We start from the raw sequence: 71,343 nt of genomic DNA, 5'->3' as shown, positions 1-71,343 counted from the left end.
TGAATAATATTCCATTATATGTGTAATAGATGTGTATATACACATATATATCACATTTTCATGTATACATACATATATTAACACATTTTCTTTATTGGCTCATCCATCAATGGACACTTAGGCTGTTTCCATGTCTTGGCTATAGTAAATAATATTGCAAAGAACATGAAGATGTTCTTGTTGAGATAGTAATTTCATTTCCTTTGGATATACACATAAAGTGGTATTGCTGGATCATAAGGTGGTTCCATTTTTTTAAAACTTTTAAAAAAAATTTTTATTTATTATTGAGAGACAGAGACAGTGTATGAGCATGGAAGGAGCAGAGAGAGAGGGAGACACAGAATCTGAAGCAGACTCCAGGCTCTGAGCTGTCAGCACAGAGCCCGACGCGGGGCTCAAACCCATGAACTGTGAGATCATGACCTGAGCTGAAGTTGGATGCTTAACTGACTGAGCCACCAAGGAGCCCCAGTTCCATTTTTTAGAAGTTTATTTATTGAGAGAGAGAGAGAGAGAGAGAGAGAGGCAGAGAAAGGGGGAGAGAGAGAATCCCAAACAGGCTGCACACTAAGAGTGGAGCCCAACACAGAGCTTGAACTCAAACCACAAGATCATGATCTGAGCCAAAATCAAGAGTCAGACGTTCAACCAACTGAGCCACCCAGGCACCCCAGAGTAGTTTCATTTTTAATTTTTTGAGGACTCTCCATACTGTTTTCCATAGTAGCTATACCATTTATACTGGTTTTCCTTTTCTCTGCATCCTTACCAACACTTGTTATCTCTTGTGTTTTTATAACCGCCATTCTAACAGGTGTGAGGTGATATACCTCATTGTGTTTTGGTTTGCATTTCCCTGATGGTTAATGATGGTGAGCACCTTTTCTTTAGAAAAATGTCTCTCCAGATCTTTTGCCCATCTTGAGATTGGATTATTTGTTTTGTTGCCATTGAGTTGTATGAATTCCTCATATATTTTGGATATTAACATCTTATCAGATATACATCTTGCAAATATTTTCTATCCTTCCATAGGTTGCCTTTTCATTTTGTTGATTGTTTTTTTCACTGTGCAGAGGCTTTTAGATTTGATGTAGCCCCATTTGTTTGTATTTGCTTTTCTTGCTTGTGGTTTTGATATCATATCCAAAAAATCATTGCCAAGACCAATGCCAAGGAGCTTTTCTCCTATGTTTTATTTTCTAGCAGCTTTATGGTTTCAGGTCTTTAATCTATTTCAAGTTAATTTGGGGGACTGGTGTAAGGTGGGAGTCTGATTTCATTCTTCTGCATGTGAATATCCAGTTTTTTCAACACCATTTATTGAAGAGACTATCCTTTCCCCATTGAGTATTCTTAGCTCCCTTGTCAAATACTTGTTGACCATAGATTGTTGGGTTTATTTCTGAGCTCTCAACTCTGTTCCATTGGTCTATTTTTATGCCAGTACCATACTGTTTTGATTATAGTTTTGTAACATACTTTGAAAGCAAGCAACATGATGCCTCCAGCTTTGCTCTTCTTTTCCAGAATTGGTTTTGGGTTTTCAAGGTCTTCTGTGGTTCCATATGAATTTTAGGATTGTTTTTTCTATTTCTTTTTTTAAAAAAGTCATTAGAATCTTGATAGGGACTGCATTGTATCTACAGGTTGCTTTGGATAGTATGGACGTTGTAACAATATTAATTCTTCCAATCCCTGAGCATGGAATACCTTTCCATTTGTGTCTTCTTCAATTTCTTCCATCAGTGTCTTACAGTTTTTGTTGTACAGATCTTTCACCTCCTTGTTTAAATGTATTCCTCAGCATTTTATTGTTTGTAATGCTATTGTGAGGGGGATTATTTTCTTTATTTCTTTTTCAAAGAGTTTATTGTCAGTGTATAGAAATGCAACCGATGTTTCTGTGTTGATTTTGTTCCCGGCAACTTTGCTGGATTTGTTTATTCTAACAGGTTTTTTTTTTTTTTTCTGGAGACTTTAAGGCTTTCTGGGCATCCCATTTTTCAAAACATCCTATGTTAATGATGTAGAAACTGAGACTCAGAGTAGTTAAATAACACACCCGGGGTCACAGCTAGAATTCACAATCTGGACTCCATTCAAAGTCTGCCTAACTCCAAAGCCTGGGATCTTCCTAGCACAAGATATTGCTTCTGCTGTTCAGCCCCTGAAACAGCCCTAAGCACTGGTTGGTGCAATACCTAATAGAGAAGAAACAGAGAAGGAAAAGAAAGATCAGATTATGCACTTCAGCGCCTATAGCTTCTTCCCCACCTTAACTGCTATGCCCCCACCTGAGTGTATATGTGATGTGCGGCTGCCTATATGGAGGTGGGGAGTGACCATGGGCATCTGCATGTGTCTCTGGATGTTTGTGTGTCTGTGAACATGTGGTGCGTGCTATCATTGTAGCATGTGCCGATATGTCTGTGTGATATGTGTGTGTATATGGGGGTATGTGTAACGTAAGTCCTGTGTTGGTATGTGTTTGTGTGTGTGTGAGAGGTTGCGATATATATGGAGATCTGTTTGTGTGGAGTGGCATGGGCTTGTGGGCTATGATGTGTGCTGTGTGTATGGGGAGGGGGGGCGGTGCGTGATGTGTGGCATAGCGTGTGTTCCAGGAGAGGAGATCCAGGGACTGGTCTCGGGCGTGTTTTCCCTCCTCGAGCATCCCAGCATCTTGCTGACACTGATCTGGGTCTGAGAACGTCTTTCCTGAATAAACATGATGTCATTTCCATTCCATCCAGCCTGCGCCGGGACAGCTGCTGTCAGCATCACTGAGGGAAATGCCACCTCGGCCCTGACAGCTGCCACTTGGCACACTTTGTAGAGAGCTTCTCCGGGAAGAAAAAAACCAGCCAGTCATGCAGATGCTATTTAAAGTATGTTGCATCTTGATGAGAAATGTAGAGGAAGCTAAAGTGTGCTGCAGGGATGGCTCGGGACCCCGGGCTGGGGGGAGGGGGAGACTTGGGTGTCTATCGCACAGGTTCCATGTATCTCGAGCTAAGTCTAGCCTTACGTCCCATTTTACAGATGACGAAACTGAGGCCCAGAAAGGGGAAGGGGCTTGTCCAAGATCAAAGAGCAAGTCAGAGTCACAGAACATGAAAACCAGAAGTCACAGTCAAAATTTTCAAATGTAACTCCTGCAATGCATCAATGGGGAAACGTTGGCCCAGAAGAGAGAAGCAATGTGCCCCAGTTCATGCAGAGAATCAACAGCAGAATATAATCCAGTTCTCAGGGATGAGTATTTAACCTTTGGCTGGAACACACCGAGAGCTTCTGTCTTGCATACAGTAGGAGCTAAACAAATACTTGCTAAATGAGACTTGCGTTGCTTTGGATGACTTGGAAATGCATTGAATTGTCCTTATCCCGTCCCTGCCTTTCACACTCAGGAATATCACATTGCTTGCTATGCAGCTGCCTCTAGACCTTCCAACATCCTGGAATTGTTTTCTACTCCATCAGGGAGTATATATGATGTGCCTGGTCAGGTCAGGGGACTTCTTACTCCTTTAACTGAGTGTTATGCAAACGATGGCTTGAGTTTGACTCCACCTGGCTGACTTCTCCCTGTTCAAACTCCTTTCAGTGACATTCAAAGCTTTTCATCACCTGGTCTCTTTTCACTTTCCATGCTTTTCCCATGAATCCTGTAATTTCTCATTCTCCCAGAGTAAACTATGCTCTTTCATACTTCCATATGCTTCTGCATGTGCTTTTGCCTAGAAGGACCTTTCCCTGCCTGTCAAACTCCTACTCATCCTTCAAGACCCCACTCTAATATCATGGAACAGGTAGGGGAGCTGTTCTTGGACTCACAGCCTCATGGACATCCTTTGGTCATAAACCTCACCACAATGAGTTATATTTGACGATCTGACTCCTTTATAAGATCAAGAGCCATCAGGCAGTAACAGAGGCTGAGCAGAGTCCGTATCTCCAGCATCCAACTCAAAGCCTGAAGTAGAAAGGTCTTGAAGAAATGTTTATTGAGTGAATGCCCTCCACAATGACTTACTGATGGACCATGGCAGAAACTCTGGCCCAAAAGGCTAGGATAGCCCTGAAGAAGTGAAAGGAAAGAATGACACCAGCATGGCATTGTATTCCAGGTCAAATGAAGAGGTCAACCTCTAGCAATTCATAAAATTCAGCCAATTGTGTCTTTGAGATCTTACTTCTCCCCTTTCATGGCCCCCGTCTGACTCCATTCTCACACTTGTCTTGCACCTCACCAATACCTAGAACATCTTCCAGGCTGCTTGTCTCTTGATGGAGCAAGGCTCTAGAGTGACCTCTTATTTCTCCCTTAGCTTCCAGAAAAATTCCATTACTCTCATTGAGATGGATTGTCTTGGATGTTCGGAAAGCAATCTGACTTATAATTCAAATATAACAAAATAGAAATAGAATACGATCAAAACTTGAGCATTCAAGTGAAAACCGAGTTTGACAACCGCCTTATACTTAAAGACTAACGAGATGTCGTCAAGTGCAGCTTTCTGATGTTGTATATCAAGATGTGTCAATATTTGGAAGCTCTGCACAATACAGTCAACCAATATTTTCCAGATGACAATGAGTTATAATATAAAACTATGCAAAAGCTCCATTCAAGATGCAAGATATCAACTATACTCAAATTTTCAAAATCGAAATTAAAAAAATAGACGTATTTTATTTTAAAAATGCAAAATAGACCAGTGGATTTTTATGAAGCAGAATATGAAAAACTCACTGCTATGATTCAGAGTAAACATTGCAACGAGGTTTTTAGAAACTACTACTTCTCGGGGCGCCTGGGTGCCTCAGTCAAGCAGCTGTGTCTTGATTTCTGCTCAGGTCATGATCTCGCAGTTTGTGAGTCTGAGCTCCGCGTTGGGCTCTGTGTTGACCTTGTGGAGCCTGCTTGGGATTGTCTCTCTCTCTCTCTCTCTCTGCCCCTCCCCTGCTCTCTCGCTCGCTCAAAATAAATAAATAAACTTTTAAAAAACTACTACTTCTCAAGTTTTAGTGTAGTATCGAAGAATATATCTATAGTTATCTGAAAAAACTATTAAAATTCTCCTCCTTTTCCCAACTACTATTTGCATGAGATCAGAGTTTTCTTACATACTTCAACCAAAACAACATATCACAATAGACAGAATGCCAAAAACAAATGTAAGAATCTAATTTTCTTCTATTTTTTTAATGTTTATTTATTTTCGAGAGAGAGAGAGAGACAGAATATGAATGGGGGGAGGGGCAGAGAGAGAGAGACACACACACAGAATCCCAAAAGACTCAGAGAAATGCAGTGTCTTTGCCCAAGTTTCCAGCGGGAAGGTGCAAAGCTGGGATTTGAGCCAGGCTTATTCAGTTACAGAACTTGCCTTCTTTCTGCCCCTCTCTGGTGAGCCAGTGTGTACGTCCATCCACACATACAATCCTCATGCAATCACTCGTTGGAAGTGCTTTATTTGTCTCAAGTCACCCTGTGATAGTTACTTGAGATGCACTTTATAATTTGGAGTGAGGCTTGTTCAGATTTCTTAGATACAGAAAATTTCTAGTGCATTTAGAGGGCGGGGGGGAATTATGAATGCCAGGATAAAATACCAGGACTATTTTTGGTCTCTCGAGCAATGGATTGATTCAGAAGGACTCAAATAAATTAGCTTTCTTACATTGAGTGATTCGTTTGCTGAAAGACAAAATTTTCATACTATTTATCTTAGTTTGGAGTCTTCGAGACAACTATTTGGGTGCAAATAGCTTATTTGAGAGATGGTCCCAAGGAGGATGGTGAAGGAGCAGGGAAGCGGGTCAGAGAAAGGAACAAAGCTGGTAACGGTGCATTACTGCAGGGGTGACCACCGTGGGCAGTCTGGGCTTAGCCCACCTGGGGATCTTCAAGCGAGGGCATGGAACATGCCTCAAAGGGTCAGCTGAGGGGCAAGAAGCTGGGGGATTCATCCACCAGTTCCATCCCCTCATTGCTGAGGATTGCTGCTAGGGCAGCAACTCTCCAGCATTTCCCCGTGCCCACAGGTGGGCAGAGCATGACCAGAGAACAGCCTCAGGTAGAGAGAGCAGGCTCCCAGCTTGTAGGGAATTGTCTGCCTGTGACCTTGGGATAAGCTGAAGGGACATGGAGAGGCCGCTGATAGCATGTGCCCAACAGCCACACCTTTCATCCCTTTATTCAATAAATCCTTACAGGAGCCCCTGTGTGTGTGCCAGATCTTGTCCCAGGCCCTGGAGCTACAGAGACGATCGACCAGCACATCCCCGCCCTCATGAAGTTACCCACGGGCTGGCCCTTCACACCCACACTTCCCTGAAGCAGGAGAGTAGATCGGGAGGCTTTCTTAGTAGAAACAGATACTGTTGAATAGCTGGATAACAAGCATATAGAAGCAGAAAGACTCTTCTTTCCTTTTGTCTTTTTTTTTTTAAGAGAGAGAGAACGCAAGTAGGACAGAGGCAGAGGAAGAGGGAGAGAGAGAATCTCAAGCAGGCTCTATGCCTAGCAGAGCCTGACTCGGAGCTCGATCTCACGACTGTGAGTTCATGACCCAAGCTGAAATCAGGAGTCAGACACTGAACCTACTGAGACACCCAGGTGCCTCTTTTTTCTTTCTTTCTTTCTTTCTTTCTTTCTTTCTTTCTTATGATGCCACCATGGGCCTCTGACTGGCATATAAAAGCAATGAGTACCATTTTTGCTGTCCCTGTTTTGGGACAGTTTATACTTTCTGTCCCTGTTATAGGACACTTTGCACACATTATGTCATTTAATTCAAACAACCCTGCTGGTCGGGAACTATGAGCCCCATTTTACAGATGGAAAATTGAGGATCAGAGAGATGCAGTGAGTTTATCAAAAACATAGCAGCTTAAAACCAAAGTCAATATCAATCCACCATCCTGGTTCTTTCTCCCCGCCACACCGTGGAAGGGAAGAGTGAAGAGGGGAACAGTGAGCAGGAGTGGGGAGAAGAGAGAAAGTGGAGAAAGGAAGAAGAAGGAAAGGAGAGAAACAGGGGTAGAAGAGGGAGAGCCTGTGGGGACAGAGCTTCGTGTTACCTAACACGAGTCTTCATCCATATTAGGAAAAATCACCCCTCTGAGCCATCGCAGCCCTACAAGCTTAGCTGCAAGGAACACATTGTGTGTAAAAAAAAAAAAAGAAAAAAAAAAAGATGTCCCTTCCTACTGATGGATGAAGCTCTTCCCAGGGCATGAGGTTTGGCAAGAAGAATGAGGGCTGGATTTCGGGCCTTCTTTTCCCCTTGCTTGGTCCCCCTGAGCAGGAAGGTGAATCAGAAGAGCAAAAAGGCCAGTTTGTATTGATTCAAGAGAAGCAGGAGAGCTCCTAACAGAGGCAATCTTTGCAGGTCCCACAGGCAGAATCGTGAAGGCACTTGGTGTCTAGAGGTGATAGGAGAGCACTCAACAGAGAGAAACCTGACTTCCTCCTATCATTCACACTTCCGTCTTTTGCCCATCTTGTTCATCTACCCAAACTTCCACCACTCCTTCATGCTTCTGCCTCCTTCCATCTGCACATCCATCCACGCATCGATTCAGTCACTGCAAAAACCCTTTGAATCCACTCTGTACAAAAGTCTCCGTTGGATTCTGGGCAGAGGTAGTCAAGCAGGCACATCTTCCAGACCTTCCACGAGATGCAAACAATAGACACTAGGAACCAAAGGAGAAAAGTAGAGAGAGGAAGTATGGGGGTGGGGAAGAGAGAGGACGAGGGAGAGGGAAGGGGAAAGAGAGAGAGGTCACAGTTGAAGAGGAATTGTGTGAAAACAGGAAGAGAGGGGAAAACTACATGCAGGAGGTAACTGGTCTAGGCTTTGAAGACGGGGTAGAATTTATTAGGGAAATGCAAGTCATCAAAACCACAACGAGATACCACCTCACATGCATCCCCTTATGATAGCTACTATGCAAAAAAATAAAATAAAATGACAAGTATTGGAGATGATGTGGAGAAACTGGAACCCTTGTGCACCGTTTGTGGGAATGTAAAATGGCACAGTCACAATGGGAAACAGTAGGCAAGTTCCTCAAAAAAATTAAAAATAGAATTAGCATATGATCCAGCAGTCCCACTTCTGGCTGTATACCCCAAGTAATTGAAAGCAGGCTCTCAAAAAGATATTTTAACACTCATGGTCATAGCAGCATTGCTAACGGTAGCCCAAACGGGGAAGCAACCCAAGTGTCCACTGAGGGATGAATGGATAAAGAAAGTGTGTTATGTGCATACAATGAAATATTATGCAGCCTTAGAAAGGAAGGAAATTGAGACACGTGCCACGAAATGGGTGAACCTTAAGGACATTAAGGTAAGCAAATAATCCAGTCCCCCCAAAAAATACTGTATGATTCCACTCAACATGATGTACTACAGCAGTCAAATTCTTGGAGACAGATAGTAGAATGGTGTTGCCAGGGGCTGTGGGGGGAGAAAGGAGCGGTGAGTTGTTGTTTAACGAGCACAGAGTTTGGGATGTACAAGATGCAAAGAGTTCCGGGGATTGGTGGCACAGAGATGTGAATGTATTTAACACCTACTGAATGTACACGTATCCACGGTTAAGAGAGCAACTAAGGAAACAGGAAGGGCACCTGTGGCTGCTCCTCCCTGAGTGGATGGCAAATGACCACGTGGCACCCGGAACTGAAGGATGCATTCTGAGCACTTGCCAGTCCCCCCATCCCTGGGGACAAATCAAACAAGTGGAGAGGCTGATGGCACAGCTGAAGCCTTGCGAGCAACTAGGCAGAGACCAGGACCAGCTGGGACTTGGGGGCTAATGTCGATGACATAGCCTTCGTCTTTATAGACTAGTGAAGTCCAAGGTGGCCAGGCTGCCCTTACACTTCTGATCCAAATATATCTATTAAAATTAAAAATGTGTATGCTCTTTGACCTAGCGGTGACGCTTGTAGGTATTCATCCTACAGAAATACAAGAGACCAAACATATATGTTTATAAGGATGTTCATTGCAGTGTTGCTTATAACTTGGCAAGATTAGAAACAACTTAAACGTCCCTCAGTAAGGGGAGGGGGTGAAATTTATTCTGAGACATCAGTACCATGGAAGACTGTGCAGCAATTTTGTCTAAATGAAGTCGTTACAGATAGGGTACAATGATCACGGCATATCATTATAAGAAAACAAGAAAGTTGCAAAAGAATGTGCATGGAATGATGACGCCATTTTTTTAAAAAGTCATTACTACTGCAGATCTTCATTTTGCATAGAAAAAGCTGTCTAGAAGATTAGACAGCAAAATATTCACAGAGATTTCTCTTGCCAGGCAAAGCCATGGGGAAACATTTGCTTACTATATTAGTGTCCGTAGGCAGTCTATGCAGTGGGTAATAAGAACCAACACTACAGTCTCACTGCCCAGAATGGGACAGCGCCCCGTTGCAACACCAACAAGCAGAGTGACCTCTGCAAGGCGTTCGACAGTCGTCCATCCCCTTCTCTATAAAGTGGGAATGATGGTTACTTATCTCAGGGAGGGGTGAGGACTAAAATGAGCCGGTGGACCCAGAGGCTGCAAATCGTAGAGGTTCAACATTGAGGGTTTGTGCCAGGCAGACCCAACAGGTTGGATCCCCTGTTCCACTGCTCAGAAGCCTTGGGCAAGTCACTTAACCTCTGTATCTCGATTGTCTCATGCATCAGATGAGCATGAACTTAACTACCTTAGTACAACAGCTTTTAAAAACAACTACCTTATAAACTACGGTTTATACAGTTTATATATATAAACTGACATATAGTAAGTACCCAACACACGTTGTTTGGTATATGGTTGTGTGATATTTGCATTTTTATGATGTATATGCATTTTTTCTTTTTCAACACCTTTATTGAGACATATTTTTACATATTATAAAATTCACACATTTCAAGTGTATAATACAACAATTTTTAGCAACTTTACCGACCAGTGTAAACATCACCATAAATCAGTTTTCAGACAATTTCCTTCTCCATGAGGTTCCTCGTGCCTGTTTACTGCTGATCCCCATTCACAGCACTCTGACCACAGGCACCCACTCTTCTTTCTGTCTCTATATTTTTGCCCTTTCTGGTCATTTCATATCAACGGAATCATACAATATGTGGTTTCTTATATCTGGCATGTTCCACTCAACATCGTGTTTCTAAGGTTTGTCCATAATATGATATGTGCCTGTCATTTGTTCCCTTATTTGATGAATACTATTCCATTGTACGGATATACCACATTCCGTCTGTCTGCTCACCAGTCAATGAACATTTCAGTTGGCTACAATTTTGGGCTATTATGAATCGTGCTGCTAGGAGCATTCATGTACGAGTCTTTGTGTAGACATCATACATTTTCATTTATCTTGGGTAGAAGATGCCTAGGTGTGAATTTGCCGGGTCTTATAGTAAGTGCACGTTTAACTTTTTGAGGGACTGCCAAACTATTTTCCAAAGTGGCTGCATCATTTTACACTCCCCCCAGTGCTATATGAGCATTCCCGCTGCTCCACATCCTCGTCAACACTTGCTATTATCTGTTTTGTTTATTTTAGCCATTGTAGTAGGTGTGAAGTGGCATCTCCTTGTGGCTTTAGTTTGCATTTCCCTAATGACTAGACTGCATTTTACTTTTGTAATCAGAAAACAGGCGTGCCCAGGTGGTTCAGGTGTTTAAGCGTCCGACTTCGACTCAGGTCATGATCTCACGGTTCGTGAGTTCGAGCCCCACGTCGGGCTCTGTGCCGACAGCTCAGAGCCTGGAGCCTGCTTCGGATTCTGTGTCTCCCTCTCTCCCTGCCCCTCCCCCCTCTCAAAAATAAATAAACATTATAAAAAATAAGAAAACAAAAAGAGTTTGGATGAGTAACCATTCCTCTCTAGTGAGTGAAAGCTCTCCCTGCCCCTTTCCTGCCTCTCTCATTCCTGTCCCACCTCAACATGGACAAACACCCCCCCCATCTGCCTGGGGGAGGAGGCCAGAGCAGACCCAGCGATATCAGCACCTGTTCTCCAGCAAAGGAAACCTGGCAGCTTGGCTGTTGAATATAATGGGACCCTCTGTCCTGCCCCAGACTATCTCCTCCCCCTGCACACCTGCCCAGACTTACCCAGGGGGAGCCTAGGGCATGCCATCTTAGAAGGTCACAGGAAAGGAACAAACCACAGGGACTACGCGGGGTGTCCAGATGGGGGGTTTAGCCCACCTGCCTCCCTCCCTCCACTCAGGGCCAGGAACAAGCTCTAGACGTGAGAGCAGGTCAACCCACAGCTGCCTGGGCCCAACCTGAGTTGCAGGGCTCTCCACAGGGTGCTCACGAGGGACCTGGAAACTGGGTGATAAAGGCTGGGTCCTTCCCTGGTGTCCGGAAGGATGCCTGGCACTGAATAGTGGCACTGTGCCCCAGTACCTGTGTGCACATGCAGGGTATGGTTTAGCGGTCAAGGGCACAAGTTTTGGAGGCAGACACCATATCAAACCCCAGCACTGGGCTCTAAGGAAACAGAGAAGCCCCCACAGTGTAAGGAGTCAGTCACTAACCCTCACAAACCAGGGTGACGAGTGCCGTGACAGGACGTACAAGGGACCTGGGGTTCAGGGGAGCGGCCAGAACAACAGTTTGCCGAGGGCCCTCCCATGCTGGGCAGAGGCCTGAATGTGCCTGATCCTCCCTGGGGCCTTGTGACGTATGCGAGGGAGAAGTTATCTAAACCGACCCGCACTTAACCGGTTTGCGGGACTGATGGCTACCCTCCCTTCCCCGGTGGAAACACACTGACACTGCCCACCAAGGCTGACGGCTCAACCTTCTGCAGCCTTCTCCACCCTGCCTGAGCTCTGCTCCCACTGGCTGAGCTGTGAGCTACCAGAATCTGCAGAGTTTGTCTCCAGCAAGGATTGGCCAATTTGCGTTGATTGTTATAATTATGTAATTTAGCTAAATAAAACAAGAAGTGAAATCTGACTGTGAGAGAGAGAGAGAGAGAGAGAGAGGAGGTAATGTTTTGAGAACAACTAAGTCCGATGCTTTGGAAATAGGCAATAAAGACGGATTGCTAAAATTAGATCTGTTGCTGTAGTTCGGGGGAAGATGTAGGGGGGGGGGGGGGGAATAATAACAATGTAGAATTACAAATTCAGACGGCTTCACAAGGGTTCTAACGATCCATTTAGAGAGAAAAAGGGGCTGGAAATCTTTCGCAGGGCTCTGTGGCCGCAGGCAAACAGGCACAGGAGAACTCCAGCCAGAGGATTCGAACCCAGGGCAGCAGCTCCAGCCTGCTGTGATTATTTTATGTTACAATAAAGTGTTTAAAGTATTTACAAATCCATTATAGTGACTACCTTTCTCGGCCGAACTTTCGATTACGTAATCAACTTGTTTTGTTTTGTCTTTAATGTTTATTTATTTTGAGAGAGAGAGCACGCGAGAGCACACTCGAGCAGGGAGGGGCAGTGGGGGAGAGAGAGAGACAGAGACAGAGAATCTCAAGCAGGCTCCACGCTGCCAGTGCAGAGCCCCACTTGCAGCTCGATCCCACAAGCCACGAGATCACCACTTGAGCCGAAATCAAGAGTCAGACACTTAACCGACTGAGCCACCCGGGTGCCCCGCTAAGCAACCACTTGTCAGCTGAGAGGTTTCTACTGGGTTATTATTATGCCCATTTCACAGACGAGGAGAGTAACGCAGGAGAAGCAAAGTACCTTGTTTAAGGCCACACGGCCAAGAAATGCTGGTATTGGAACCCAGGCCTGAGCAGCTCCTGAGCCAAGATCCTCCCGCCCCTCACACGGCCTCTCGTGGGTGGGGGTACTGAGTGTGAACCGGAGACTGTGTGAGTGTGGGTGTGAGAATGGGTGTGTGGAGGGTGGTGTGGTGACAGTGTCTGCAGGCGACAGTGTGATAGTGTAAGTCCTGGGCATATGTGTATGTGTGGAGATGAGTGTGTGTGTGTGTGTGTGTGTGTGCGTGTGCACGCACATGTTCCTGACACGGTCTCGGTGCCAGCCTGGCCCACCTCCTCAAGTTTCCTCTGATAAGTCCGGGTCCCGGCAGCATGGCCTCCATAGGGGCGCCTGCCCCGTGCAGAGACGCATCTAAATAACCCTGGCAGAGGGAGCCTCAGGGATCTGGGACCCAAGGAGAACACTTGGACATAAGTGATTAGGGCACAGCCCAAAAATGGCCCCACCTCATCTGCCCTCCTGGCCCCAAGCGGTCAGAAGGTGGTCGGCCCTGCCCAGTCCTACACCCCAAGGAGGGCCTAGCCATATTGGTAATGTCTAGCCCTGCCCCCTCCTCAGCCCAAAAAGGCTGCCCGCCTGGGCCTGCTGAGGACCTCCACCTTTCCAGCCGGCAGCCTCACCCTTTTCCAGGGGCAGTGGGCCTGGCTTCTGCATGGGAAACCTGAGGGCTCAAAGGACCCCCAATTTGGAACCCCTACGCTGTGCCATTTTTCCTGGGGATACGTGGGTTCCAGGGCACATCAGGATGGTGCAGGAGAAAAGCCAGGCAGCCTGGGTTGAAATCAGCACTACTCACTCAGGGAGGCTTGGGCAACCCGGGCACTTGCCCTTTCCACAGCTCGTTCTCTGCATCTGTTCAATGGGAGCGGGGGCACCCCCTTGTGAAAGGCAGGGAAAGGCTCACACTCAGGACTCTCTAGGTCCAAGCTCTTGTTCTGACACTTGCTCGCTGTGTGAGCTTGGGCAAGTGACTTAACCACCCTGTGCTTCAGTTTTTCTCATGTATAAGAAGGGACTGATAATAGTACCTATTTATTCGTAGTTATGAAGGTAAAATGAATTAATGTATGTAAAAACTTAGAATAAACATGCAAGACACATAAATCTGCAGCTGTTTGTTATTGTGATTATCATCATTATAATCATTATGTTTAACATTGCAGAGGTTAGGTGAACGTGAAATTAAATGCACTCAGCACAGTGCCCATAGGAGCCCGGGACATCTTGGCTGTCCCTCCCAGCCTGGGGAGAAGGCGGGGGAAGACACATGAGGAGAGACCTGGGAACGTCCCAGTTTCTGTACCAGCTTCTCCTATACTTTCTAGGACACGAACGTCCTTCCCACATGCTCACTACTGTCCGCTATGCGTGTATTTCCTGTCTCCTACCTTGTTTAGGCTAATAACAGACTTCAGCGGGGTTCTCGCCCCCATTTTCGAGATGAGATAACTGAGAAAGTTTCCAGGGTGTTTTACTGCCACCCAGAGGTCAGGATCCCAGAACATTCGAGTCAGAAAGAGCCTCAAGGCTCCCCGACCCCAGGAGTGGTTTCATCTCCCATGCCGCTGGGGCGGACTGGCCCTGGAGGCCTGCTTGAGGCTATGTGGGACCTCAGACAGAAAAGGTGCTGTGATTGATCAGCGAGGTGTTCCATGAACACAGAAGTGTTATTGGTCATCCCGTTCTCACCCATCCCCCTAACTTAGTGTATGACTTAGAGATGGGAGCCACTTGCCCATGGTCTCAAAGGACATAGATGGTGCCCAGTGGAGACAGACACTGCCCAGGCCAGGTTCTTCCCCCCATCTGGCACTGGATCATTCCTGCTTTCTCGGGGAGAAATTTTCTTGGTGCTTCCTTCCCCATCTGTGAGTTTTCTAGGAATTAACTTATGCAGAGTGGACTGAGAAGCTTGTGGGAGGCTGCCCCTGCCTCTGCCCAGGCTCCTGCCAGATCCCGATGAGCCTCATGCCCCTGTAGCCTCCCACTCTGGGGCTGTTGGTTATCCGGAAACTTCAGGAGCGGTACGAACAAAGTAGGTCTCTGATATACCATCAAGCTGTCCTTGTCACCCAAGTCACTGGGTGCAGACCCAGCAAGCCTGCCCCCACCATGCCACAAGAATGTGTACAGCAGCAGAAGGTGCCAGCAAGGCAGCCAGAGCAAACAGGAACACGGGAAATACACAGAGATGCGCATATCCCTTAAGCAAAGATGCGAAATTCACATATGTGCATGATTCATATATGGTCACACATACACAGTCAGGAGTAACAGAGAACCCAGAGAATATAGCGTAACAAAACCCACACACACCTGCTACCCTGAGTTAATACGTGGATGCAATGAATCATTTTTGCTTTAGACGGTTTTTATGAAAGAGACCGATGTTGAAGACTTTTAAATTGAAGTCCTTTATGATACCCCTCCCCAGCCCTATTTCCCTTCCTTATGCAGAAGCAACCACCATCAAGAATTTGGTATGTCTCCTCCCCAGGCCGTTTTTTTAAAACCCACAAACAATACATAGTATTGTGTGAGTTTTAAAATTTTGCGCAGATGATGTCATGTTATACTTAGCATTTTCCAACTTACTTTATGTATGAGTTTCCTAAGGCTGCTCTAACAAAGTGCCACAAGCCAGGCGGCTCGAAACAACAGAAGTTTATTCTCTTGCAGTTTTGGAGGCAAGAAGTCTGAAATCAAGTGTTGGCAGGACTGTGCTCCTCTGAGGTTCTGGCCTCTTGTGATGTCCAGTGGTTGGCTGTCAGTCCTTGGCTTCCCGCTGCATTTCTCCAGCCTCTGCTTTTGTCATTATGTGGCCATCTCCCTCTGTGTCTCCGCCTTCACCTGGCATTCTCCCTTTTGAGCGTGTCTGTGTCCAAATATCCCTCTTCTTATAAGGTCACCGGTGATATTGGATTAGGGCTCACCCTAATGACCTCACTTTAGCTCGATTGCATCTGCAGACACCCTGTTTCCAAATAAGGCCACGCTCATAGGTAGGACCTCAACATATCTTTCAGGGTGACACAATTCAATCCGTAACACTTTTTTTTTTAATTTTTTTTTTAACGTTTATTTATTTTTGAGACAGAGAGAGACAGAGCATGAACGGGGGTGGGTCAGAGAGAGGGAGACACAGAATCCGAAACAGGCTCCAGGCTCTGAGCTGTCAGCACAGAGCCCGACGCGGGGCTCGAACTCATGGACCGTGAGATCATGACCTGAGCCGAAGTCGGACGCTTAACTGACGGAACCACCCAGGTGCCCCTCCGTAACACTTTTAAAAATCAAAATTATACTCTTTAATGTTTATCCAGTGTTGATAGATGTAAGGCGAGGCCCTCTGGTGTACGGTATGATGTTCTCTTTTATAAATAGGTAATACCGATTTATTTAATTACTCTATTGAGAGATTCGCGAGTTGTGTCCTAGTTTAATATCCATGACATTTCCTTGACCACCGTGCAGGGATTTCTCTGGGGTGCATTCTGGGGAGCCGAACGGCTGGCCACTTGGTATGCATATCTCCAACTTGCGTAAGTTACTGCCAAATTGCAGTATTTGAGAGTTCACATTTTCCCACATCTTCACCAACACTTAATAGCGTCAAGCTTTGAACCTTTGCCAATCGATGGGTGTGAAATGAAATCTCTGCTGTTTAATGTGCATTGCTTCGAAGCAGTGAGGTTAAGTGTCTTTCGTATGCTTATTCACCATTCCTGCTTCCTTTTTTTGTGAATCGTTCATAGCCTTTACCCGTTTTTCTATTGGTTTGTCTTTCTCTTATTGATTTATGAGAGTTCTTTACATATGTGGACATTAGTCCTACGTATGCTGCAAATGTCTTCCCGCAGACTCTTGGTCAGATTTTAACTTTGCAAAGGGCCTTTTATTGCACTACAGTATTGGATTTGGTTGAGCCTAAAGTAAATAATATTTTCCTTTATGATTTCTGGCTTTTATAATTTACTCCTTTCCTATCCCAAGTCGTAAAGAAATTCTCCTATTTATTCTCTACAAACTTTTAAGATTGTTTTTCACATCTAAGGCCTTAATTCATGTTGCTTATTTTGCGTACACTGTGAGATAGGACCTGATTTCATTTTTTCCCATACAGAAAGCTTCTCCAACCCCCATTTTTTTATAGTCCATCCCTTTCCCTCACAGATTTGTGATGCCTTTTGAACTTACACTATGGTCCCATATAAGTTGGGTCTGTTTCTGGGATTTCTCTTCTGTTCCATTGATTTATTAGTCCACTCCTGTGCTAATCACCAGGATACATTCTTATCAAAGCTTTGTAATAAATCTGGATACGTTTAGGATAAGAGCCCTACCTTGTTCTTCCTCAGATTTATCCTCAGATTTTTATTTGTGATCTTAGCTATTCATGCACTTTTACCTTTCTGGGTGGATTTTAGAATCAGCTTAACAAGTTTGATGAGAAATGCTGTTGGGGGAATTTTAAATCGAGATTACGTAGATTTTATGAATTAATTGTGGAAGAATTAAAGTAGCTATGAAATTGAGTCTTCCTTTCCGTAAACATGGTGCATATCTTCATTTCTGTGTGTGTATGTGTGTGTGTGTTCTCCAATAATATTTTGTATTTTCTTCACTAAGTTATTACACATTCTTTGTTCATTCATTACTAGACCATTTAAAATCCTATCTTTTTTCTGTTACATTTGCAGTCTCATTGGTTCCTGGTAGATAAGCACATGATGGATTTTCTATGTTAATCTCATATCCAGCAATGTCAATCCCTTTCTTTCTAGTTCCAGGAAGAAAGATGGGGAGCTTTGGACTTGCTGACTTACAGAACCCAAGTCAGGACACAGTGTAGTTTATGTGTTTCGAGCACGGATTTTGCCATCTGACAGGTGAACCTGGGTTTGAGTCTTGGATTTACCACTTACTAGCTGGATAAATTACTTAGTCTCTCTGAACTAACGATCACATTCATCCCCTGAGTTATTTCGAGAAATCAGAGAGATAAAATGCATAAAAGGGTCTAGCACAGTGCCGGGCACAGAGAAAATGTTTAACAGATGCTGGCTCTTATAATGTTTACCGAGTGGCTTCCCCTGCTTAGCTGGGGAGATAATAACCCATAGTAAAATAAATCACTACCTGCCTCTATTTATCATGAAGCAGCTATACAGAGTTGCCAGCATTTGAAGCAGCTTGATTATAAATTAACACCCACATTCAGTGACTTCCCTAGTGACTGCTGATTTGGAATTCATGTTTAAACCCCAGTTGTTCTCTCTGCCATTTTAATACACGTGGCCTCCCGATCAGCAAGCAATGGATTGTCAATAACCATTGATGTGAGAAGCCTTGGAGGACAAGGATGGGTAATGCCCATCTCTCTGACCCTGCCCCATGCCCCCAGTCCTAAACCACTCTTGAGTAATGTGGTGGACATCGAGTGCTTTAGACTGGATGTATCCACCTGTCCAAATACGGATGTTGAAATCCTAACCCGCAATGTGATGGTATTTGAAGATGGGGCCTTTAGGAGGCCATAAGGTCATTCCTGACGAATGGGATGAGTGTCCATATAAAAGAGATCCAGGGAACTTCCTCACCTCTTTTACCATGTGAGAACACCACAAGAAATGGCTGCTCTGACCCGGGAAGAGGTCCTCACCAGACACGCAATCTTCCGGCTCCTTATTCTTGGACTTCTGGGTCTCCAGAACTATAAGAAATAAATTTGTGTTGTCTATTAACCACCCGGGCTATGGTATTTTTGTTGTAGCAGCCCAAACAGACAAAGACACCCAGTCAGACCATCCCAAACATACCCTCCAAACAATTCATGTGGCTACTTCTTCATAATGTGGAAAAAGGTAAAAGGGGAGAATTATATCAACTATATTGATATTATTAGTAGTGTCACTACAACTCCTAATACACTGTAATCAACCATGTACACAGGGCTCAAATCCAATAGCTCTGAAGCCAGAGCCCAGAAAAAACTAGACGGTGGCTGTTGTTGGTTAAAGAAGGAGAAATGGATCTGGGTAGGGGTCAGGGCTTTCTAAGACACAGTCAAAGGAAAACCAGAAAGTACACCTGAAAAGATACCCTGAAGGGTCGCATGATGTTTCAAGCTGTGTGTAATGCTCACGTGTTTTGTTCAAAGAAGTCATCCCATGGGACTCCTGGGTGGCTCAGTCAGTTAAACCTCCGACTCTGGCTCAGGTCATGATCTTATGGCTTGTGGGTTCGAGCCCCATGTCGGGCTTTGTGCTGACAGCTCGGAGCCTGGAGCCTGCTTCAGATTCCGTGTCTCCCTCTCTACTCCTCAACCACTTGCACTCTGTCTCTCTCTGCCTCTCAAAAATAAATAAATGTAAACACATTCACACACACACACACACACACACACGGAGTGAATATCCCTACAGAAGAAGTTTAGCTCAGGAAGGGGCAGGGCCAGGACGTGAACCCAGATGCAGTCCAACGTTTTTAGTTTTTGTTGCTTTCCAAGAGAGCGAGTGCTTGTGGATGGATATGCACCACTCCAGGCTTAGTGAGTGTCTTCAGCCGCCTGTGAGTGGTGTCACTGGGCTGCAGAGTCATTTCAGCGTGCTGCTGAGTCTGGTCGCCAGGCCGAGGAGTATTTGATCACGCTGGTAAGCACTTCTGCCCAGCGGCCGGGTATGGGTGCAAGTCCTAAGCTCATCCGGGGGTGAACTGAGCACACAGCCGTGGCCAGAGCCCTGGCTCTGGCACCTCCCTTGGGTGCTCCCTGGCAGGATGGCTTCCCAAAGTACACAGCAGCTGTTCTGACTCCATGGAAATAGTTGAGGCTGGCACACCTTACCCCTTCTCCCCCTGCCTCCCCCAGACCCCCCACTCCCACTTCCCAGGGAGCCTGAGGCACAGCTGAGGCCAGGTTGAGGGTAGGAGGAAGCCTCTGGGGCCCAGTTCCACAGAGCCTACCCTGGCAGAACTTTGGGGCCCAGGGCATTGCCCCACCCCTTAAAACCAGCCAGAGTCAGTACTGCCGCAGACAGCAGCCTAGGGGATAGGAGGAGAGGGGCTAAAAGAGAAGACCGCCAGAAGACTGCCAAGACCCCAAAGCCTCAGAAGTCACTGAGTCCACCACTTTCCGGCCCATTGCACAGGTAGGGAGAGTGAGGCCCCAAATCGGACTCTACAGGAATGCCCATCAGATCTGCCCATTGGAGAAAACATACAGGCAGACCCTGTCCTCTCTTCCCTGGAAGGGGACCCGAGAGGGCCCAGGCACAGCTAATTATCTCCCAGCCCACCCCCAAATACCTGTGCTTGACCTTCCCCTCTGGAATCCAAACCACATACCCAGAAGCTAGAACTGGGGCGCCTGAAGGTTGCGGGCTCACCTCCCATATGGCACTCTCTATGCGCTCCTTCTAAAGTGATATTAAATCACTTGTCGACTCTTCCAAATTTCTTTTATAACAAAGGTGGTACATGCTTTGCTAAATAAATACACACCGACTCCACGGCCCAGCAATTCCACTCCTACTCGTGTATGCAGACATGAGTGCATATGGCCACGAAAGGACCTGACGCACGTGTTCACAGCAGCCTTGTTTGGAAGGGCTCCAAACCGGAGACAACTCAATGCCATCAAGGGATAAATGAGTTGTGTGTTTGCACGATGAGGTGTTGCACAGCAGTAAGAAGGGGATGAGCCACCGCCATGTGCAGCAACATGGATGAATCACACCTTTATTATGCTGAACCAAGAAAGCCAGACAGACAAGAGGACTTTCTGTATTATGCCATACACATGAAGTTCAAGAACAGGTAAAAAACTATTACAGACAATAGAAGACAGGACAGCGCTTACCTCTGGGGGCAGATACATACTGTGTAGGGGCACTTTCTGGGGTGTTGGAAATGCCTACACCTTGACCTGGGTGGTTACATGGGTGTACATACATAAGTAAAAAGATTACCAAACCATACATTTTTACACACGTTACTGCATGTAATGCCACTTTCAAAAATAAAAATGTTTTCAGTGTATATAAGCTATAAAAGTACATGGGGGGTGCCTGGCTGGCTCAGTCAGGAGAACATGTGACTCTTAATCTCAGGGTCGTGAATTTGAGCCCAGTGCTGGGTGTAGAGATTACTTAACATAAAGAAGAAATAAGCTCACGGTCACTGATAGGAGTTGACAAATGCAAAGTTCTTTAAAGAAATTCTAGCTCTCCTTCTCCCAACACCAACCACTTTTCCCTGCTGAGTGTCAGATTCCATTGTGGGTCTTGGAGTCCGTCCGGAGGAACATTCTTGGGAGATGAACCAGGCGGACTTCCCTGCCTCCAGAAACCCACCACTCATTTTTAAAAATGTTTTTATTTATTTTTGAGAGAGAGAGAACGAGAGCGGGAGAGGGGCAGAGAGAGAGGGGGACAGAAGATCCAAAGCAGGTTCTGTGCTGAGAGCAGACAGCCCAATGTGGGGCTCGAACTCACGGACCTTGAGCTCATGACCTGAGCCAAAGTCAGATGGTCAACCAACTGAGCCACCCAGGCGCCCCCAGAAACCCACCATTCACTTGACGGAGGCAGAAGACGAGTTGCAGCCCAGCTCCTTACCCACCCTTCCAAGGCCTAGTTTTCTCAGATTGTTGTCCCCCTTTCTGGGGCCCTTTCTGCAGGAAGGGTAAGAGGAGGAGGACCCCCCGGGCTTGGAAGGAGCACCACTAGCCACATGACATATAGGCCAACTCTGCCCACTCATGCTCCTCCTAAGCCATACAGAGGAACATTCAGCCACCAAACAGTTAGCAACTGAGCCTTCGGCTTGTCTCTGTCTTCTCCAGGGACCCTGGAACTTGGAACAAAGCAACGATCCCACCCCTCCACCCAAGATAAGATCACTCAAGAACCCCAAAGAGTTAGGGAGAAAAATAGGAAAGTTAAGGAGTCTCCACCTCCTGCTTTTACATCTCCCATGATGCAGAGCTTACTACCTTCCAAGGTACCTCTCCTCTCCCTAACTGGTCTTGACTAAACAAGTCCTTGCTCTCAAGGAGAGGAAATCCGTGGCTTGTAGCTCCATCACTAGGGTGACCAACTTGTCCCAGTTTGGCCGGGCCTTTCCCAATTCAGGTGCTGCAAGTCCAGTGTCCCAGGAAAGCCCTCAATCTGGAGCAAACCGGGAGGTTCGTCGCCCCGTTCCTAGCTCCACCCTCTGGGCCAGTTAGGAGACATGGCCTCAGGGATCCTCTCCCTGGGGTACCACGTCCAGGCCCAGCCGCCACCCCAGGCCTGATAGCGTAGCATGTCTTCATTCATACATTTACACATAGCCCTTCAGAATGGCCTAGAGACGTTCAGGCCTGGGCGCTGCTTCGGGACAAACCTGGGTTCACATTCTGGCTGTGTGACTTTGTACTCGTTACTTAGCCTCTCAGTGCTTCTACTTGGTCTTCTCAAAGTGGAGATAATAAGCATCTACCTCCCAAGAGTTTTGTACATATTAAATGAGATAATGAATGGGAAATGTTTCACATAAGGTCTGGCATCTAGTAACTACTCATAAACTGTTAGCTTTTATTCTAGTATTCACTCATTCAAAAACATTTATCGTATATTTAGTCTGTTTGGGCCCCACTTTAGGCACTGGGGACACACAAATAACCCAGACATGCTCCCCCTCCCCGCCCCACACACACCAAGCTGCTCACAGGCTGGTGTGGAAAGCAGAGGAAGACACAGGCAGTTATAGTCCAGCATGAAACAGGCTGTGAGGAGACAAGACAGAGGGAAAGACCTGGGAAGTTTCCCAGAGGAAGTGACTTCATTCTGGGCCTGAGAGAACCCAGGGTGAAAGGTGTTCCGTGAAAGAGGGACTAGTTTGGGGGCAAGGACTAGAAAGCATGAAACAACAGAGCTGCTCAGGGATTAACGAGGGATTCTGTACCACAGAGTCTAGGCTGTACATGGAAGAGGCCAGAGAAGGAGGCAGTTTAGAAAGAATTTTTTTTCTTGATAAAATAGGAAAATATTTAAATGCAATAGAATATATTTATTTTAGTTTTATTTTTAGAGAGAGCAGGTGAAAGGGGCAGAGGGAGAGAGAGAGAATTTTAAGCAGGCTCCATGCTCAGCCCAGAGCCCAACATGGGGGTCTATCCCACAATCTTGGGATCATGACCTGAGCCAAAATCAAGAGTTGGACTCTCAGATGACTGAGCCAGCAAGACACCCCTAGAATATATTTATTTTAACCCAAAAGCCAGTGTCATGTTTTTAGGGGAAATCCTTAAAGGCATTCCCATTACGATGAAAAATAAGAAAAGCGTGTCTATTTTCAACACTATTATTTAAAATAGTCTGAAGATACCAACCCTTATGATTAGACAAGAAAAAGAAACGAAAGGTATAAAAATCAAAAAGGAGGAAAATTGATCATTACTTACAGAATCAACGGAAAAACCTTTATAAATAATAAGGGACTTCAGTAAGATGGCTGGGTGCAAAATTAATATACTGAAATGAAAAGCCTTCATAAAAATAAAACAGTCAGTGAGAAGAGATAATGAAAGAGAAGTCCCTGTTTACAATAGAAGCAAAAACGACAGAATATTTAGAAATAAATTTAACAAAACTAAAATATACAAGATTATTAGGAATGTATTTTACACCTGAAACTAATATAACACTGTGTAGTTACTGGAATTAAATTTTATTTTATTTTATTTTTGGAAATAAAATTTAAAACAAGAAAGAAGGAAAGAAAGAAAGAAAGAAAGAAAGAAAGAAATGGACTTTAATAAATTGCTGAGGGGCTTAGAAGAAAGCTTGAACATGTAGAATGGTTTTAGATTAGATGACTCAACATTACAAATATATACCAAATCTTTCCTAGTTTACATATTATATATTTGTATATAATATATATGTACATATATATATTCTGAATATATGTATTATGTTCTGGATACATATAATACATATATTCTGGTAAAAGGCTAATAGGAAGCTCCTTCTAAAGTCCTTATGGCAATGTGAATAAAAGGAAATTCTGAAAAATTCTGAAAAAAGAAGAATATGAGTGGGGACCAGTCTTAGATATTAGAACATAATATAAAACTACAATATTTTAAGGGGCGCCTGGGTGGCTCAGTTGGTTAAGCATCCGACTTCAGCTCAGGTCATGATCTCACAGTCCATGAGTTCGAGCCCCGCCTTGGGCTCTGTGCTGACAGCTCAGAGCCTGGAGCCTGCTTTGGATTCTGTCTCCCTCTCTCTCTCTCTGCCCCTCCCCTGCTCACACTCTGTCTCTCTCAGAAATAAATAAACATTAAAATTTTTTTTTTAACTACAATATTTTAAACAGTGTGCTAATTTTAGATAGATGGACCAATAGAGCAGAATAAGACATTTGAAAGCATACTTGTAGTGGATAAAATTGTGTCCCCCCAAAAGTTATGATCAAGTCTTAACCTAGTGAATATGACCTAATTGAAAATGGGTCTTTGCAGATATAATCAAATTAAGATGAGGCCATATTGAATTCAAGTCATATTGGATTAGGCCGTCATCCAATGGCTGGCGTCCTTAGGAGAAGAAGGAAATTTGGACATTGACATAAACTCACAGGAGAAGCCATATGAACACTGAGGCAGATATTGGAGTTACACTGCAACAACTCATGCAATGGCAAGGGTTGTTGGAAGTCACCAGAAGCTAGGACAGTCCAATTGCATGATGTGACCCACCAGAGGCACCACAGGGAGTCTGGCTTTGCTGACATCTTGGTTTCAGGCTTCTGGCCTCCAGAACTTCGAGAGAAGACATTTCGGTTGTTATATGCTACCCAGTTTGTGTGCTCATTTGTTACAGCAACCCTGGGAAATTAATACAGTAGCTAAATGTGTATAGGAATTGAGTTAGAACAAAAGCAATACTGCTAATCAGTACCAAAAAGATGGATTATTCAATAAAGATGTTGAGACAACTCGGTAGCCAACCAGAGAAAGAGCTGAACCCCTACCTCACACCTTACACCAAAACAAATTCTAGAGTGAGTAAGACCTGGTAGTAATTTCAAAAGTGTTCTTAGACTAAGGAAGGCCTTATGAAATATAAAACAATTTACTGAATCCATAAATGAAAAGATTGATAAATCTGGCTACACAAAATTATGTTTAATTCTTTATGAAAAATAATATAAACAAAGTCAAAAGGCACATATTATAGACGTATCACGTGTTCCTGACAAAGGGCTGATAGCCTTGCTATTTTAAGAGCTCCTACATAATCAGGAAGAAAAAAAAAAAAACAACCTAATTAAAAGATAGGCAAAGGATATAAACAAACAGTTCCCAGGAAAGGAAATGTAAATGATTCTTAGTCATACGAATACATGGTCAACCTCCCTTGTAGCAGGAGAAATGAAATGACAGCTACGAGATATCATTTTCTATCTAACAGATTGACAAAGATCCAAAAGTTTGATAACATGCTGTGCTGGCAAGGCTGTGGGAAACAGACTCTGTCATTCATTGCAAGTGGGAGGGCAAATTGGTCCGATCTCCCTGAAGTGTGGATTTGGCAATATCTAAGTAAATTAGAAATCTACATACCCTTCCACCAACAACCCCATTTCTAGGAATTTACCATACAAAATACATGCGCATGGCAAGTTGACTATGGATATGGGTATTTATTGCAGCTTGTAATGTAGTGGTGGATTGGAAATAGACTGATTTTCCACCAGGAGGGGACTGGCGAAATAAGTTCTGGAACATCCATTCTGTGGAATACTATGGACCGTTTTGAAAATGGAGCAGTTTTATATTTCTGACGTGGAAAAAATCTCTGATATGTAGTTAAAAGCAGGGAGTGGGGGGCGGGGAGCAAAGCTCAGAACCACACGGACAGTATAATACCATTTGTATAAGACCTACTTTATGGACGTGTTTTCATAGGCATAGAACGTCTCTCCAAAGATACAGAAAAAACGAATAACAGAGACTGCCTTTAATTAAGGAACCAGGACGCTGGATCAAGGTGACTACATACTTAAAACCTTCCTATTTTACATACAGGTGTTCCTCATCCAAAAAGAAATCGAATATATCAAACAAACAACCACAACAGATCCTGAAGAAAGCCCAAAAAAGTGAAAGTTTTCATCTGAGATCCGAGTTTAACTGTTAGCTCCACCATCTTCTTGGACACGTTTTTTTTTCAGCTCTTAAACTTCAGCTTCCCCAGCTGTAAAGTGAGAATGGTAACACTGCCCACCTAAGGATGGAGAGAAGGCACACAAGTGGCAAAGGTTAACAACTGGTGAATCTCCAAAGGGGTTCATGGCGTTATTGTATTATCGCCTTCTCTGCAATTTTGAAATTTTTCCCAAATAAAGGGTTTTGGGTTTTTTTTGTTTCTGTTTTAAAAGTTGCTGATTCCTGTGTCCCCGCCCGACCTCTTAAGTCAGAACCCCTGGAGGTAAGGCTGGCAAACCAACTTTTTCTCCCAAGCACCCTTGTACTCTGAGCACCACCGGACCAGGACGTAGGTGGGGCGAGAAGCCAGGTGACCGAGCCTGGTGACTGGGCCACCCCAGCATCTCACTGCTGGCCGCTTCCCTCCAGGGCGCAGGTAAAGAGGGCCCTTTTCCCTTCAGGCACCTGCCTGACAGGGAACTGGGAACCGGGCTTTGGGGACAGAGACTGGGGAAGGGGACCCTGCGCTTTCTGCCTCGGGATTGAGCGAGAGAAGCAGAGCCCCAGGCGCCAAACCCCGCCCCCCACCCACCGCCAGGGCTCCCTTCGCGGGGCCTGTGCCGGGACACGCAGGGAACCCCGGCCCTGGCCCAGCCCCCATCAGATAAGGCCGCCTCCCCCGCGCTGGCAGCCCTCGGAGCCGGCGAGGAGTTTACGTAAGCCTGTTGTTGATGGAAAAACAAATGCACCAGCAGGCGTTTCCTGGCCTGCTTGGAGCCGCGGGCCCCAGACGCTGGCTCACCCCAGAGAGGCTCCGTCCAGACAGCTCCCCGGGGGGCTCAGGCGAAACTCTGGGGGTCCCCTGTGCCGGAAGACTGGCTCTTAGGGGGCCACCCAGAGCCCCACCGCCAAGCCCAGGCCGCCTCGCCCTTGAGCCCAGCATGCAGGAGGCGGTTAATCAGTGCGGGTCTTCACCCCTCTCCCTCCGGCCCCAGCACCGGCCTGGGCCTCCCGGGGAGGCAGCTCTGGCCCTCTCCCCGCCCCGGCCTGGAGCCCAGGAGGGGCCGCTTCAGGCATCCGTCAGCACCGCTTCACCCGGCGCTCGCTGCATGCCTGGCCCTGCTCCGGGGGGCGGCGGCGATGGAGGTATGGGAACCAGGAAAGAGCCGAGAATGAGCCTGTGCTAGGAGAACCTTAATGGGGAATCGCAGCCGTCCGCGGGGCCTCCTTTCTTGCTTTTCAGAATGAAGGAGAGCCGAGGCAGACCTTCACGGAGCTGTCAAAGACAGAAAGGAGACAACCAACCCGGGAGGACGTCCCCCCTCCCCAGCCCATACCCATCTTTGCCAGGAGGGAGGCAGATGACCAGGGTTCAGATCCCAGCTCTGCCAGCGGCACGACCTCATCACCTTATGCCCGAGTCTCTTTATCTATAAAATGAAGCTGATTCTTGTACCAACCTCAAGTTTTGAGACCGTAACGAGACATTTCGAGGATTAAATGTGATAATGAATACGAAACCCTTAAAGTATGCCTATCATAATGTCTGGCGCAGAATATCACACAGGAGCATGTCCCCGTAGATGTAAATATCCGCCTTTCCATCTTAGCATGGACATCTGCCTTTCAGGGTGGCCTTTCCTGACCCCCGCCATAGGTCAGGCGCCCCAGTTATACTCCCTCCCAAGTCCCCCTTCTCCACTCCTCCTGGAAGCCCTCTTCGCCCACGTAACCACCCCAGACCTGTGTCTTCTCCATCAGACTCTGCACCCGCTGTGTGCCAGGCTTCGTGCTGGCCCTGGGCATCCAGAGGTAAATCACATACTGGCCCACATTCCTCCAGGGGTTCCTAGCCTGGTGGGGTAAAGATGGGTACACAGAGCAAGGGGCAATGAGGAAACCCAGTGGATTTGGACATCACTAAGCATGTTATGGGAATTACAATAAGATCACGTGCACAGAGCACTGGCATGCAGCGGGACACACAGTAGGTACACCCCCAAACCTTAATTACATAAAGCGATACTATTTAATAGTGGAAAGGCCTAGAATGAAACACTGACTCTGCCGCTTACTTGCTGTGTAAGCTCTAGCGAAGTACTCTTTCTTGGGGCCTCGGTTTCTCTGATTATCAAGGGAGATGCTATTATTAATGACCCATTGGGAGGCTCCAGTGGGATTCAAACAAGTCGATGCAGGTGAAAGCGCTTTCTAGGCTCTCAGAGGGTTCATTCTATCAGCTACAAACTATCCTATCAAGGCCAGTGGGGCAAATACAGCCGCGGACATGGCTTTGGCATCAGACCTGGTCTCAGGACCCAGCCTGGACACCTTTTTGTTTTGTGACCTATGGCTAATGGCTCAGCCTCAGTTTCCTCATCTGTAAAGTGGGGATAACAATATCTCCCAGGGTGCCGTGAGGAGCCAAGAAAATCACAGTAAGAGATCGTACTTGTTGCACACGTATTCAATGCCAGACAGGGCTTTAAAGTGATTTTTATTTATGAATTTGTCCACTGTTATTTTACGGCTGGGAAAATTGAGGCAGAGGGATTTTAAGCAACCTACCCAAGGTCACACAGCTGGGAAGTGTTGCCAGGAAACAATCCTGGCAGTCTGGCTGGCACTGGAGTCCAAGGTCCTGGCCACCCTGCCTCCCTGCCTTCCCGAAGCTGCGTAAAGCACTTAGAAATGGCACATGGTCCAGCCTCAGCGAACAGTAGCCGTTATTATGATTTTATTAATATATGTGTTGATATCATCACGATCTTAATTACTCATCAATCCCTTCTTCGAGCAGGGCAAGCTGGAGCTCTCCGGCCCTGGGTGGGTGCCAGCTGAGAGCTGGTGCCAGGAGCCTAAACTGTGGGCAAAGTTTTATTTCCTCGTCACACCCAATGACAGTCAGCCCATGGGGTGGTGAGGCTAGTGGGTCCAGTGCTGGGCTGGCTCCCAGGGGAGCATGAATGTCACAAGTGGCCATCTTTGCCCAGTCTGTCACTGGACACCCACTCGGCTCTTAGAGCAGGGCAGGGCCAGGAAGGGGAGGCGAGGGCAGACACTGGGCCTTTTGTGTCCTGCTCCCCACGCGGCCCAGCCCCGAAACCTGTCCCCACCCCTGCCCCGGGCTGGGCAAAGGGTGTGCAGTGCCCTTCTGGGAGAGGAAAAACTTCAGGTGGGAGTCAAGAGTCTGACCAATACCCTGGCTCCACTGCCTTTCTGGTGGAGGGTTCTTGGGCCCGTCCCTCCCGGCTCTAAGCCCGGTTTCCTCATCTCCAAAATGAGGCTTAGAGAGCTGGACTCAGGTACGGGTGAGGGTTAGGAAGGGAGAGGAAAAGAAGATAGTGGTCCTGAGAGGGCTGCAGCAAAGGGACAGGGCCGGGGCCTGGCCACCTCTCTGTTGGGTGGAAACGTGGTTAGGGTTTTTCACCCCCTCCACGGACAGGCCCCGATCGCCCTTGAACCCCAACACACACCTCCCAACCTGCAGTACACAGCAACCACCTTGAACGCCTGTGTGCACCCGAACACACAGAGGCACACTAACACACACACCTGAATACAGACACACCCCTGATCTCACACACACACACACACACACACACACACACACCCTTGATCACAGGCATACGTAGACCCATATCGACACACTCCTAGTAAGAGACACACATAGACACACCCCGGGAATACACACACACACACACACACACACACACACATCTGATCACAGACACACACATCTCAACAATACAAAGGCGCCCCCGAATTAACACCCACACCAACATGATCGCACACACCCCCTTACACCCACCACACCTCAATGCACACTACATCTCCGACCCCCGCCCCACAACCCGCCCCCATCGCACACGGGCTCCAGTGCTCAAGGAGGCCACTGGAGGGCAGAGTGAGCCCCTCGGGGAGCCCAGGATGAGTGCCTGGAACTGCACCTCCTCACCCCTTCCCGTACTTGGGGAGCTCTTCAGGCTTGAGCCCAACACTGCTGCCCATAGGAGCACAGGAATGAACCTAAAAGGAGGGCAATGGGGGGACCTACTGTGTGCCAGTCTCTGCGCTGTGGGCTTCCATATGCTGTCACAGCCACTAGACCGGACACACACGTTAAGGGGCTCAAAATTATCACTCCCGTTTTGAAACTGAGGAGAGAGTCTGGAGCCTGGAATAGATCTCAGGCCTCTGATTCTCTCCTGCGAGTTTTCTTTAGCGTAGACACCTCCTGGCCAGGAGCGTCGGGGGCGGGCGGGTTTGGAAACCCCAGGGCTATGCCGCGGTGCACCGCCAGGGGGCGCCCTCCGCCCGGCCCCTGCGGGGGCTCAGTCGCCTCGCGTCTGGCGTCCCTCTTCCCAGCCCCGCGGTGCCCGCGGTGCCCCCGCGGCTCCCCTGGGAGCTTCCCTAGGTCCTGGCGGGCGCCCCCGCAGGATGTCTCGGCTCCCCACCCCGCCGGATCCGACCTCGGCTCCGGCTTCCGCCCCCTCCCTGGTCCCCAGGGGCCATCTCCAACAGCTCCGGGCCCGCGGCCACCCCCTCGGCCCGGAACCGCCCCAAGCCCACCCCCACCCCGGGCTCTGAGAACCTCGGAGACCATCCCACAGCGCACGCAGGGACTCATAGAGGTGCCTGAACTGAAAGACCGCCGTTTCCCTCGAGCAGCGCATTCCTGCGTGCGTGCCAGGCACCCTGCTCGACGCTGCGGCTGCGTGAGTTCTAACAGTGTTCACAACACCCTGGGAAGCGGGTGTTACCGTTACCCGTGTTGCAGATTTAAAAGGCTAGAAGCTCAGAGAGGTTAAGTATTTTGCACAGGATCCTTGGAGCATGAGGTGGCAGGACAGGGTCTAGGGCCAAATTTCTAAGGATTAGACAGACCCTCAACCACAGTGATTGCCCCTACTAACATTTCTTCTCTGCAGGATTTAGAAAGTATTTAAAGACCCACCCCCTACCTGCCAGGCATCGTCTGGGTGTAATATAAAGACAGACGCACTGAGTCATGGAACTTACAGTGGCAGGAAAAATAGTAAAATAGTCCCAGAATACGCACCTACAGTTCATCATTAATTGGCTCACTTACTAAAGATGTGTTACTAGGAGCTAGGTGCTGGCCGTGGCAGGGAGGGCCCACCTGCCATGTAAAGCTTGGATGAATTTGGTGCACTTGGCTGACTTTGAGCCCAGAGACAGGTGGGTCCCAAGTCCTGCCGGAGAGGTGGGCAGGGACCAGCTTGTGCCCAAGTCTCAAACACCAGCTTAAGGACCAACTTGCTCAGGAGGGATGGGAAACTCAAAGAAGAGAAGCAATGAGTAAATGTCCCAGGTCTCTTTCGTGCCTTTCTCATGTGGCTTGGAGGCCCCAAAGGGAAGAACCAGCTAGCGCTATGATGTCTTAAGACATCAAAAATTCAGCAAGTCCCAACCCCAAATCCTTAATTCTCGTCCCTCCACCACCCCCCCGACATCCTTTTCCCAGTGACTTCTCCCATTGCAGTGAAGGGCATCACCATCTACCCAGTTATGGCTCTGTCCCCCGCTTCCCTCCTTCCCCCTCATAGCTGGTCTGCCTTCTCTCCACCCAGTCAGATGCCTCATCATCTGACTGATCTCAAGAGCCTCCTCTCATCCATCCCTATCCCCTCCTGCCTTGATTCATCATTCCCAACTTCCTGGTGCTACCAGAATGAATACCTAATCATGCTGCCAGGAAAGCCCATATCTGTGTCTTCAGCCACCCCCCCCCCCACCACCACCATTCTGGCCCTTCCTCTGAGAGCCCCAGCCACACTGGAGGGGTACACCTTTTAATGCCTTGGACCAGCTGGGCTCAGGGCCTTTGCACACACCGTTACTCCTTTTTCTCCACCTCCCCGTCCCACCTGCTAAGTTAATTGCCACTCGCTTGTCTGATTTCTCAGTGATCCCTTTCTCCAGGAAGCTGTCCTTTTCCTCATGTGTGTATACGCTGTCATGGTCCCACATATGCCTTATCACAGACATCATTAAGAAGTTACTCTCGAGGCTGTTGGACATTTGTATTCTCCACTAGTCTCTGAGTTGCCCTACTAGGAGGGCAAGGACCATCTCATTCACTGGTATCCCCAGTGACCAACACAGGACCTGCCACTCAATAAGGGTCCTTACACAGGATAAACCCAGTTCTGCTGCTTCCTGACAGGGCACCCTTAGCTAAGTCCCTTCCCCTCTGTGAGCTTACACTGCTCTTCCCTAAAATGAAGGCACTAGGTCCCCAAGTGGCGCTGCCTATCAGAATCCCTGAGGGACTTTTCAAAACCGCCCAGGTGACCACCATCGACATCATCGAATTGGGAGTGGTGGGTGCATGGAGGTACAGTCGTTACAAGACGGAGTGAATGTTGATGACTCCGGAAGCCGGGCAGTGAGTGCACGGGCGGGCGTTCAGTACACTCTTCTGTTTACTTTGTATATGTTTGAAATTGTTCAAAATAAAAAGCTTTTTATAGGATACGCCAGCCAGGGCTCCTCCCCAGTGAGTGGTGGAGAGCTAGTAAGGGTATTTGGGAGAAGCTGCTGGAACGGTTCGGAAGCACGTCTCTGGCTAGAGGCTCTCTGAGGCTGCTTCCAAAAATTGGCAGTGGTTCTCTCCTGCCCACGTGAGTGCCGTTCACTGGTGGAAAAATACCACACCCTGAGCGCACGCTTCTGTCCTCTCCCTTAATCCCCCTGTGGCCCCAAACACTTCTAGGTCAGTCGCCTGATCTTCCAACTCAAAAAGTCCCCCCACCCCAACATCAGTCTCTGCCAGGAGCCTCTTCTGGGCTTCCCCCGCATCTGGAAACCCCAGTTCCAGCTACACTCACACCCGGTCTGCTTCTGTAAGATCCTAGCCTGGGCCTGAATTGTCAAGGTGCCCCCCGCCACAGTGCCTGGCATGACGGGGGAATTGATACGGGTCAACTGGATTGGCTGAATTGCGATGAAGGTATCTTTGGGGCCCCCAAAACTGTGTGATCCTGGGCAAAACGCTTCTCCTTGGCTTCTCACTCTGTGAAACGGATGATAATCCCTGTCTCGTAAAGCTGTGGAGAGGACTCAGTGAGATCATGACTATAAAGGTGTGGCAAGTTGTGTGGCAAGATGGTCACCCCATGCAGAGCCAGCCTCTCTCTCCTGGGGGTGGGGGTGGGGGGTCCTGTAACCCCCTGGGATTCCCTCATGTTGGGAAGTGGCTGGCTGTTGACACGTCCGTCTCCCAGAGAGCCCCGGGAAGCCAGAGGGAGGGGCTGTTGGCCAGATAATCTCCATGCCCCCAGTCCCCAGTGCCCAGCACTGGGCCAAGGAGGGGGGGGGGGGCAGAAGAAGGGAAAGGTGGAAAGGGAGAAATGAAGGGCCTACTGGCACGCTTACAGTCCCCAGGGGCCAGAGGGTCCAGGTGGCCCTCCCTGGGGCTTCCGCTGGCAGATGAAGCCTGACAGCCTCCACTCTTACAGCAGGACACACAGGTCACAGCAGCAAACACTTTCTCTCCAGAAAGTCCCATGTGGGACTCCAGCCTGAACACAAGGTGGGAAAGGGGGCCTGTTGGGCCCGCAGCCTGGGAGAGAAGAAGGGTGTCAGAGGCAGCTACCTGTAGCCCCCAGGACGAAGTTCCTGGTGTTCAAGGTTATCTGTGCTGAAATTTCACCCACCTGTCTAGGGGCACCCCCACTGTTAAATCACTCTCCACTCCTGAATGTGCTCTGTGGCCTCTCGGCTGTGCCCTGGCTGTTTCCCCAGCCAGGAGTGCTCCCCTGCTCCCCTCCTGCACCCAGTCACATTTGGTTCATCCAAGTTTCCAGCTCAAATATCATCTCCTCCTTGGAGTCTCCCCACTTCGCAGGACGCTTCCTCACATCTCCTCCATGGCTCCCCCCCGTATTTGGTCAAATACAACATGTACACAAATACAGCACGTACACATGGGTCCTGACAATGCCCCTGTCAAGTGGATACCCTTGGCCCCATCTTACAGATTAAGACACTGGAGTTCAGAGTGGCTAAGTACCTTGCCAAAATTATTTCAAAGCAGAGAAGACTGTGGAAGATCTGCCCCAGACCTCCCCACTCTGGGGAAAAGGAGACTCGGTGGGCTGGGACAGGACGGGGGAAAGTCCCGGCCGAGACCTCAGCTCCTGTAGGGTGCCTAACGACGATCTTGGGCATGCGTCCCAAGAACCGAGAGACTCCCCATATTCACAACAAGTGGGGAGCCCAGAGGGTCTTGGAGACGGTGCCTTGGTCTCCTCTGTGGCAGCATGAGGGGAGGTGGGGACAGTGCCCCAGAGCCACAGATGGCAGTGCTGAGAGGACCTCCTCCTTCAATCCCAGCACAGGTAGACCTAGCTGGACTGGCAGCCTCAGCGCCTTCCCCACTAAGCACCTGCCCTCCTATGTCTGTCTCTCCCTCGGCCTGGGACTCTGTCTCCCTTCTCCCTCTCTGAGAGTCTCCCTTTGTCAGTCTCTAAGCGCCCTTCACTGTTTCTCTGGCTCTCTCTGTCTTGGCCTCTCTCAGCCTCCGAATCTGTCCCGGGGTCTGCCTTTATCTCTGAGGCTTCTCTTCTCAGTCTCTTTGTCTTGTCATCTGTCCTCTGTGCCTTGACACTCTGAATCTTGGCCCCCGTCTTTGTCTGTCTGCCTCTCTGCCTCTTCACTACTCTGCTGCTGTTTCTCTCTTTTCAAAAGTCTGTCTATTGTTGATCCGTCTGTCTCTGCCTCCTGCCCCCTGTATGTTTGTCACTGTCCCTTTCTTTCTCTGTCACCCAGACTCTGCACTATCTCTCTGCCACCCTCCCTATCTCCCTGTCTCGAGCACTATCTTTCTGAGTCTCTGTGTGTGTGTCTCTCCCAGTCTCTGACTCTGGGGAAAGCAGTGTCTCCTCCACAGCGCCCCCATCCCTGGCCTGACAGCAGGCCCTGCTTCTAAAGCTGCTCCCATGCAGGGGGAGGGGGACCCCCGGGCATCATTCCAGGGTCTGCTCCATCTGGGTGGCAGTGCTGACAGACGAGATAGGGATCGGACTCGGCTCTGTCCGGGCCTGAGCAAGGGGGCACAACCAGGCTATGCGGGGGCGCCTGGGTGCCTGCAAACGTTTGCACGTGTGCACATCTGGGTTTGTGTGCGGGTCTCCCTGTGTGGGGTGGTCTGGGTGTCTGTCTAGATGTACTTGTGAGTGTCTGGGCCTGTTTATGTCTGTCTGCGAGCTTGTATGTGTGTCTGTATGTAGGGCTGTCTGGGTGTAAGCAGCCTCCATGAGCGTCTCCAGAGCGGACACGTGCGCTTGTCTGTGGGCACGTGTACAAGCCCCCGGGAGTACCTGGACTTGTATCTTGTGCTCCTCCAACACGCCAGGCCCCCTGCTCGCGTTCTCTCATGCAGCCATCCGTGCGGTGCAGATCCTATTACCCTGTCTGACAGAACTTGGGGTCTGGAGACAGATCTGGTTCAAATCCTGGCTCCGTCACCACTAGCCGCCTGACCTCAGGCAAGTTGGCTAATCCTGAACAATCCTGAATTCATTCAGCAGAAATGTATCGATCGAAACCAGATAAAACTAATCCATGGTGCTAGAAGTCAGGATAGGAGCTACCTTGGGAGGGGTTCACAGCGGGGAGGCCCAAGGGAGCCTTTTGGGTGCTGTCGATGTCCTATATCTTGATCTGGGTGGTGTTTGCATGGTTGCTCTTCTTTTAGAAAACATTAATCAAGCTGTTCGTTTCAGATGTGGGCACTTTATGTACATTATACATCAACAGAATAGTTTACAAAAACTTACTGAGCTCCTGCCGTTTTCCAGGCACTCAACAGCAATAACCGCAGTAGTGTTTGTGAGTGTGTTTTTAACATTTCGGGAAGTGAGTCAGTCCAGGCTTTAAACACTCCCAACCCATTCCTCCCCAATCCTGTCCCCACCAGGATGGCACAGGGAGGACAGGGGAGACCCCAGTCCTGGGCTGGATTGTTCCCCTGCCCAATCTCTCCTGGCTGTTTTCTCCTGAGGGCAGCTCTGATTTTCCCTCTGGATTTTCACATTGGCAGGCCACTAAGGGACATTTTGCTAGGTAACTGCTGGCATTCGATGAAGCTGGGAACAAAATGCTCTGCAGCAGGGCTCAGAGCAAGAAATCAGGGATGTAAGATGCCCAGTGGACAGATACCACACCCGCTTGATGCATCCGGCAATGACAGGCGATGCCTGGATACACACATGCCTGCTCTCCACCTGCAACATCCTCATGAGTCATGTCTGTGACCCAGTAAGAGATAGTGGGCCTCTGCTATATGCCAGGCCCTTTGCCGGGCCCTTCAACACACCTTGCCTCGTCCTTACTAGAACTGTTTATAAAGGTCACTATCTTCATCTTCCAGCTGAGGAATTGGAGGCCCACAGAGGTAAAGTGACTTCCTTAACTCACACTGCTACAGGACAGACTCCAGCCCCATTCCGCCTGTCGCTAGTCCTCTGTCCTCCCTGGATGTGTCTTTTCTGTGGGTTTCTGAGGTTGCCTGAAGCCTTAATAAAGGAGCTAAATTCATTTGCTTCTGCCCTCTAGGCAAATGATTTATTGACTTAATGAATTATTTTTTATTCATTAGGAAAACTGGAGTTTAAGCTGCCCTTTGGTGACAGGGTTCACTCCTAATAGGGATAGGCCTTCCTCGTTGCCTGAACCACCCTCCCAGCCCAAAGAAGAGCAGAAGAGGCAGATGTGATGACCTTTGACTTCTGTATTCAGCAGGATGTACATAATATTTGAAATGAATGAACTAATGATATACTTTGTGGACATACTCTCCACTCGGCACCTATGGCACCATGTTAAGATGATCTCTTCTGGGGCGCCTGGGTGGCTCAGTCGGTTAAGCATCTGATTCTTGATTTTGGCTCAGGTCGCGATCTCATGGTTCGTGAGTTTGAGCCCCACATAGGGCTCTACTCTGACAGCACGGAGTCTGCTTGGGATTCTCTCTCTCTCTCTCTCTCTCTCTCTGCCCTTCCCCTGCTCGCTTTCTCTCGAAAATTAATAAAGAAACTTAAAAAAAAAAAAAAATGATCTCTTCTGTCTCTGCCTCCACTCTAAATTCCTTGATGGCAGGGCCTGTACGGACTTCGTCTCTGGATCCAAATTTCTGGCATTCCAAAGCCTGGCGCAGAAGAAGGGGCCCCATGCACATTAAAAATAAATATTATAGATAAATAAGGGTAGACCCCGGATATACGTCTGGACTTCAGTAAGACGGTTAAGTCCTGTGAATTTCGCGCCCAACTAAACGGCAGTGACACCAACTAGTTTCAATAAGTGGTTTTATTACTGGTTAGATTTTACAAATTCTGATATTCGAACAGACTTCCACCTTAAAATTCTAAAACAACAAAGCGACCGTTGGAGGGGGTTTGATTTTTCTTTTTTTTTTTTTTTTTTTTAGGACTTTTTAAAGTAACAAACTTTTTTTTTTTTTTTTTTTTTTGTTTTTGTTTTTGTTTTTGTTTTTTTTTGCATTTTTGCTCTGGTCATAAATATACAGAGAGAAAAAGAGGGAGAGAAAAATGAACAAGTCATCCAAAGTATGGACATAAAACAGTATTCCTAAGGCACGTGGCAGTCTTTGAAAATACAGAAGCTCTAGCCAACTTAAATTATTTGTTGTTTTTCCTCGCTCAGTCCACAAAACTGTACAGTGACACAAATGTTGTGTTGCAGATAGATTTTCCAAGTAACTCCTCAATCCACACCGCTGCATTAGCCGGACGCACAATTTTTTCTTCCTCTGTTTCCAGGCGAGATCCTAAAATGTGGTTAGTTAGTTGCTCAAAGCCTCTATTTTAAAATACACTTGGAATTCAACTAAAGATAATTTCTTTTTTAAAGAAATTGTGGGGCGGGGGGCGGGGGTGGGGAGGGCGTGAGTCACTAGAAAAGGTTGGTGAGAGTCGTTTGTGAGGGGCTGTGAGGCTCGTGGCCCTCCAGGTTGCCAGGCACAGAAGTTAAGACTGACGTCACAGTTGGCAGGGCGGGGCTAGTCAAGTCTGTGAGGGTGGTGGGCGTGCTGGAGGGGCTGAGCGAGGCATTGGAGAGCTCCGAGGCTGGCCCCGAAGGCGTCCCGGTCTGCAACGCTGCCTCCGTAGACTTGTCCACACCCGTGTTTTCCTGCCGTAAGAGGTTGCGCCTGAACTTGGCCCTGGCGTTCTGAAACCAGACCTGCGTGGGGCAAGAGAGAGAGAGAGAGAAGGACTGGTTAGGGGAAGAGAGGCAGGGACTGGAGAGTAGCAGAGCATTCCCCAGGGATGCTAATCTGGGTTTTCGGGGGAGGGGGGGATAAAAAATTGGGCTGGCAATATTTTGCTCTTCATAAAATAAAATTGCCTTTGCCCTAATTGGCTATTACTGGGTTTCCCTTTCTGTTAGAAGGTTCTAGAGCTAAACAACATGGTAGGCACTAGCCATAGGTGGCTACTGAGCACTTGAAATATGTATGACTAGGGGGCGTCTGGGTGGTGCAGTCGGTTAAATGTTCAGACTCTTGATCTCGGCTTGGGTCATGATCTCATGGTTCTGTGGGTTCGAGTCCCACATAGGGCTCTGTGCTGATGGCGGGGAGCCTGCTTGGGATTCTATCTCTCCTTCTCTCTGTCCCTCCCCTGCTTGTACTCTCTCTCTCTCTCTCTCTCAAAATAAATAAATAAACTTAAAAAAAAAAGTATGACTAGCCAAAAAGTGGCTCCTTTGTAGATGAAAACACAGAATTACATTGGAAGATTCAGTATGAAAAAAAGAAGGTAGGATATCTCAAAAATAATGTTTCTACCTGTTATATGTTGAAATGATAATATTTTGGATATATTGGGCTAAATGAAATATATTCTTAAAATTAATTTTATCAGCTTCTTTTTGTGTTTTGAATGTAGCTGCTAAAAAATTTAACAATTTTTTTTAACATTTATTTATTTTTGAGAGAGAGAGCATGAGCAGAGGAGGGGAAGAGAGAGAGGGAGACACAGAATCTGAAGCAGGCTCCAGGCTCTGAGCTGTCAGCCCAGAGCCTGACATGGGGCTCGAACCCACAAACCATGAGATCATGACGTGAGCTGAAGTTGGCCACTTACCCAACTGAGCCACCCAGACAACCCCCTTTTTTTTTTTTTTTTATAAAAAATTTTTAAATGGAAAATTACATACGTGGCTCACGTTGCATTTCTATTTGACAGCACTGTTCTGGAAGATGTGCACAAATCAAATCTTGATCATTGTTCACAATGGTTGAGAGATTTTTTTTTCCCCCTTGAAAGTCACCGTTAAGCAGGCAACAGAGGGGCACCTGGGTGGCTCAGTGGATTAAGCATCTGACTCTTGTCTTCTGCTCCGGTCATGATCTCATGGTTTGTGGATTGTAGCCCCACATGGCACTACCAGTGCCGAGCCTGCTTGGGATTCTCTCTCTCCCTGCCCCTTCCCTGCTTGCATTTGCTCTCTCTCTCTCTCTCTGCCCCTCCTCCGCTCTCTCTCTTTCTTTTGCAAAAATAAATAAACATTAAAAAATTTTTTTAAAAAGAACTGAGCTTGGTATGAAAAGAATACCAAAGAGAAAGAATAAGGGTTTATTTTCATTTTTCCTTGGGCACAGACACACACACACACACACACACACACACACACACACACACACACCCATCCACGCCCATACCTTTGCACACAAGCCTGTTCGCTCTCAGGAAGACATGTGTGGAAACTCATCTCCACAGCACCCCCTCCCCCAACTATGACCACCTGTCTAACTGCACAGAGAGATCTAGCTGTACCCAGAGGTCCTCAGAGTACTTTGAGAGAGGCCTAGGAAATCCAGGCCACCGTGGGGCTGGTGGGGGGGGCGAGGGGGGGTTGTGTCTCCTAAAGAAAAAAGCCTGAAAGGCAGGGCCCCTTCACTTCCCTTTGCATGAGAAAAACACCCGCCAGAAGCCTCCCCATAAAACAAAGGGCCTTAGAGAATTCTACGGATTCTGGGGTGTCCAGTTGCATATTTCCAGATGTGCCTTCATCTGCCTGTCTTCCCAGTGTCTCAGGCAGGGGTGGGAAGACCTCACCCCTGGCCCCACCTTCCCCTGGGGACCACCCCACGACTTGGGCCTATGGTGTCAAACTAGCCTTTCTAGTTGCCTGATAAGATTTGTGCTCATTTAAAAAGCACATCCAGGAGAATCCTGGGGTAAGGAGAGAGACTTGGACCCTGTGAAGTCAGGAAATAAAGCTCTTTCCCCAGCATGCTGGATCTTCCTGGGAAGAAAGCACATTTTCCCCTGGCCTTCTGCCCAAAGCAAGCCCATCACCTCTTCTGGAGGTTTGCAGATAAGTATAGTGCTTCTAAGACCACCCTCAACGTGCTCCTCTTAGGGTAGGGAATCCTTCCCTGCCCAGCCTGCAGATGTCTGCAGGGGTGAGACTGTCTCGCTGGCCCCGGGAATGGCTGATGGTAAAATGGATAAAGTCTGTAGAGGCCCTCAGGGACAGGAAGCAACTTCCCCAAAGTCTCATGGCCTCCGACAAGGCGAGAGCCTTGGGGCCACCCTTTGCCTCTGTCCTGGCCTGTGTGTCTCTCTCCAAGCAGTAGCTGGAGCAGGGAGCCCCGGGGGTGGGGTGCACGGCTCCCAGGTCCAGGGCTCTAAGCCCTCGGGAAGGGCTGGAACCAGTTAGCTGCCAGCTGTTTGCTCTTTCCTCTGCGTTGCCCCTAACAGTGATTTGTAAACAATGACACCATCTTCCACAACCGCCCTCTCTGCTTTACTGAATCTGAGGCGCTGGAAATCTGGCGGGTGAAAATCAACAACTCAACTAGAAGCCGGGTTGCTGTGGGGTTTGGTGTTGTGTTTTTCACCTGAAGCAGGGCTTCACCAGAATTCTCTCCTGACCATTTTACAAAGTACCCTCCTGAGCGTTTTGCTGGGGCAGGGCCCCCTAAGTCCACTTCATGTCCTTGGGATGTGGTACAGGGACCGGCAAAGACTAAGATTCAATAATATGCATTGAATTAATAGCAATGATGATAGATAACATTTGTGGACCACCATGTCCCAGGCACCGTGCCACCCTCTAACATGCAGTCGTAGGTTATCTTCAAGATAAGCCAAGCATCCCCACTTTATAGATTTGAAACCAGACAGGCTCAGAGAGGTGAAGTCACTTGCCCAAGGTCACACAGAGGCCAAGCTGAGACTGGAATCCAGGAATATCTGCCATTAAGTCCATACGCTCCCTACCACATGATCCTGAGTCAGCAAATAAATGAATGAATGAATGAGTGAATGAGTGAATGAGCACAAAAGCAACTGTGGCGAGGTGGACAGAGCACCCACTGCAGTTTCCAGTTCTGGTTCTGCTACTGACCAGTCCAGTGACCTTGTGCTAGTCCCTTACCTCTGGGTCTGCCTCGGTTTCCCTACCTGCACAACAAGAGGGTCGGACCACCCCCGCATGACCTCTGTGGCCCTTGGGGTTCTGACAGTCTGGGATTTCCAGCAGGTGCGAGACGATCTGCCCCACCCACCCGTCTTCTTAAACTGGCAGCCCCTTTTCTTCATCCATGAGGGGTGCCTTCGCCTGGTGCCCAGGGGACCCCCAGTAAGTCCTGGGTGAATGAAGAAGCCCACACTACCGCATGCCCCTCCTCAGGCACCCACTGGCCCTGCACGCTGTGTTTTGACTCACAAATTCCCTTCCTTAAGATTCTTTCATCAAGGGGACCAAGGGAGTAAGTGAAAAACCCGTTTTGCCTCACAAATCCCTTTCTAGGTCACTAAGGGAACCAGCCCAACGACAAAAGCTTTATGCCCAAAGATGTCCATTGTGGCATTAAAAAAAAAAAAAAAAAAGATTTTACTTTTAAGTAATCTCCACACCCAATGTGGGACTCAAACCCACAACCCTGGAGATCAAGAGTTGTGTGCTCCACTGACCGAGCCAGCCGGGCACCGTTCCCCCTCCCCCCCCCCCCCCCCCCCCCGCTTTATTAACATTTCATTTTTCCATTGTGGTATTTTTAAATAACATCAACTAATGGCCACGTGCAAAGTGTCCAACCAGATGGGGCAAGTGGAAATCATGACACAGACACTCCATGCAGTTGCAGGGGTAATGTCTTATGATGAATGTTATATGAGGAAAAAAAAGAATAAAGAGGCTATGTCTTGGGGAGCCCGGCTGGCTGGCTCAGTCGGTGAAGTGTGCGACTCTTGATCTCGGGGTTGAGAGTTCAAGCCTCGCTTTGGGTGTAGAGATTACTTAAAAACAAAAGCTTAAAAAAAAGAGAGAGAGAATTTGTCCTCTGGTACAGCAACTTCATAAAGAAAGTAATGACGACAAATAATATTCACTCACTAAGTAGCAGGCATTGTCTAAGGAGAGTTTTAAGCATTTCACACATAGTAACTCATTAGTGCTTTACAAGGTGAGCGCTAACATTATTTTTTTTTAAGTTTATTTACTTTGAGGGGTGCCTCAGTAGCTCAGTCAGTTGAACGTCCGACTTTGGCTCAAGTCATGATCTTGCGGCTCACGGATTTGAGCCCCGTGTTGGGCTCTGTGCTGACAACTCAGAGCCTGGAGCCTGCTTTGGATTCTGTGTCTCCCTCTCTCTCTGCCCCTCCCCTGCTCATGCTCTGTCTCTCTCTGTCTCTCAAAAAATAAAATAAAAAACCTGAGAGAATCCCAAGTAGGCTCCTCGCTGTCAGCACAGAGCCCGAGGCAGGTTCAAACTCACAGAACTGAGAGATCATGACCTGAGCCGAAATCAGGAGTCAGACACTTAAACGACTGAGCCACGCGGGCACCCCACAAGTGAGCGCTAACACGATTGCCATTTGCAATTCTTTGTTGCACATCTGTCTCCCTTCTGGATTGGAGTTCCAGCTCCAGCGGGTCCCATTCACCGTCTGGGTCACACCCCACCCAGAACATGGCGGAAGGTCAGCGTAGAACAAATGGGTGGCCAGAGAAAAGCTAGCATTCTCGGTTCCTGTGTTCTCACACAAGTTAGTGACCACTAACCAGTCATCTGAAGAATGTTTTTAAGCTGTTGGTGGCTAAAATATATTTTCTGCCAAAGTCACACCAGGAAGCCCTAAGGAGACTTTCAGCCACCCAAATCAGTCAGCTCACCTCCCCCGTCCCGAAGCCTGGCCTACTCTGCCTTCCTGACCCTTCCCCAGGAAGGAAGAGGGACTGCTCAGACGGGCATCTATGTGCTGCGGGAAGGTCTGCAAGCATTTACAAAGCTTAAGGCCTTCGTGGACCTCTGTCCAAGGGACCATTCTCTCTCCCAGTGACCTCGCCCACTGGTAGAATGTGAGAATTGTGGTGGCCATGCCGTGATGACAATTTTGAGCACTTTTTATGCATTTATGGCTTTACAGCAGGAAACATGCTTTGCTACCAAGACATGGCATCTATGACCCGCCCCTTCCCTTTCCTTCTCTCCACCTGTACCGCTGCATTCTACAGCTAGACCCAAGGCGGGAGGGCCAAAGCCCTACACTGGGCAATGCTGGAAAGAGCTGTGGAATCAGACCGATCTAGGCTCAACTCCTGGCTTCCTCACTTACTAGCTGTGGGACTTAGGGCTAGGGTCCTAGTCTCTCTGAACCTCAGTTTCTTCATCTGCAAAATAAAGATAATTAAATTTTTTTATTGTGTATGAGAGGTAGGTTGACTGAACCCTACTGTATAAAAGTGTGTGTGAGGTCCATGTGCATTGAGTCCCTAATCTGTACTTTAAATTTTTTTTAATGTTTTTATTTATTTTTTAACATTTATTCATTTTTTGATATAGAGAGACAGAGTATGAGCAGGGGAGAGGCAGAGAGAGAGGGATATGCAGAATCTGAAGCAGGATCCAGGCTCTGAACTGACAGCACAGAGCCCGACGTGGGGCTAGAACTCACGGACCGTGAGATCATGATCTGAGCTAAAGTTGGATGCTTAACCAACTGAGCCACCCAGGCGCCCCATGTTTTTATTTATTTTTGACACAGAGAGAGAGAGACAGAGCATGAGTGAGGTAGGGGCAGAGAGAGGGGGAGACAGAATTTGAAGCAGGCTCCAGGCTCCGAGCTGTCAGCACAGAGCCTGAAGCGGGTCTCAAACTCACGAGCTGTGAGATGATGACCTGAGCCGAAGTTGGATGCTCAACCAACTGAGCCACCCAGGAGCCCCCCTAATCTGTACTTTATACATTACACTTGAAGTCATCTCATTGGCTCCTTGCAAACACCCAGTGGGTATTAGTATCGTCTCCATTTTATAGCTGAGGCTGCTGGGGCCCAGAGAGGTTAAGTCACTTGCTCAATATTGCTCAGAAAGTAGGTGAGACAGCTGAGCCTGGACCTCACATCAACTGACTCCAAATTCCAGCAGGGTTACTGCATCCCAGGCCTCCCATATTGATGGTGCTTCTGCATTACAGATCCAGGAACATCCCAGAAAACCTACACACACACACACACACACACACACACACACACACACACACACCCTATATCACTGACCTCTGGGAACACAGCCTCAATCTCAACCTGTCCCTGCCACACAGACTCTCTCCAAAGGGTGGAGGTTGACCACCACCTCCGCGGGGCCCCCAAGGCCTAGTACCATTAAGCTGGTGCAGACAAGTGATGAGGAACCATTTCATGGGCACCTACTTTGTAGCAGGCAGCACGCTGCCAACGCCTTCTCAATCCTCAGTTCTCAAGATACAAACTATTATTACCTTCGTTTCGTAGATAAGTAATCAGGCTCCAGGAGGAGATGTTAAAGTGCCTAAATCACACTGCTGGTAAGTCCAAAAGGATCTGAACCACTCTGTTACCTTCCAAAGCCACACCACCACCTGCGTGGCCCCAAACTGCCCTCACCCCGCCTCCCCCAGCTGGCCCAGCAGCAGTCAGAACCCCTGGGAGAGAGCCCCACCCTGCCAATGCCTGGCTCCTGAGACCTCCAGCAAATCACTTCATCTCGCTACTTCTTAAGCTTCTCATCTGTAACATGGGCAGGAAAACATTAAGGGAAGGTAGATGAGTGGCTGGAAAGAGAATGTTTTGCAAACTGCTGCATAATCATGAACGGTTGTGCTTTAGGGACTATTAAGGATCAGTGCAAGAGACCTGGATGTCTGAGAGGAGGGAGAAAAGTGGTCTAGTACGCCCCCACTCCCAGCAACATACAGGCCCTACATGATCCTCCCACTCAGGAGCGGGCACTGCCGGGTTGGCTTAGTGGAGAAAGAGCTACATCCATGGACCAGACAGGCCTGGATTTGGGTCCAGCTCTGCTACTTACTAGCAAAGTATGACTTGGGGCAAGTGGAAAGCATTTGGGCCTCAATGTTCTCATCTGTGCAGTGGGGAGGAGGTTATCATGATGCCTACCAGTGAGAACTCAATGAGCAAATGTATTTCACGGGCCTTTCAAAGTGCCTGACACACAGTAGTGCACTCAAACATTCATTGATTGGTAGACCCACCATGACTGTCCGTGCTCTTCTCTCTCAGCTAGTTCCATGTCCCTGGCTTTTCTGAGTCCCCATGGTAGAGGGGACACACAGGTGTGAGCAGGCCTGGCTCGGGATTGTAGGGGAGGAAGGCTCAGGGCAAGCATTCACCCAGGTCCCTCTGGTGAACCTTCCCTTAAACAAAGAACAGTTAGTTCTTCCTCTGGTCTCCAACAGAACGCCCCTCCCAACTGATCACACTGCAGAGAAACCGAATGTGGGTCTGTCTCTATAGCTAATAGGTGAGTTTCTTCTGGGCCAGGACTGTGGTTCATTCATCTCTGTGTCTCCAAGGCCAATTGATATTGGCACCCCAAGGTGCCAATAGATATTTGGCCAGATGAAAGAATGAGAGACAACGATACTGGAAATCCGATTTGTTCCTAAATCAGGTAACCAAGCCTCTTGCCTCAAAGGCCAGCAGAGTGTGGCTCCTTATGCGGATTCAGACTCAACAATGGACACTTAGTCTCTATCATTTAGTCAGGATACCAGGGAGAGGTATATGTCCTAATGGTGCCCATTATATAGGTGAGAAAGCTATGGCTCAGAGAGGGTAACTAATTTGTTTAAAATGCACAGCCAGCGAGTGAGTAGAGGGACAGAACTGAACCCAGGCCCTCCTGAACCGAGCTCTCTGCTTGACTCCAAGTGCCTGCTCCTGTCCTGGCCTGATTCACCAAATGGCTCCCACCAACATGCCATAAGGGGCTCTAGAGAGGGGAAGGGACAAAGTATCCTAATAACCAGAGAAGAGGCTGATGACCAGATTCGCCCAGGGCTGAGGAATGGCGCTGGGGGGGGGAGAGGGGGGTAGGGGTGGTGCCAAGAAGGGTCCCCAGACCTAACCCAAGAAGGTAAAGTCCAAGGGAAATGGACAAGGGGGAATCTGAGACCCAGTCAGGCGCAGCAACGTCCTCGCCCCTTCTCAAGCCCAGGCCAGAGGGACCCCTCAGACAAAAGGGACGCAAGGAGGGGAGCGTCCCACAAGGAGCAGAGCCCCGGAGGTAGGGGGCGGGCCCAGAGAGGCGCATCGGCGCCCCATTGGCCAGCACTCAACTCCCTCAGCCAGGTCATTGAGCCCTCCAGACACGGGCTCCCCTCGCGTTGCGCAGGGGTGCAGGCCCGACTACAGGAATCTACCAACCAGCGCCCCAGTCACAGTCCATCCCGCGCAGCCATCACACCCAAAATGCTTCCCCCCGCCCCATGACATACTCGCAGGAGATCTTAGGATGACTGCGTAGCCCTTGGTTTCCATTATCGTCATTCTCACTACACACACCCCCACCCCCGCAGTGTTGCAGTCCCCCAGCCCTAAGTCCCCAACCACCTGGGGCTGGAGGGGGAGATCAGACTGGCCTGGACTTGAATCTCAGTACCTCCCCTCCAGTTGTGAGACTCTGGTCAGATCTTCCTCTCTCGATTTCCTCCCCGCCAAATGTAAATTGCTCTCCCCACAGCCACAGGTTCTAAAGAATAAACTGGTTACACTGTGCTATAAAGAAAGATGCTGTCCCACCTTATCGCTGTACAGATGGGAAAACTGAAGTCCAGTGACCAGAAGAATCGTTCCTGCTACTTAATACCAGTTGACTTATTAACCTAGCTCATGTTATTCTTAGCTACCATCCACTGAGCAGGTAAGCGTTAGCTACCGTGGTGGACACTTCCTCATCTCAACGGCTCCTCAAATAAGCCTGCAGCGAGATAATTTCTTGTGTCCGTTTCACATGTGAGGGAACTGAGGCCCAGAGGGGTTAAATGATTTGCCCAGGACTGTGAAACGAGTAACAGGAAGAGCTAAAGATTTGAGAAGTGCTAGTCCAAATCCCTGCCATGAATCTGGGTCAAACAGGAGCCTGGGACTCCCCAAACTGGGCTTCTTAACGTCTCTGAGGTAGGGACAGGACCTTCAAAGTCTAGGGAAAGCTCTGGATCCTCTATCCGGAAAGCGCCCTCACATACAAGAGCAATTCTGCGCAGTTTCAGAGGTGCCCATCTGCCTCCAGCTCCCTGCAGGCAGATGAGCCTCCCGGGCCCACCCAGGGGATCAGCCCACACACCCCCCCCCCCAACCTTGCTTCTGGGAGAGTCTAAGAAACAACAAAGAGACAGAAGAAAAATCTAGAGAAAGAAAGAGAAACTGGAGACGGCAAGTCGGGAAAAGAAGCAGAAGGAGGAAAGAGCTAACGGCAATTAGCTTGGACAGCCATCCTGGGATGCGCTGCGTTTATCTGAAATGCTTGAACCTTTTACTACATGAACATATTTGAGTGTCACTCTAGTAATAAAGAGCAACTAAGAAGTGTTTACAAGAAAGAAAGAGGCTGAGTGTAGAGACAAAGAGGAAGAGGGACACATACACAAAATAGAAAGATTAGACAAAAAATTGGAAGAGAAGAGGAAAAGTTAGAAAGAAAAAAAATCCCTGAAATACAGCTAGAGTCTGAGGAGGTAGAGAAAGGGTAGAGAATGACAAAGAGAAGGGCACACATAGAAGGGAAGGTCCTTCCAAAGCCCATGGCAGCTACGGGGTTCCGCCGCAGGCCCTGCAGGCCCCGGGTGCCCCCGCCCTCAGCCCCTGTCCCGGCCCAGCTGACCTGGAGGACCCGTTTGGTGAGGCCCGTCTTTTGCGCAAGCTGCTTCAAGTCCTTGGCGTCGGGGTTGTGGTTAATGGCAAAGTAAGACTTCATGGTCCGAAGCTGGTGGTGCTTGAAGGAGGTGCGCATGCGCTTTGTCTTCTGGCTGCTCGGGTAGGGCTGGTCGCGGTCCAGGTGCTCCGCGTCGTTCTCGTTGCAGCTCAGCGCTGGGGAGGGGACGCAGAGGCGGCGGGTGAACCTCCTGACCTGCCCCCTACACCGCCCCACCTGCCACCAAATGTTTCTAGCCGCAGGACCACACAGCGTGAACTGCACCGCGCTGAGGTGAAAATATTATCCCCATCTTCTAGATCTATAGGAGAATCTGAGGCTCCCCGAGAGCCACCTGCCCGAGTCACTCAGCTAGGAAATGACGGGATTCAAACCCAGCTCTAAGAGAATCCAAAAACCATTCTGTGCCATCGTGTCAGAATAATAACAACCAACAGCTACAACTTGTTGATGGCTATTCTACTCCAGATGGATGATGTGCGGAAAGGCTTTATATATTTTCACTGAATCCTTAAAACAACTCTAAGAGCCTAGCATTATTTCCTCCTTTTTACAAACGTTGATTAGAAACGGGAGTCACTTGACTTGAATACAGAGCAGTGTTCAGGACTCCCGCGCCCACACTCTTCCTGTTTCCCCACTGCACTCTCTAAGGAGGGAGGCTGTCTCCCCCGACAGTGTCCGGCACCCGGCACCTGAAAGTGGATGACTGACTGACATCTCTCCACTCACCCTGATTTCACCCTCATCGGTTCCCCAAACCAGAAGTTCTGGATGACACTGGGCCGCCGGCACTGGGCTAAGGTCGGAAATTGTATCTTGCAGTTTAATCCTGATCCTCACCACTGCCCTGGGAAGTACTTGTTTTCCAGTTATACAAATGGGCTGAAGGGGCCAGAGAGGTTAAGCGATCTCTAGAAATCTCACGGAGTGGTAGGATTCTAACCCGAAAGAGAAGGAAGTTGGAGGAAGAAATTGACATGTATCTGACACCCAGGGTATGCTTTTGGCTTTACATACATCATAGGGCCTTCACTACTGCTCCAAGAGGTGGCTACTGCTTTTCATCCCATTTTTGAGATGAGGAAACTCCTGCGAAGGGAAATGAAGCCATGTGTACACAGCCACACCACTGGTAAGGGCTGAGCCTAGATTCAGTATTGCAGTCCTTGCCCGTTTCCTTCCACCACGCCACAAAGGCAGGCAAAGATGACGCACGACTCTTTGGGGAGCCGGTCCCCATCCAGAAGGGGCCCAGCTGGGGCCTGGCTGCCAATGCCTGGAAGGCAATGGGGGTGAGGGACAGGGGTGGAAACCTAAGGCCTCAGAAAGTTGCTTGGTAACCTGGTGCCTGATGGGGACATCAAGAACTCCAAGATTCCTTCATCACATCCCCAGCCATCCTACATGTAAAGTCTTGGTTTGGGGAAAACCTCAGAGGAGATCAATTCAGTCCCCTTAAAGTGGACAACTGGGAATATGTCTTGTGCCCCATCACATGCCCGTAACAGAGCTGCTAGATTTAGCAAATAAAAATGCAGGACATCCAGTTAAATCTGAATTTCAGATAAACAATGAACAGTTTTTTAGTACGGCTCTAATTTTGCATGGGACATACCTCTACTGAAAAATTAATTTGCTGTTTACCTAAAATCCAAATATTGCATTGGATACAATTACACTAAAAATTACTCATGTATTTAAAATTCAAATATTGCACTGGATACTCAAACTAAAAAATGTATTTGTTGTTTACCTGAAATTCAAGTGTAACTGGATGTCCTGCATTTTATCTGGCAAAACCACTTCAGAAGTACTCCCGATCTCCTGGTGACCTACTCCACCCACTGCTCAGGTGGGGAACAGTCCCTTGCAGAAAGAATTTGCAAGATGCTGGTCTTGTCACAAATCTTGAAGCTGTCAGCAAGTGGCTACACTTCCTAAGCGTCCCTTCCCACATGCACCCAGGCACCCAAGTCCCCCACCAGGGCTGTACTCCCACTGAGAGCGCCCAGGGTGAAGAACGGGGGTCCAGCAATTTAAAAGGGATCAGAAAATGACTCCAAACAGAATCCATGGAAACTGCCCTGCCCCCACTGCAGGGAGCGACCCTCTCCTTGCCCCCAGTCCCCAGCTCCACGGGGGGGGGGGGGGGGGCAGGCCTCCCCACGGGGGATCTCCGGGCCCATCCCTCTGCCCAGTCCCCGCCTGGGCCTTGCTGCTCTTAATGAGCTCCGTGGGGACCCCGGCGCCCCATTCACCCAAGGGACGTGCCCTGAGTGCGGCCTAGATGGGAGGAGGTGGTTTGGGGGAGGGAGACAGAAAGGGCACAGAAAGGAGAGAAAGACACAGAGGTAGAAAGACAGACAGAAGGGAGAGAGAGTAAAGGAGAGGGGGGAGGGAGGGGAGGTGGACAGGGCCAGGAAGAAAGAGAGGAGAGACGGAGGGAAAGGAAACAGTGGAGATGGGGAGAACCGGAGAGAGACAGCTACAAAGACAGAAAAAAAATCAGGAAAGACACAGAGAGAGCCTGAGGGGACAGCGAGGCCTGGAAAAAAAGGAGGACTGTGTGGTGGAGGGCCCAGGTTAAGGAACAGAATCCCGGATCTCAAGGAAACCAGGTCCCTTCGGGGAAGCGTATTCCAGAGCCGTTACTGGCCGGGGAGTGGCGAAAAGGGGAGAGAGGGGAAAAGAGGGGAGGGCAGAAGAGGAGCTGGCCCAAGATTGGGAGGCGGAGGTGGCCAGTGGCCCGGGCAGGGGGGCTGCGCTGGGGGAGTGAAAGCAGCCGGGAAGCAGCCGTTGGGTCCAGATTTGTCCGGTACCCCAGGCGCCCTCACTCCCGCCTCCCTCCCCACGCCCCGGCTGGGTCGAGATTCCCCAAGATCGGATCCGGGGAGGAGCAAGGGGCTGAGGGGAGGGGGAGGAACAGGCTTTCTCTCTCCTTTTTTTTTTTTTTTCCTCTCAATTAGGCCGATTCAATGGAGCTAAAGAGCTCGTAAAATCATGAATAATTTACTCGTGATCTGTTATTAACCCATCGGGTTTCGAGCTCTTGTCGCTGGGACTGAACCTGTAATCAAATCTGACTTCGCCTCATTTTACTAAAGACGAGATTGTAGGTTCAATTGTCTAAATAATGGATTGGAATCAAATCAGTAATTACGCCGCCAGGCACACACACAAAAAGCTGGGGCTGGGGGAGGCCCGGGCGTCCGGCCGGTCCGCGCGGGACTCCCGCGGCCGTGGCTTACAAACCCCGGCGCAAAGTGCGCGGCCCGGGCCTCGTCCGCGCCCCGGCCCGCTGGCAACCCCGCTCAGGGGTTTCCTTCTGCCTCTGGGACCGGGGCTGCGCTCTCGGACCCGAGGGGCAGCCGGAGCAGGGCTGCCGCGGCCACCGCCCCGGAAGGACTTTCCGACCCTGCGGCCCCGCCGCTTTGGCTGCCCTTCCCCAGGCGGCGGGCTGGGCGCACCGACGGCCGTCCCTCCCCAGTCTGCCCGAGCTCGCCGCCCTGGAATAAGGTGCCGCCGCTCCGCCACCGGACTGGCCCACAGAGCGAAGAGCTTTGCAAGGGGTCGGTGTAGCTGGGCTCCCGGGTGTGGGACACTCACACCAGCAAGCTCGTGTCCTCAACGGTCAGAAACACGCACACACGCTCTTGCCCATACACACGACCCGCAGTGCACCCTCCACCCTCCACGGTGCCCTTTCCAGCCGCCCCACGGCCCACACTGCGGCCATTTCTCTCCTGCCCGGTGCGGGGAGAGGAGGAGAACGGCAGCGAGACCCGGGGAGGCCTGGCTGGGCCCGGCGCGGCCAGGCAGGCGCCCCCTTTCCCCAACCCGGCCCCGGGAGCCGCGAATACGCGAGCGGCGCGGCCACCGCCGCCGGCGCGCCGTGTGCGGTTTCTTCCCCCTGAGTCAAGGCCAGAGACGCGCGCCGGGAGAGAGAAAAAGACCGGAACAGAGAAACCCAGACAAAAACACACAGAGGGAGAGAGACAGAGAGAAAGGGGGATCGAGAGAGTTGAAAGGTAAAAAAGAGAGAAGGGTCAAAGAAAAACAAAAAACAAAAACCGAGGAGATGGCATGGGTGGGGAATGCCTTGCAGTGGTGCCAGATCCCTTGAAACTCAGCCTCCAGTCACATCTTTTCGCTCGGTGCCGCCGGACCTCGCCAGCGAAGGCGGCAGAGCAGCAAGAAGCACAAATAAATTTCTGAAACTCTTCTGCCTTTCAATTCCAAACCCAGTTGCAAACCTGCCTACCTAGAAAAACATGATCCCACTCCCCACGCGCTCTGCGGCCGAGTCAGCCTGCTGCTTCCTACTGGGGGCCGACCCCATTTGATAAATAGACGTGGCTTTGTTTGTGGGGGGGGGACCCGGCCTGGACCCGATTTAGTTTATTTTCAGGGTGCTGAGAGATGAAGGATGGAAGTTTTTGAGAGCCGGCATCTCCGGCAACCTTCGACAAATCTTTAATCTGCCGCCACAGACCTGTCTGCGGCCACTTCACCATTTACCAGACTGGGGGCTGCATTTTCCTCCCAACTCCACATACTGAGACACATACACCCATCCATCTTCCAACAAGCAACTTCGCTGGATCGAACAGGGGACAACCCCCACCCCACCCTGCCCCTGGCTGAATTTTCCTCCCCAGCCAGCTCAGATTTTTAAAGATCAAAATAACCCTGACTTCCCCACGCTGCCCTCTCCCCCCAATCCTGGGTTTTTGTTTTGTTTTGTTTCCACTTGCGCATTAGACTAAGGGGAAAAGGAGGAAGAAAACAAAATCCCGGAATCCGATTCTGTCGCAAACGAAAGAAAGAAAATAATTGCAAATAAACTCTATCTAGTTCAGAAGCCCGGGGAGTCATAAACCTTTCCCGGCCTTGCAGACGTCGGGCAGATGTTGACGGTTCAATTTGCCGGGCCCCAGAACCTCCACAGCTGTCCAGAGCAGCAGGGAGGGGTGCGGGAGGGGGCAGAGCCTCTCCTGGAAAGGCTTGGGGTTCTGAGATGCCGGAAATGTGAAACGAGCCCTCCACCCGACTCCGTGAGAGGCCAGGCCTACTCCGGTCTTCTCATCCCCGGGCGCCGGCCTCCAAGGGTCGCCGCTCTCATCCCAGCACCCCGCTGGCGCCCAGAACTCCAAGGAAGGAGCCCGGGGAAAACTGAGACCTGGCGGAGCAAGAGGATCCCCCCGGGCACAGTGACCTGCTCTTGTTCATAAGGGTCCTGGGCCCAAGTTTCCGGAGCCTGCTGCCCTCAGTACATTTCACCTGACAGGCCCAACGCCAGGCCCAGCAAGTTACCCCAGGCCACCACCAGTCCTTTCTCTTGGGACCGTCGCTGCCCTGCCTCCTTCATCCATCGCCCCAGCTCCCTGTCCTCAGCCCTGCCAACCCAGAGCCTGTTTGGTGCCGGCTCCTCCTTGCTTTCTCTATCCTCAGGCTTTCTGACCAACAAAGTGGGGGAAAGGCCCAAACCAAAAAACTGCCTCTAAAAATTTTCTCAGCGACGAGGCCCTGCACCGGGGTCAGCAAGACTCTAATGCACCTTCTCCTTCCACCCCAGCCAAGTGTGCGGAGGCTGGAGCCAAGGAGCCTAAACGTCCCTTCTGCTAGGTCCTGTGGCACCTAGGGTCTGGGGAATCTAAGGACTAGAGTACCCAGAGTGATATATACATATGCGTATCAAACTGAGATTCACTCCGGCTTCAGGCGGTGGTCAGCCACGCACTTTCCCCCAACCCGACGGGGGCGCTCCGTGCGCCTCGAACTCACCAGCGTTGTAGGCCGCCAGATCCGCCCCGGGGCCGGGGCTCTTGCGCTTCCTCGGCCGCCCCTTCTGCACCGTGCCCACGCCATTGTAGTAGGGAAGACCCAGCGGATTGGCCCCGGCTGCGCCCAGCCCGGCGCTCTTGGCCGCCGCCGCTGCGGCCGCCGCCGCCGCCACGTCGGCGTGGTTGAAGTGCGCGGGGTACTCGCCCTGCAGCAGCGCTTCGAAGTGCAAGCGGCAGTAGACCAGGCTGTCCTTCATGCCGAAGTGGTCACCCGTGGTCAGCATCTTGTTACACGTGGTGCATGTGAAGCAGTTGAGGTGATAAACCAAGTCCCGAGCGCGCATCACCATCTCCGAGGCCGAGATGCCCAGGTGGCAGCGGGCACAGCGCTGCACAGAGAACCGCCTGTAGGGACCATGGAGGGAGGGACTGTGGGGACACACGGTTGGGTACCCCCCATATCCCTCCTCCAGGTGCCGCTGCTGCCACGGGGGGAGATCTACTCCTTAAAATGGGAACCAGTCTTAAGTTGGAGGATGGGGAAAGAGGGAACTAGATTTTGGCCCAGGTCTTGTCCTACCCTAAAATACAGTTTCCCTTAAGCATATGTATGTCCACAATGCTTCGACCTTACCCAGAGTCTGGGCAAGCCCCAGGAAAGCCTTTGCTTGGGAACGCAGGGAGAGGGGGACTACCCACTTACCCTTTCTCAACCTTTACCCCTGCCCTCCATACCGGTACCTGACAATCCTACAGACTTTTGTAATTTGGCAGGGGGGAGGGGGGAACAGAGACAGGGAAAAAGAGAGAGGGGAAGGGAGAAAGAAGAGGAAGAGAGAGAGAGAGAGAGAGAGAGAGAGAGAGAGAGAAAGAAGGAATATAAACAGACCCTAACCCTAAACCAGAGGGGAGAAACAAGAAATTTGCAGCCTGTTAGTGACTCTGGCTCTTTAACCCTACAGGCAGCTTTCACCCCCATCTCCACGAAAGACCCGGAAACGCACCCAACTGATCCCCCAGCTCTCCCTCCAACTTTGTCGCACACCAGCCCAGGCTGCCTGGGCTTGGGGTGGGGGGGAGGTGGTGCTGCCTGTTTCTGTTCTCTCTGCTTGACCCAAGAAACTTCAAAGGGAGAGGGGTGCAAAGACCCCCCCCCCTCCAACCCAAGCTTATTTATGGTCTAAGCTCAGAAGAGAGCCCTTTACTCTGGGTCCCTATAGTTCTCAGACCTTTCCAGGAGTTCCCTCAAATTCCTGTTTGAAAAGGTTGTCACCCCATTTGTACTGGCTTGGAGAAGGGGGGACCCAGGTGGGGAACCCTCCCTTGGGACTGGAGGCCAATAAGACCGGGTCAGATTGTGTCTGAGAATAGGGGGTCCTGGGGGGCAGAGGGTCCTGAGTTGGGGGTACCTGTAGTAGTCTTCCTTGCAGTAGATGCTCCCATCCTTGCTGAAACAGGTGAGCTCCGACTCCAGGTTGAGCTTGCACTCACAGCACTTGAGGCAGCGCATGTGCCACTGCTTGTCCACCGCCAGCAGGTAGTAGCGGTCTGAGATCTTGCCCCCGCAGCCAGCGCACAGCGCGGCTCGGTCACTGCTGATGGACGGCATGGTCTGCGGAGGGAGGGAGGCGGGAGACCGCAGCGCCTGCGTCAGCCTGCGACTTCACCACCGCTTGGAAACGGGCACCCTCAGCTCCCCCCCCGGTTGCTCCGGCTAGCCCTAAACCCGGAGAGGGCCGCCGGGGTGTGCGGTGGCTTCCTCGTCCCCAAAAGGCCCATAGTGAGGAGGCTCAGAACCCAGGCCCGCCCACACAGCCCAAGCCGGCCACAGGCCCAGGCCTGGCTGCTGGCCTGGACGGATCTCCCTCCTTAGTTCTCCCCCTTCCTGCCCCCTCTGCCCTTTTCCCAGAAAGGCTTAGGCTGTGTTTGAGGGCTGGGGCAGCAGTGGCTACTCCAGTCAAGCCCTGCAAAAGCTCTCTCAAAACTGTTTCTTAAAGGAGCCACTCTGCTGGGCCCCAGGAAAAGGGGTAAGATGACCATTAAAAGTCCCCCTCTCTCTACACAGACTCCTCTCCTCTCAGGAGACACACAGAGTTCCTGGCCCCGAGCCCCAGTGATCTCTGGATCCGTATGCCAAAGGTTTAGGCCAGGACAGGTCGCAGCCACGTCTGCCCCTCCACTACCTTGGCCACACTGGCTGGGGCCCTCTTGGGTTCTGGGAGATGGTGAGTGGAGTGCAGAGGCACCCTCAAAGTCTCCGAGTGCAGGACAGAATGAGAGTTTAATCCAGGAAGAAGAACTCAGAAGCCGGAGGCACTGAGGCTGCTGCCCTTGCTTTCCAAGTGGAGAGGCTTCCCTCCTGCTCCCCACCTCCTCGGCCTGGCCTCTAAAGGTCACTTCTGGGCCCAACTTGGATAGCGACTGCTTGCCTGGCCCTCTGGGAGGTCTGAGGTGAGGAACTGGCTATTTGGAGCTGGGCTGGCAAAGCCAGGTGTGGAGATCCAAATGGACTCCCCTTCCACAAGAGCCAGGCCAGGGCCTGAAGTCCCAGCCCTGGCCTGGCCTGGCCAGGTCGGCCGGCCAGGAGGCCAGGGGCGTGATCAACGAAAAGCACTGGCCCAGAAGACTTGGACCCCTGAAATTGTGCTGGGGAGGGAACTCCGATTGCCAGGAGGCGGGACGCGACTGGCCCACGCCGGCTGGAGCCCCAGTGCTCCCGTTTGGTTCGCCTTTCCTAGCGCCGCAGGCGGCGCCGCCAGCAGCTACAGCCGAGTAGTGGAGGGGAACGCGGAGCTGGCGACCAGAGGGGCCCGGTGTAGTGAGAAGAGGGCCATCCCGGGACGCGGGTAGGACTTCGCTCCCACTTCGGGAGAAATGCTCTCTTGCACCCTCGGGGTCTGAAATTTCGGTTTAAACCTTGTTTCCCTCCTCCGCCCCAGCAGCCGGGTTTCCCCCGAGCCGGGAGCTACGGGCCTTGCATCCTGTCCGCGGATCCCCAGCGCCCAGTCCCGTGCGGCACGAAGGACGCTCCCCAAAGTGCCCCCAAACTTCGGAGAGCAGAAGCGCGGACCGACCCGGCCCCGTCCCAGCTTTCAGCCCCGACCCCGCAGCCGTGCGCCTACCGTCTCCGTGTCGCCGCGGTCGATGGCGGAGCTGATGGCGGGAGCCTCGCTCTTGGCCCTGCGGTCCATCTCGTCGATGACCCCGTGCACCTCGGGGCCCGACAGACTGTGGAACAGCATCGCGGCGGGACCGGCGGGGCCGGGGGCGCGGCTCCTCCGCGGGAGGGCTTGCCCCCCGCCTCAGCTGCCTGGCGCTCCCGGCGCTAACGGGCCCGGTGCATCGCCACCGCGGCCCCGGCCCCGCCCGAGCTCGGCTGCGCCCCCAGGCCGGGCTCCGGGCCCCGGGCGCCCGCGGGCCAGGACGCCTCCCGCCGAGGCGCAGGGGCAGCTACATCGCGGGGCGCCTGGGCGGCGGCGCCAAAGCCAGGGTCACAAGGGCAAGGGGCGGGGGGGGGGGCGGGAAGGGGGAAGCCGAGGGCAGAGGTCGGCGCCCGCCGCGGGCGCTTTCACGCCGCGGGCATCGCCCGCCCGGCTTCAGCGCCCCGGGCGCAAAGCAGGAGCGCAAACTCTGCCCGAGGCGGCGACGGCTGCGGTCGGGGCTCACTCGGGAACAGCTAGGTGCCCGCGGCGGCCCAGCTGCCTGGACCTCTCCCCTCCCTGGGGTGTGCCCCCAGCCCTAGGCGACCCGCTTAGGCGCTGGGTCGGCGACTGTAGTACGGGTTTCTCCGAAGCCAGCGAGCCGAGCCGAGACACCAAGAGAATTGAAGAGGAGGAGGAAGAGGAGGAGGAGGAGGTGGTGGTGGTGATGGTGGTGGTGGTGGTGGTGGTGGTGGTGGTGGTGGTGGTGGTGGAGGAGGAGGAGGAGGAGGAGGAGGAGGAGGAGGAGGAGGAGGAGGAGAAAAAGGAGGAGGAGCAGAGTGGGAGGTGGAGCCGCCGACCGCGGGCCCAGCCGCGCGCAATGCTCTCCAAGAGCGCGCCGAGCCCAGCCCCGGCTCTGCAGTCCGCGCCAGCCAAGCGTCCGCGCCTTTTCTACAGCCGCGCCTTACATCACGTCCTGCCGCCGCGCCATTGGCCGCCCAGCACCCCGGGCCCTGGCAGCGCGTGCTCCGGGAAGGCGGGAGACCCGAGAGGGAGGGGAGAAGCAGGAGGAGGAGAAGAGCGACGAGATGGTGGGAGCTGGTGGGCAAGGCTGGAGGGAGGGGGCGGGAGGAAGGGAGGGAGGAGGGTGAGCGCGGGGTTTGGAGTTTTTAAGCTACGAACAGTTTCCTGCGATTCTTTGGGACGGAAAATTAAACCCTCTCTCCCCGCCGTCTCCATCCTAAGAAGGCGCAGCCAGAGGATGCTTGAGGAGCTCTCACTCGGGTCTCCCCTCGGCCCAGAGCCGCCGCCTCGGGCACCGGCTGGGGAGGCTTGGGAAGGCAAGCCTGGGGCAGAGCTGCAGGAGCCTTCGGCTGCTTCCCGCGGAGCTCAGCCTTCGGCCCAGGCTCCGCGCTGCGGGTTGCGGGCGGCGGCGCAGGCCTCCTGAGGACCGGGCTGAGCCAGAGCGGCAAGAGCGAGCGGGAGCTGTTAAGACTCCGGGGAGAGGAGGGCCAGCCGGAATAGCCTCGCTCCAAGCAAGCTAGGGCCCACTTTATGGGAGCGTGTAGCTCATTCCTGCACTTCCCTGTCCCTCTGCAGCCTGGAAGAGTGGACGGGCGCATGGCTTTAGGGACTAGGAAAGGAATAGGTTCGAATCCCAGTTCTGCCATTTACGTGCAATGTAACCTTAGGCAAGTAACTTAACTTCCTTTAGCCTGTTTCTGATCTTTCCACCGAGGGCCAAGACAGCACCCTCCATACAGATGTAATGAAAAAAAAAAAAAAAAAAGATCATGGATTTAAAGTACCTAGAATACAGTAGGCACTCACCAAACTTTCATCACTCCCTCTTTTCTTTTTCCATCTCCCCCTATTAAAAACTTTCCTACTGCAACATACATTCAGCGTTGCTGAGGTTCCTAAAGACCACAGGCCCATCCTCTGCTGGCTGGTTGCATCATGCCACAGACCCAGCTGTTGACAGACGTCCACCCTGCCACCTGACTGCACCACTTCTCCAAGATCAACAACCCGGCCTGTGGGTAAATCTCAACTGCCACCCCAGCCCCCAGAGTTCAGGCTCAACCTAGAGTCTCTTGGGGACTCAAGGATGACACCTCGGTGTGTGGTGAAGCTGAGATTTAGAAGATAAAAAGTGACTGTGGGGAAAAACTCAGTGAGCAAGTCAGTGACAGAGTCCCATTTTCTGGGTCTGCTTTGGAGGCGGGTCAGTCTGATCTGTGCGGTTCATCTTACAGGGCAGAGATTGGGGGGGGGGGCACAAAGTCCTACCTTCTACCTACCGGACGTAACTTTCAAATATAAATATATGTGTGCTTGTACTGCCCAAGCACATACATCAAGTGTAAGTGTCCAGTGCCAGGCGGGAGGATGCACTTGTAAACGGGTAAATTGCATGTTATACATGCAATTGCATGTTCAGACAATACTACCTAAATCACTGCGTGCGCTTCTCCGAGGCCACGTTTTGCATATTTGAAAAAACTCCTTAAGTTACAAGTATGTGTGTACACGCTGCACATGCACAGATGCCCCAATGCGACGGAAGGACCATCAACCCAAAGACGCGCGCGTGCGCGAGTGTTCACACAGACGTGTGCCTTGGCGCCTGCACACGGCCCGCGCCCAGGCACGCGGACGCCTACACGTACACACAGGCATGTTTTACCGACGCATCTGGGGCACTTTCTTTCAAAGAAAGTAAGGAATGAAAACCTAATCTGGGAGTCACAGGGGTTCATCTGGAGGTCGCCCAAAGGGTAGAAAAAATTGTAACAACGCTGGAGAGGGTGTCCTTGGTGCAGCTCCGCGCCCAGGCTAGATGGATACAATACGCTTTCGAGAATTCTAGGGGCTGCTTTAGGAGGAGGGGGGCGGGTGGGGGAGGAGGAGCACTCGGCAACTCTTGCCGCGGGCTTCTCAAGAAACAGGGAAACGCACCCTGCGGCTCTTCATTCCCCCCCCCCCCACAAATGTAAGTACACGATTTTACCGCCTGTCCGACCTGCAGCCCACGCCCATCCCTGACCGACCCCAAATTCCCTGGCAGTCAAGATTCCCGCCGGTGCGCCCGCTTAAGCATCCCTAGGTGTCAGGCTGGGACGCGCCCGGGTCCGCTAGAGATTCAAAAGCATCTCCCGCCGCGGGGTGGGATCTGGGTGCCCTAGCCCTGGGCTCAGAGGCGGGTAACTTTGCTAATCTCCCCCAGCGGCGGGGCAGGGGGGGGGGGACGTCGCACAACCGCTGAGCCCTGTCCGTGAAGACTAAACAAGGAAAGGAACAGGCTGTAAACACACATCCTGACACGTGAGTGACATTTACACGGTTCGAGAAGCCGCAGCCGAGGGGAAGGCAGGGGGTAGGGGGAGCAGGTAAAAGTAATATTCCGAGGCGTCGGAAACGGCGACCCCTCGACGCCCCTCCCCCAGATAGGGAAAAAGAATCCCTAAATCCCCAGAACCTGCCTTTTGTGGGAGGTGACAGGTGAACGGGATTCAGGTCTGGCTACTCACGCCGCTGCCTACCTCCCCACCATCTGCTTCCTCGCAGACAAGCAGACCCGGCGCATAATGAGGTAGCAGCCTCCAGCCGGCCACCGTGACTAACTCAGAACAAAAGCGCTCCCTCCACGCCTCTTCCAACAAAGGGGCCACCAGCCCCGGCGCTCCCCGAAGGCTGCGGGGCTCCCGGCTGCCGGCTGCGGAGCTGCCGCGCGCAAACTTCCCGGGGCTCCCGGGGCTGCCGGCGCCACGGAGCCTGGGCCGCGGAGGGAGGAAGCACATGCGGCCCAGAGAAAGTGAGGCCGGGCGGGGCGGGGGACGAGGGGGTGGGATCCGGGGAGCCGCGGAAGGAGGGTGATTGATCAGTGCGCTGTTCCCGGCGCTCGGTCCCGTTATTAGAGGCGGCCAAAGCAGGGCCACGCAATAACCTCCGAATCGCCAACTAATTGACGCTGCAGGCAACTACTTCATTGTGCGCGCTGGTTTTATGTCTTCATAGCCGGTGATTGACAAGGTGTAATTAGTCATCTCACTCGGTGATAAACATGGGCACCCTCCTCCCGCGGCATCAGGCCGTGTGTACCAGCAGAGGAAGCGATAGTTGACGCTGATATACCATTAAATCAAAATGAAGACGTTCAGAAGTGTGTGTTTGCTGTGACGCTCTGATGGTTTATTTCTCAAATACGGCACCAACAGATTTACTTGATTTGCAAGTTAACTACAACATTAACTGGTTTTATTTATTTTGCCTCTTCCTTCCTCTTCCTAGGCAGGGATGTTGCTCTTGGAGAATGTGAAGACAGTTTGCTTCTTGACAAGCGAGCGAGCGGGCGCCCAGATTTTTGCAGCCTCTCCGAGAGTCTCCCCCGAGGGAAAGGCAGGCAGAGAAATCGCCGGATTTGGGAGTCACTAGGGAAGGATTCCGCGCGGAGGGAGCCGCCCTCCTTGGCCCCAGACCGGCTGCCTAGGGCCCCCCCTTTGGGCACTGCCAGTGGATGACCTGAAACTCTGAGGATGGTCTTGGGGATTGGGGTCGGGGAAGCCTCTCGGATAATAACTGCAAATAGAAAAAGAGGCAAAAACAATTTCTTCTCTGCCTTGAAGCAGAAAGGACTGTGTTCTTAAAGCTGCTGGTTGCAGTCACAAGGCCAGTTGCCTGCCTCCGTTGCCTGCGTCAAGTGTAATGTCGCCGGTTTTTCCAGTAGCACCATTCAACAAATTATATTCCTTGCTCCCGGGAGTGGGTCCTGCTTAGGGGAGTGCGCGTGTGTGTGCGTGTGTGTGTGTGTGTGTGTGTGTGTGTGTCCCTCTACAGTGAGGCTGCTGTTAGAAGTGCTGGTTACTCCTTCCAGAAACCTGAAGGTTTAAATTTTAAAAGAAGAGGGAGCATTGCTCCCTGGGATTGCTATAGTCTGTCTTGACCCTAATTCTGGTTAGAGAATGGCAGGGACTGAACAAAGCCACCAACATCTGAAAGTCCACTTCGAAGGTATCACACTAGCCCCCAGGATCCGCTCCCCACCCCCCTGCCGCCCTCCAGTGGGGTAGGCTTCCTGCACTTTCCCCTTTCTAACCTCTGTCTCCTGTTTATACAGCAGAGGGATTAATGGTGGTTCTTTGCCACTGCGCAGGAATGTGGGGTTGTGGACATCTTCAAGAAAAGATGGGGTGAGGCCAAGTCACAGGGATGGCAGAAAAGCCCCGTATCTTCAACAAGGATTCCCCCCTCCCTTCCCAGGCCTGTGGGCCTCCTTCAGCAAAGAGGGGGAGTGTTTTATATTGATGTGAGAGGCTGTCAGTCAGCAGCAAATCAGCTCAGGCATGGCTACCTCTTTATGAAATCAGCTCATTGCCTTGGTCACACCTTAGAGAAAATCCGGTGGTCGCCGCTATCGATAATAAAAACTGGTGGGGCCTTAGTTGTTTCCAAGAAGAACCTCATGTCTGTGGACAGATAAATGCCCATCTCAGGCAGAGAAAGCCCAATTCTTCCTTCCCTTCTCCCTGCAGCGATCTGAACAATTCCGAAACCGCCTCCCTGGGCGTCAGCTGAGCAGGTTGGGGAACTAACCAGGGCCCTCTCTCTAGGGCCCTGTTAAATGCACAGAACTTAAAATGAAACACGAAGTGTGAATTTCAGGTTTGAACATGATGCATCAGGATACGTGGAGGCTGGCAGCCCCTTTCCTCCCTCCTGCATTTCGGTAGCAGGTATTAATATTGTATTAAATGTTATGAGGAAGTAAGGGCTGCAGAGAGGAATATGCTCAGATGCAATTTTGTCAAGGTTTTTATCTGTGATTATGATTCCAGATGTAGAAACTCCCGGAGGAGGGAAATGAGGGGCTGCTGGCATGTGACATGTGTTTTAAGGTGTTTGGCAGTGTTTCTCAAAGTGGTGACAAAATGTTCAATTTTATTACAGCGAATCGGTAAAAAAAATATGAATACTAGGTCAGAGACGGTTCACCCCAGCAAACGGATTTACCCTTATTGATTTGGGTGGGGAAAGTTTGTATCTGGGTCCTGCTTAAATCACATTGTCAACAATGTAAATCTGTCATATCAGATTATTTTTAAAGAACACTTGTAACAAAATACACAATAGCTGATTGTATCTCCCCCACCTACTAATTTCCATGCAAAGATGTAGATTGCCCTGGGCTGGGGCACACATACACACACACACAGTAAATATTGCAACAAGATGGTCATTTTTTTTTTTTCAGCTGGTATAACTACAGCCATTCCTTGAGGGTAATTTCTTTTTAATCTAACCCAGAATATGACCCAGTCCTAGAGGGGCCATTTTGCTAATCTCACTGCCTTTTAGGTTGAAACACAAATAAACGGCAATAAATTTCTTCACACAGGGAACCACGTTTTGCTGAAAGGAAAATCAGGAAGACTTTGTGTGAAAAAAAGGGGGATGGGGGAGGAAGAAGCTGAACTCTCGACTAGCTGGCAACTCTTGTATCTACATGCATGCCCTGGAGACTGGGAGTATTTCCCACCACAGTCTTTTTTAATTTAGAGGCATCTCTGCCATCCCTCTCTGACAGCAGGATACCCCTAAACTCTTTCTAAGCGAAGGTTTCCCCATAAACATTTTATGAGCTTTACATACACTAATCGACGCGGGTGCCCAGCCAGCACTGACCATACCAGGGAATGGGTTTGGTAAACATTTCCAGAGAACAAAAAGAGGGGTTTTTGGCTAAAGATGCTGGACTTGGCTCCTCCTTGGGTCCCCAGTCATAGGATGAGAGTCTCTACACACTCGCTGTAGGCATTGTTGTATAGATCACCCTGTGTCTAGCAGACCCAGTACGTTTCTCAGCCCAGTTCACGAAGAAACCCACACATAGCGCCAGCGTCTACTTAATTTAGGCTAAAGAATGTTGATTTTGGCTTCCCAGCCACTGGCACTATTTTACCATCACAAAACATTCTAGGCTCCTAGAAGAAATTGAACCTTCCTTCGAGGTAAGAAGGTTCCTCTTCTGTGAGGTGATGTAGGATGTACATTTCTGAGGGGAGCAGTAAGGTTGCAGGAAGGGAAAATGCTCACTGTGGCCACTATCTCTCACCCTGAACTTCCGGCAGAACCTTTCCCCTACCCCAGCCCAACTTCCCACTGGACCCATTAGCAAATCTCTACTGCTATTTGGGAAGCTGGCATTGTCTCTTTAGGCGAGGAACAGTCATTTCCCACATGTTTCAGCTGAAGCCCAGCCCCTCATGCCTCCCCCCCCCCATTTTTATTCTTCCATTAATTAAAACAACTAATGTCCCATCGATTATCTTTGCGTGAATGAAAATCATTATGGGCCCTTGCAGGTATACCGGAAATTCTGTTTGCTTAAGTATTCACACTTTGATTTCCAATAGACTCATTTTCTCAGGCATAAAGAAATTCAAACAAAACAAAACAAAACAAAACAAAACAAAAACAAAAACAAAATCTCCTGACACTTTGCAATAAGGCAGGAAGACTAGTAGTAACAAGCTTGTGTTGATCTCTTACTAGAAGTGTTCAGATGGCCCCCGTTTTAGAGCTGAATTATACTACCTGGTAAAGGATTCTAGACAGTTAAAGCAAACATTGATAGGTCATCAGACACAGGTTTTGAATTTGTGCTTGTGTTGAGTCAGATGAGCTGATCCAAATTCACTTTTACATTACTGTGCTAGTCAAAAGTAAAAAAAAAAAAAAAAAAAACAGGGATAAAAAAAACAAGGACAAGGCAGGGGACAATCAGCTCTATTTGGAATTTCTCATCTACTTGGCCATTTCAGCTTGTATCTCCATTTCTGGGGGCTGCCATAATTAGAGCAATCTATTTTGCATTTACTTCTCTTTGCAAGCACTACATTATTCACTCTTTCCTGTGCTTATTAAACAGTGCCACCTGCACCAAATTCAACAAAGCTCTTCCATCAGTCAACCCAGCTAAGGATCCCGGACCATATATTATCATTAATTGAGGCTCAATTGAATAGTTGACGATAGAGGCATGAGTAAAAGCAACACATTTTCTAGGACCTGTTTATAAAAATATTTTAAGCAAAAAGTAAAAAACAAAAAACCCCCACACATTTATTCTCCAAATTGTTATCTTTTATAAACTCATTTCATTCTCTCTGTACAGTAATTCAAGTAGCAATTAGCAAGTCTTTTAATTAATGAACTATTCCCTGTAAGTCACCAAGGTGCCTCCAGTACAAATGTCCTCCTTCACAAGGTACTAGCAAATGCAGTCAATATTTTGTCACCCAAAGCCTTCGAAGCTGACCGCCTCGATTGTCCTAAAGCTATAAAAAGAATCTGAAGACTCAGAGACAAGGCTGGGAAGCAGAAGACAATTTTCAGTAAACCAACCATGGATAGTCTGAATCCAGAGAAGGAGTGGCAGAAGGAAGGGGACCATCAGAGAGGAGAAGCAGAAAATGAATGTAGGTAGGTATCAGTGGTTAAAGAAAGACACAGAAAGTTTTGTGCAGAGATGGGACCACCTCGGCTCCAGCTATGCTATAACAAACTCTCCATCTAAATGCTGATGATTTACACATTTTTAAGAGCCTCAAACCTCACTATGCCTTGTTCTTTAAAAAGCGTCCTGCTTTGTTCAAAATACTGCTTATCTTTGGCATTGTCAACAGCTCTGCATCTGGGAGAGATTAATTAAGTGATAGGTCAGACACAATGAGGTGAAAGGGCATGTCCACCCAATCAGGACTGATTCATCCATTTCTTGGTGGATCAACTTTTTTGAGGGATGCCAATTTCAGTTCTATTTCCAGGGAGGATTTATCAATAGGAATGCCTGAGCTCCCCCAGTGAGCGGCTCTTAGCTGGAAAAGATTTTTCTGCAGATAGAGAAATCTAAAATCTACACTCTGTCTTTTTAAGATGTGAAACCAAAACCTAACCATAAATTGTATGCTTAAGTTTCACTGATCTGGGTGAAGGCTGATTTTCTTGAGCATGATCCTTCTATAAAATAGCTAATTGGATGATTGCAAATAAGATTGCCAAGCAACTCAATCAAAAAAATGAAAAGTTTGCTCTCTCTCCTCCCCCTTCCCAACTATTTCTTATTACCCCTTCCTTCCAAAGTCCACTTTTAAATTCTAGAAGGCAAAAGGAGAGAAAGAGATGTGAAAGAGAGTAGGAGAGGAGGAGAGAGGGGAAAAGAATGAAAGGGAAAGGTTTTCTAGAGGTCGACTGATTTTTTTTAGACCAATTAGAGGTTATCTTTAAATCTCTATCCCTCCACCCCTTCCACACCTTTCTAAATAGATCTTTAGATTAGCGAGAAATTAGTTAATTGGAAAGGACTTGTGGCCAGTTCACCCTGTTCCTAACCAAAAAGGTTTTAAGGACCTTAGACTCCACTCCCAGAAATGACACCTTCTCCATCTCTTTAATAGCACATCAGTCTGGAGCAAAATTGTGGCTACCAGTGTGTGTGTGTTTGTGTGTGTGTGTGTGTGTGTGTGTGTGTGTGTGTGTGTGTGTGAGAGAGAGAGAGAGAGAGAGAGAGAGAGAGAGAGAGAGAAGGAAGTATACTCCCAGTCTGTGAATAAGCCTCAAATAAAGTGACTGTTTTGGGTAGACTCCCCCCCAAAACACTTGGAATATCGTCACCCTATTTGTGAACACCATTTCAAATGAAGTTCACATTTTCCAAAGTACTTGGGGGGGCAGTTAAACAATGGTTTGTGTTTTTTGTAACTGACCAGCTATTTCTACTTCTCCAAAGAAATGCAGAATGCCAGTTTTTGTAACTATCCAATTCTTAAAATCATCTGGGATCCATCTATATTTATAAAACCGAGCAGAAATACTTAACAGCCTGATCAATAGCCATTGACCGTCAGTGCACCCCACACCCTAACATGCACAGCTTGATCATGTATATTTGATCATCAAAAAATTCAAAGCATCTTGCAGCACTGTATCAAGCTTCCCATAAAATAGCCTGCCTTTTTCTGTGGTCTTGAAAAGAGTGTGAGCTTCTCTCTCTTCTGCATTCATCTATCTATCTATCCATCTATTTACACACACACACACACACACACAGGCACACACACACACGCCCCTCCCTTCTGGAGAATTTATTGCTCATATATTTGATGAAGAACAAGGTAATTAACTGCGAGGCTGTACATCTGGGTGGCACTTCATATCCATTGCAATAATAAAACACTTTTTTCCCTTTTTAGCAGAAGAAAGGCTAGTCCTGCCCACAGATTCAGAGGACCCCAGAGTCTCCGTCTGCAAAGCCTCCTTGTTATAAATCCTGCCTCCCTCTTAAGTGATGGCACGCACAATTGCACCAAGGGGCACTAAGTTTATCTGTGCAAAAGCATCATTGGGGAAGCTTGTCCCTTCTCAGACCTTCAGCATCAGCTTGTGAGGGTTTGAAATAGACGTGGCTGGCTCCTCTGTCCTCAGTCTGCTTGGCAGCAAACAGGGACAAGAGTCCAAAGGGTCTGTCTTGCAAAGGGCCACAAGTAGAAGAGGTGTATTTTGGGATCTCAAGGGCTGATGTCCTGAGCATGTGCCAGTAACCTCCAGTACCCCCAAAAAGGACCTAGCCCTGCAGACTCTTCTGATATTCAGGGGTCAGAAGGCTGGTTCTAAGTTTCTCCATAAGGTATGCCCGATCTGTCCAAGCTGCTCCAAGGGTCCAGCCCAGGAATACCAGCTGGCAAGCCTGCTCCAAGGCTACAGCACAGTCATCTAACCCCAGCTCCAGAGATCACCCTCACCCCCCTCTCCCAGCCAGTGAAACATATTACCTGCAGAACCTCCCATTTCGGGAGTCCCCTGCTCTGTATTCCGAACCGTGCCCGGGACAAATTTCTTGGGGCCCTTCCTTCTAAAAGCAGCAGCATCTGGGCTGAGGCTCCCTCCTTTATATGGGGGGGGGGAGACTTCATATGATAATACGTGTAATATGATATGGAATGACAGAATGCATGACAGTTGCCCATAATACGGAGAAGTCAGTCAAAGGACAGAGGGGACATTTGGATAATTACCATCCATTGGCTAGTCAATCACGCGAACAGAGAGAAACTGCACAAAACCCACAATGGAGTTGGGAAACAAAAGAGACCCGAGCCAGACTCAGGATTAACCGGTCTAAAGCGATCTAAATGCTTTTGTATCTGAAGAACTGAGGCTCCCCAGTTACCCCCCCTTCCCAATCCCAGGGAACTAATTGCGGGGATCAGAGTTAAAGCTCTCTCTCTCCTTTCCCCATTCTCTTTGTAGACTGCTCAACACGCAGAAAAAAAAAAAAATGATTTCTCTCTCTGTGTTCATTAAACTATTTTAAAGTTAAAGGGATGGGGGAGGGAGGCTCGATGTGGCCCCTCAGCCCAGAGGCTGGGATTCTTCAGCCTTCGAAGGGGCTGGGACAGTCTCCTTGCCCTCAATTCTTTGTTTCGGGGTAAAGTCTTCCCTCCCTGCCCCTGGAAACAAATGCCCTGTTCACTGGGGAAGTTGCCCTTTGCCTGGAGGCTAACATGGATGGCTGGTACCCTGCTTTGGGTGATGAGTCCCCATAACTGGCCCCTGCACCAGAAAAACACAAGGTCCAACCCCTGGCCGAAACCTCAAATTGAGTCTGCACACTCAGAATTAAGTGGGCTAAAAAGGTGACAGAGAAGGGGATCTAGGCTTCAAAATGGGAGAGTGAGACAGAAGACGGTTGTAAATTGTAAGAGAGAACTTCCTTATAAACTGGGGAGTGAGAAAGAGGAAGAAAATCCTAAATCGGAGCAGGGAGAGAATACGCTTAATTGGGGAAAGAAACGAGGAGTCTCTTTCTGCCGGAGAAAGAGAGAGGCAAAGAGTTGAATCCTCAAAAGAGACACAGGAAAACGGTCCCATAAATTTTTAGAGACACAGAGATGAAGGCGAGAGAGGATGAGGATTCCTTGAAAGATAAACGACAAGAACAGAGATCTCTGTCCCCGAGAGCAAGACCCCCCACCCCCACCCCCACCCCCTCGCCCCCGATCCCAGGACGGAAGGACGGGTAACTACCTCACCCATTTCCCACCACGTCCTCCCTGTGCAATTCTAACTCGTCCAAAGCCCTCCCGGCCCCGGCGGGGCTCTCGCGCGTCCCCGGCTCGGTGGCAGAGGTAGCTCCGGGTCAGAGTCCGCGGGTGCCCTCTGGGCCCCTGCGCGCGCCGCCCCCATCCCCACTCCCGCGCAGCCCCCAGACTCCTGGGGCGAGCCTCGGCGCCTCCTTACCTTTCCGAGTCCTCCGCAGCGGGTGTGGCCGGCTCTGCGGGCGGCCCCGGGCCAGGGCCGGGGGGCAGGGGGCGGGAGCGCCGGGCTGGGGGGGAGCGGCAGGGTGAGAGCTGGGGGGGCTGGCACGGTGCCCAGGGGGGGCGACGGGGCAGTTGGCAGCCCCGGGGCGTGGGGACGAGCCCGGCCCAGCCGGAGGAGGTGCGAGATGGGGGAGGTCGAGGAGGGGCGCCGGGGCCCGGGCCGGGGGGCGGGGGGCTCCAGCCTGCGGGACCGGCCCGGGAGCCGGCCGAGGCGCCGGGGAGGGAGGCCCGGCGCCCGGGCGGCCGAGGACCGGGCGCGCGGATCAGAGGGGCTGTTTTGTCGCCTCGGCTGACAAATCAATCAGGGCCCGCCGAGCCGGGGGACTGGCACCGTGTCTGCGGCGCTCTCGGCTCCCCGGCCGGCCCCGCGCCGCCAGCTGCCGGCCGCCTCGAGTGGGCGCGGGCCGCGCGTCTCCGGCTGGGTTGCGGTCATTGGGCTGCGGGCGCGTGCGGCCGGGGGCGGGGGCGGGGGCGGCGGCGCGGCGCCGGGAGGGGGCGGGAGGAGGCGGCCCCGCGGCGCACCCTCCCCGGCCTCCCCCGCCCCGCCCGCCGCCGTCCCGCGCCCGCTCCGCGCGCCCTTGGGCCCCCCAGCCCCCGGTCGCTGTCACTAGCTCTGGCTGTTGGATCTGGCCGTCCCTGCCGTCCTCCCTCTGTCTCTCTTCATCTCCCGGTCTCTGTCGCGTCTCTCTGTCTGCCCTCCTCTGCCGGTCTCTCACTGTGTCCCCAGCGCTCCTGCTCACTGCGCCTCTCTTTTTCTCTTTGGATGGTGGTGCTGACTCTTACCCCTCTCCCCTCGGTCGTTCCCACCATCTTCTCCCTCTCTTCCTTCTTGCTACCTCCCCTCACTCTCCACCCTTCTCTCCCTTTGCTAGGAGGACTCGCTGTCCCTCCCTCTATCCCTTCTTGGAACGGCAACCCGGGAATGCAGCTTAAGTCATTTCTCCGCTGAGACCTCGGACAAGTCACTTCCTCCCAGCTGCAGTGTCCTTATCTCTAAAAGGCGTTAAGCGGCTCTTGGTGGTGAGGCTGGGAGGGGCACTGGGTGGGGGGCACGCAGGAGGTGCTCAGTGACTCTGGTTTCCCCTCTCGGAGTTCATACTTACCCGGAGGCAGCAGTCACTGTGGTAGCCGCCTGGAACCAGGGCTCCTGGGGTGCCACGTGTGCCCCGCAAAACCCTTGTCGCCAGCCTTGAGGGCCAGGACGAGTACCAGAAAGCCAGTTGAGCAGAGAGAGTCAAGGGCTTTTTAGGGTCCCCAAAGTCCCTCCTGGGAAGCCTCTGTGCCACCTCTCTCCACCTCCCCAGAGCTGGAACCGACATTTCAGCCTCTGTCACCTGCTGGTTCTCCCTCACTGACACCAAGCAGAGGGGCAGTACTCTCCTGTCCTTAGACCCAAGCAGGAGAAAACCTATTTCTCCCGACTTTACACCCGCATACGTGCGCGCGCCGGCGCGCGCTCACACACACACACACACACACACACACACACACACACACCATGAGTGACTTTAAGTTTCAAAGATGTTTCCTGGATGGAGTGTGATTTCAGAGTCAGACAGATTCGGGGTCAAGACCACTTACCTAGTGCATGGCCTTGGGCTAGTCCTACCACTTTAAGCTTCAGTGTCCTCATCTGTAAATGGGAACAATAACTACCTCCTTTCTAGGATTATTTTAGGATTATCCGTAGTATGCATAAAGTGCCCAGCCTATAGAAGGTTATTCATTCTGTTCAACTTTTATTCAACAAATACTTATTAAGTATTTTTGCTTGGCACTGAGGACACAGCAATTCGCAAAGCAGGCATGGTC

At 50.3% G+C, this 71,343-nt stretch overlaps 1 protein-coding gene across 1 annotated transcript; it reads right to left on the bottom strand.

Moving 5' to 3' along the window:
* Positions 1-37,326: 37,326 nt before the first annotated feature.
* On the bottom strand, positions 37,327-57,272 carry LHX2 (LIM homeobox 2). The gene is made up of 5 exons (XM_049637720.1): positions 57,134-57,272; positions 55,421-55,623; positions 54,013-54,416; positions 48,175-48,380; positions 37,327-38,238 (listed from the first exon to the last, which is right to left on the bottom strand). Exons 1-5 carry the CDS (start codon positions 57,251-57,253, stop codon positions 37,951-37,953), a joined length of 1,221 nt encoding a protein of 406 aa, XP_049493677.1. The 5' UTR covers positions 57,254-57,272; the 3' UTR covers positions 37,327-37,950.
* Positions 57,273-71,343: the final 14,071 nt, after the last annotated feature.

The sequence above is a fragment of the Panthera uncia genome, chromosome D4 (assembly GCF_023721935.1).
Source record: "Panthera uncia isolate 11264 chromosome D4, Puncia_PCG_1.0, whole genome shotgun sequence".
Taxonomy (NCBI): Eukaryota; Metazoa; Chordata; class Mammalia; order Carnivora; family Felidae; genus Panthera; species Panthera uncia.
Note: the sequence above shows the minus strand (reverse complement) of the source record. Positions and strands in the feature narration are given on the sequence as shown.

Bases quoted from the DNA above. Each gene is read 5' to 3' on its own strand.
- LHX2 (XM_049637720.1), bottom strand. From the start codon at position 57,253: ATGCTGTTCCACAGTCTGTCGGGCCCCGAGGTGCACGGGGTCATCGAC. The intron at 54,417-55,420 runs GTACCCCCAACT...TGGTCCCTACAG, and splicing joins TGCAAGGAAGACTACTACAG to GCGGTTCTCTGTGCAGCGCT. The intron at 38,239-48,174 runs GTCAGCTGGGCC...TGCCCCACGCAG, and splicing joins TCACCAAACGGGTCCTCCAG to GTCTGGTTTCAGAACGCCAG.